Genomic DNA, 72089 nt, shown 5'->3' on the forward strand with positions numbered 1-72089 from the left:
GAGGACTGAGGACTGAGGTTTGCGGATTCAGGATTGAGGATTCGGGATTGAGGTTTCAGGGCTGAGGATTGAGGGTTGAGGATTGAGGATTGAGGATTGAGGATTGAGGATTGAGGATTGAGGATTGAAGATTGAGTATTGAGGATTGAAAATTGAGGATTGAGGATTGAGGATTGAGGATTGAGGATTGAAGATTGAGAATTGGGGACGGAGGGTTGAGGGTTGAGTGATGAGAATTGATGCTTGTGGATAGAGATTTGAAGATTGCAGATTGAGTATTGAGTATTGAAAACTGTGCATTGGTGATGTTGTATTGAGGATTGAGGATTGACAACTGATTGTTGAAGACTGAGTGCTGAAGGTTGAGGATTCAGGATTGAGGATTGAGGATTGAAGATTGAGGTTTGGGGACTGAGGATTGAAGATTGAGGATTTGGGATTGAGGATTGAGGATTGAGGGTTGAGGATTGAGCATTGAGGATTGAGTATTGAAGACTGAGTATTGAGGATCGAAGGTTGAGAATTCAGGATTGAGGATTGACGATTGAGGATTGAGTATTGCGGATTGAGAATTGAGCATTGAGGATTGAGAATTGAAGATTGAATATTGATGATTGAAGATTGAGGATTGAGGATTGAGGGTTGTGGATTGCGGACGAGGACTGAGGGTTGAGTATTGATGCTTGAGTTCTGAGGATTGAGGACTGAGGATTGAGAATTGAGGTTTGAGGATTGAGGATTGAAGATTGAGGATTGGGTGTTGAGGATTGAAGAATGAGGATTGAGGATTGAGGACTGAGGATTGAGGATTGAGGATTGAAGATTGAGTATTGAAGATTGAGGATTGGGGATTGAGGATTGAGGATTAAGGATTGAAGATTGAGGATTGAGGATTGAAGATTGAGAATTGGGTATTGAGGATTGACGATTGAGGATTGAGGATTGAGGATTGAGGATTGAGGATTGACGATTGAAGATTGAGGATTGAGGATTGAGGATTGAGGATTGAGAATTGAGGATTGAGGATTGAGGATTGATGATTGAAGATTGAGGATTGAGGATTGAGGGTTGTGGATTGCGGACGAGGTCTGAGGGTTGAGTATTGACGTTTGAGGTCTGAGGATTGAGGATTGAGGATTGAGAATTGAGGATTGAGGACTGAGGATTGAGGATTGAGGATTGAGGATTGAGTATTGAGGATTGAAGATTGTGGATTGGGTATTGAGGATTGAACATTCAGGATTGAGGATTGAGGATAGAGGATTGAGGATTGAGGATTGAAGATTGAATATTGATGATTGAAGATTGAGGATTGAGGATTGAGGTTTGTGGATTGCGGACGAGGACTGAGGGTTGAGTATTGATGTTTGAGGTCTGAGGATTGCAGATTGAGTATTGAGGATTGAAGATTGAGGATTGAGGATTGAGGATTGAGGATCGAGGACTGAGGATTGAGGATTGAGGATTGAAGATTGAGTATTGGGTATTGAAGGTTGAGGATTGAGGATTGAGGATTGAGGATTGAGGATAGAGGATTGAAGATTGAGGATTGGGGATTGAGGATTGAGGATTGAGGATTGAAGATTGAGTATTGAGTATTGAAGATTGATGATTGAGGATTGAGGATTGAGGATTGAGGATTGAGGATAGAGGATTGAAGATTGAGGATTGGGGATTCAGGATTGAGGATTGAGGATTGAGTGTTGAGGATTGACAATTGAGGATTGAGGATTGAAGATTGAGTATTGAGGATTCAAGATTGAGGATTGAGGATTGAGGATTGAAGATTGAGGACTGAGTGTTGAGTGTTGAGTGATGAGAATTGATGTTTGTGGATTGAGGTTTGAAGATTGAAGAATGGGGATTGAGTATTGAAAACTGTGAATTGAGGATATTCTATTGAGGATTGAGGATTGATAATTGATTGTTGAGGACTGAGGACTGAGGTTTGCGGATTCAGGATTGAGGATTCGGGATTGAGGTTTCAGGGCTGAGGATTGAGGGTTGAGGATTGAGGATTGAGGATTGAGGATTGAGGATTGAGGATTGAGGATTGAAGATTGAGTATTGAGGATTGAAGATTGAGGATTGGGGATTGAGGATTGAGGATTGAGGATTGAAGATTGAGAATTGGGGACGGAGGGTTGAGGGTTGAGTGATGAGAATTGATGCTTGTGGATAGAGATTTGAAGATTGCAGATTGAGTATTGAGTATTGAAAACTGTGCATTGGTGATGTTGTATTGAGGATTGAGGATTGACAACTGATTGTTGAAGACTGAGTGCTGAAGGTTGAGGATTCAGGATTGAGGATTGAGGATTGAAGATTGAGGTTTGGGGACTGAGGATTGAAGATTGAGGATTGAGGATTGAGAATTGAGGATTGAGGAATTAGGATTGAAGATTCAGAATTGAGGATTGAATATTGAGAATTGAGGATTGAGGACTGAACATTGAGGACTGAGTGTTGAGGGTTGAGTTATGAGAATTGATGTTTGTGGATAGAGATTTGAAGAATGCAGATTGAGTATTGAGTATTGAAAGCTGTGAATTGAGGATATTCTATTAAGGACTGAGGATTGGCAACTGATTGTTGAGGACTGAGGGCTGAAGGTTGAGTATTCAGGACTGAGTACTCAGAATTGAGGTTTGAGGACTGAGGATTGAGGATTAAAGATTGAGTATTGAGGATTGAAGATTAAGGATTGAGGATTGAGGATCGAGGATTGAGGATTGAGGATGAGGGCTGAGGGTTGAGGGTTGAGGTCTGAGGACTCAGGACTGAGGATTGAGGATTGAGAATTGAGGATTGAGGATTGAGGATTGAAGATTGAGGATTGGGGACTGAGTGTTGTGCGTTGAGTGATGAGAATTGATGTTTGTGGATTGAGATTTGAAGATTGAACATTGGGGATTGAGTATTGAAACCTGCGAATTGGGTATATTCTATTGAGCATTGAGGACTGACAATTGATTGTTGAGGACTGAGGGCTGAAGGTTGAGGATTCAGGATTGAGGATTCAGGATTGAGGTTTGAGGACTGAGGATTGAGGGTTGAGGATTGAGGATTGAGTATTGAGGATTGAAGATTGAGGATTCTGTATTGAGGATAGAACATTCAGGATTGAGGATTGAGGATAGAGGATTGAGGATTGACGTTTGAAGATTGAATATTGATGATTGAAGATTGAGGATTGAGGATTGAGGGTTGTGGATTGCGGACGAGGACTGAGGGTTGAGTATTCATGTTTGAGGTCTGAGGATTCAGGATTGAGGATTGAGAATTGAGGATTGAGGATTGAGGATTGAAGATTGAGGATTGGGTGTTGAGGATTGGAGAATGAGGATAGAGGATTGAGGATTGAAGATTGAGGGTTGAAGATTGAGTATTGAGGATTGAAGATTGATGATTGAGGATTGAGGATTGAGGATTGAGGATTGAGGATTGAGTATTGAAGGTTGAGTATTGAGGATTGAAGGTTGAGGATTGAGGATTGAGTATTGAGGATTGAGAATTGAGGATTGAGGATTGAGGATTGAAGATTGAGGACTGGGCTTCAAGGAGTGACGAATTAGGATTGAGGATTGAGGATTGAGGGTTGAGGATTGCGGATTGAGTATTGAGGATAGAAGATTGAGGATTGAGGATTGAGGATTGAGGACTGAGGACTGAGGATTGAGGATTGAGGATTGAAGATTGAGTATTGAGTATTGAAGATTGAGGATTGAGGATTGACGATTGAGGATTGAGGATAGAGGATAGAAGATTGAGGATTGGGGATTGAGGATTGACGATTGAGGATTGAGTGTTGAGGATTGAGAGTTGAGGATTCAGGATTGAAGAGTGAGTATTGAGGATTCAAGATTGAGGATTGAGGATTGAGAATTGAAGACCGTGGACTGAGTGTTGAGGGTTGAGTGATGAGAATTGATGTTTGTGGATTGAGATTTGAAGATTGAAGAATGGGGATTGAGTATTGAAAACTGTGAATTGAGGATATTCTATTGAGGATTGAGTATTGACAATTGATTGTTGAGGTCTGAGGACTGAAGTTTGCGGATTCAGGATTGAGGATTCGGGATTGAGGTTTCAGGACTGAGGATTGCGGGTTGCGGATTGATGATTGAGGATTGTGGATTTAGTATTGAGGATTGAGTTTTGAGGATTGAGTATTGAGGATTGAAAATTGAGGATTGATGATTGAGGATTGAGGATTGAGGATTGAGGATGAGGGTTGAGGGTTGAGGATTGAGGTTTCAGGACTAAGGACTGAGGATTGAGGATAGAGAATTGAGGATTGAGGATTGAGGATTGAGGATTGAAGATAGGGGCTCCGGTATCGACGTTTGAGGATTGAGGATTGATGATTGAGGATAGAGGATTGAGGATTGAGGATTGAGGATTGAGGATTGACGATTGAAGATTGAATATTGAGGATTGAAGATTGAGCATTGAGGATTGAGGATTGACGATTCAGGATTGAATATTGAGGATTGAGGATTGAAGATTGAGGATTGGGAATTGAGGATTGACGATTGAGGATTGAGCATTGAGGATTGAGGATTGAGGGTTGAGGATTGAATGTTGAGTATTGAGGATTGAAGATTGCGGATTTAGGATTGACGATTGAAGATTGAGGACTGAGTGTTGAGGGTTGAGTGATGATAATTGATGTTTGTGGATTGAGATTTGAAGATTGAAGAATGGGGATTGAGTATTGAAAACTGTGAATTGAAGATATTCTATTGAGGATTGAGGATTGACAATTGATTGTTGAGGACTGAGGGCTGAGGATTGAGGATTCAGGATTGAGCATTCGGTATTGAGGTATCAGGACTGTGGATTGTAGGTTGATGATTGAGGATTGAGGATTAAGGATTTGGGATTGAGGATTGAGGATTGAGGGTTGAGGATTGAGCATTGAGGATTGAGTATTGAAGACTGAGTATTGAGGATCGAAGGTTGAGAATTCAGGATTGAGGATTGACGATTGAGGATTGAGTATTGCGGATTGAGAATTGAGCATTGAGGATTGAGAATTGAAGATTGAATATTGATGATTCAAGATTGAGGATTGAGGATTGATGGTTGTGGATTGCGGACGAGGACTGAGGGTTGAGTATTGATGCTTGAGTTCTGAGGATTGAGGACTGAGGATTGAGAATTGAGGTTTGAGGATTGAGGATTGAAGATTGAGGATTGGGTGTTGAGGATTGAAGAATGAGGATTGAGGATTGAGGACTGAGGATTGAGGATTGAGGATTGAGGGTTGTGGATTGCGGACGAGGACTGAGGGTTGAGTATTGATGCTTGAGTTCTGAGGATTGAGGACTGAGGATTGAGAATTGAGGTTTGAGGATTGAGGATTGAAGATTGAGGATTGGGTGTTGAGGATTGAAGAATGAGGATTGAGGATTGAGGACTGAGGATTGAGGATTGAGGATTGAAGATTGAGTATTGAAGATTGAGGATTGGGGATTGAGGATTGAGGATTAAGGATTGAAGATTGAGGATTGAGGATTGAAGATTGAGTATTGGGTATTGAGGATTGACGATTGAGGATTGAGGATTGAGGATTGAGGATTGAGGATTGACGATTGAAGATTGAGGATTGAGGATTGAGGATTGAGGATTGAGAATTGAGGATTGAGGATTGAGGATTGATGATTGAAGATTGAGGATTGAGGATTGAGGGTTGTGGATTGCGGACGAGGGCTGAGGGTTGAGTATTGACGTTTGAGGTCTGAGGATTGAGGATTGAGGATTGAGAATTGAGGATTGAGGACTGAGGATTGAGGATTGAGGATTGAGGATTGAGTATTGAGGATTGAAGATTGTGGATTGGGTATTGAGGATTGAACATTCAGGATTGAGGATTGAGGATAGAGGATTGAGGATTGAGGATTGAAGATTGAATATTGATGATTGAAGATTGAGGATTGAGGATTGAGGTTTGTGGATTGCGGACGAGGACTGAGGGTTGAGTATTGATGTTTGAGGTCTGAGGATTGCAGATTGAGTATTGAGGATTGAAGATTGAGGATTGAGGATTGAGGATTGAGGATCGAGGACTGAGGATTGAGGATTGAGGATTGAAGATTGAGTATTGGGTATTGAAGGTTGAGGATTGAGGATTGAGGATTGAGGATTGAGGATAGAGGATTGAAGATTGAGGATTGGGGATTGAGGATTGAGGATTGAGGATTGAAGATTGAGTATTGAGTATTGAAGATTGATGATTGAGGATTGAGGATTGAGGATTGAGGATTGAGGATAGAGGATTGAAGATTGAGGATTGGGGATTCAGGATTGACGATTGAGGATTGAGTGTTGAGGATTGACAATTGAGGATTGAAGGTTGAAGATTGAGTATTGAGGATTCAAGATTGAGGATTGAGGATTGAGGATTGAAGATTGAGGACTGAGTGTTGAGTGTTGAGTGATGAGAATTGATGTTTGTGGATTGAGGTTTGAAGATTGAAGAATGGGGATTGAGTATTGAAAACTGTGAATTGAGGATATTCTATTGAGGATTGAGGATTGACAATTGATTGTTGAGGACTGAGGACTGAGGTTTGCGGATTCAGGATTGAGGATTCGGGATTGAGGTTTCAGGGCTGAGGATTGAGTGTTGAGGATTGAGGATTGAGGATTGAGGATTGAGGATTGAGGATTGAGGATTGAAGATTGTGTATTGAGGATTGAAAATTGAGGATTGAGGATTGAGGATTGAGGATTGAGGATTGAAGATTGAGAATTGGGGACGGAGGGTTGAGGGTTGAGTGATGAGAATTGATGCTTGTGGATAGAGATTTGAAGATTGCAGATTGAGTATTGAGTATTGAAAACTGTGCATTGGTGATGTTGTATTGTGGATTGAGGATTGACAACTGATTGTTGAAGACTGAGTGCTGAAGGTTGAGGATTCAGGATTGAGGATTGAGGATTGAAGATTGAGGTTTGGGGACTGAGGATTGAAGATTGAGGATTGAGGATTGAGAATTGAGGATTGAGGAATTAGGATTGAAGATTCAGAATTGAGGATTGAATATTGAGAATTGAGGATTGAGGACTGAACATTGAGGACTGAGTGTTGAGGGTTGAGTTATGAGAATTGATGTTTGTGGATAGAGATTTGAAGAATGCAGATTGAGTATTGAGTATTGAAAGCTGTGAATTGAGGATATTCTATTAAGGACTGAGGATTGGCAACTGATTGTTGACGACTGAGGGCTGAAGGTTGAGTATTCAGGACTGAGTACTCAGAATTGAGGTTTGAGGACTGAGGATTGAGGATTAAAGATTGAGTATTGAGGATTGAAGATTAAGGATTGAGGATTGAGGATCGAGGATTGAGGATTGAGGATGAGGGCTGAGGGTTGAGGGTTGAGGTCTGAGGACTCAGGACTGAGGATTGAGGATTGAGAATTGAGGATTGAGGATTGAGGATTGAAGATTGAGGATTGGGGACTGAGTGTTGTGCGTTGAGTGATGAGAATTGATGTTTGTGGATTGAGATTTGAAGATTGAACATTGGGGATTGAGTATTGAAACCTGCGAATTGGGTATATTCTATTGAGCATTGAGGACTGACAATTGATTGTTGAGGACTGAGGGCTGAAGGTTGAGGATTCAGGATTGAGGATTCAGGATTGAGGTTTGAGGACTGAGGATTGAGGGTTGAGGATTGAGGATTGAGTATTGAGGATTGAAGATTGAGGATTCTGTATTGAGGATTGAACTTTCAGGATTGAGGATTGAGGATAGAGGATTGAGGATTGACGTTTGAAGATTGAATATTGATGATTGAAGATTGAGGATTGAGGATTGAGGGTTGTGGATTGCGGACGAGGACTGAGGGTTGAGTATTCATGTTTGAGGTCTGAGGATTCAGGATTGAGGATTGAGAATTGAGGATTGAGGATTGAGGATTGAAGATTGAGGATTGGGTGTTGAGGATTGAAGAATGAGGATAGAGGATTGAGGATTGAAGATTGAGGGTTGAAGATTGAGTATTGAGGATTGAAGATTGATGATTGAGGATTGAGGATTGAGGATTGAGGATTTGGTATTGAGGATTGAAGAATGAGGATTGAGGATTGAGGATTGAGGATTGAGGATTGAGGATTGAGGATTGAGGATTGAGGATTGAAGATTGAGGATTGGGTATTGTGGATTGAACATTCAGTATTGAGGATTGAGTATAGAGGATTGATGATAGAGGATAGAAGACTGAATATTGATGATTGAGGGTTGAGGATTGAGGATTGAGGGTTGTGGATTGCGGACGACTACTGAGGGTTGAGTATTGATGCTTGAGGTCTGACGATTGAGGATTGAGTGTTGAGAATTGAGGATTGAGGATTGAAGATTGAGAATTGTGTATTGAGGATTGAAGAATGAGGATTGAGGATTGAGGATTGAGGATTGAGGATTGAAGATTGAGTATTCAGGATTGAAGATTGACTATTGAGGATTGACGATTGAGGATTGAGGACTGAGGATTGAGGATTGAGGATTGAAGGTTGAGTACTGAGGATTGAAGATTGAGGATTGAGGATTGAGGATTGAGGATTGAGGATTGAATATTGAGGATTGGGGACTGAGTGTTGAGTGTTGAGTGATGAGAATTGATGTTTGTGAATTGAGATTTGAAGATTGAAGATTGGGGATTGAGTATTGAAAACTGCGAATTGGGCATATTCTATTGAGGATTGAGGACTGACTAGTGATTGTTGAGGACTGAGGGCTGAAGATTGAGGATTCAGGATTGAGGATTCAGGATTGAGGTTTGAGGACTGAGGATTGAGGGTTTAGGATTGAAGATTGAGGATTGGGTGTTGAGGATTGAAGAATGAGGATAGAGGATTGAGGATTGAAGATTGAGGGTTGAAGATTGAGTATTGAGGATTGAAGATTGAGGATTGAGGATTGAGGATTGAGGATTGAGGATTGAGGATTGAGGATTGAGGATTGAAGACTGAGTATTGAGGATTGAAGATTGAGGATTGAGGATTGAGGATTGACGATTCAGGATTGAATATTGAGGATTGAGGACTAAGATTGAGGATTGGGAATTGAGGATTGACGATTGAGGGTTGAGCATTGAGGATTGAGGATTGAGGGTTGAGGATTGAATATTGAGTATTGAGGATTGAAGATTGCGGATTTAGGATTGACGATTGAAGATTGAGGACTGAGTGTTGAGAGTTGAGTGATGATAATTGATGTTTGTGGATTGAGATTTGAAGATTGAAGAATGGGGATTGAGTATTGAAAACTGTGAATTGAAGATATTCTATTGAGGATTGAGGATTGACAATTGATTGTTGAGGACTGAGGGCTGAGGATTGAGGATTCAGGATTGAGGATTCGGTATTGAGGTATCAGGACTGAGGATTGTGGGTTGAGGATTGAGGATTGAGGATTAAGGATTTGGGATTGAGGATTGAGGAATGAGGATTGAGGATTGAGGATTGAGGATTGAGTATTGAAGATTGAGTATTGAGGATTGAAGGTTGAGGATTCAGGGTTGAGGATTGACGATTGAGGATTGAGTATTGCGGATTGAGAATTGAGGATTGAGGATTGAGGATTGAAGATTGAATATTGCTGATTGAAGATTGAGGATTGAGGATTGAGTGTCGTGGATTGCGGACGAGGACTGAGGGTTGAGTATTGATGCTTGAGGTCTGAGGATTGAGGACTGAGGATTGAGAATTGAGGATTGAGGATTGAGGATTGAAGATAGAGGATTGGGTGTTGAGTATTGAAGAATGAGGATTGAGGATTGAGGTCTGAGGATTGAGGATTGAGTATTGAGGATTGAAGATTGAGGATTCTGTATTGAGGATTGAACTTTCAGGATTGAGGATTGAGGATAGAGGATTGAGGATTGACGTTTGAAGATTGAATATTGATGATTGAAGATTGAGGATTGAGGATTGAGGGTTGTGGATTGCGGACGAGGACTGAGGGTTGAGTATTCATGTTTGAGGTCTGAGGATTCAGGATTGAGGATTGAGAATTGAGGATTGAGGATTGAGGATTGAAGATTGAGGATTGGGTGTTGAGGATTGAAGAATGAGGATAGAGGATTGAGGATTGAAGATTGAGGGTTGAAGATTGAGTATTGAGGATTGAAGATTGATGATTGAGGATTGAGGATTGAGGATTGAGGATTGAGGATTGAGTATTGAAGGTTGAGTATTGAGGATTGAAGGTTGAGGATTGAGGATTGAGTATTGAGGATTGAGAATTGAGGATTGAGGATTGAGGATTGAAGATTGAGGACTGGGCTTCAAGGAGTGACGAATTAGGATTGAGGATTGAGGATTGAGGATTGAGGATTGCGGATTGAGTATTGAGGATAGAAGATTGAGGATTGAGGATTGAGGATTGAGGACTGAGGACTGAGGATTGAGGATTGAGGATTGAAGATTGAGTATTGAGTATTGAAGATTGAGGATTGAGGATTGACGATTGAGGATTGAGGATAGAGGATAGAAGATTGAGGATTGGGGATTGAGGATTGACGATTGAGGATTGAGTGTTGAGGATTGAGAGTTGAGGATTCAGGATTGAAGAGTGAGTATTGAGGATTCAAGATTGAGGATTGAGGATTGAGAATTGAAGACCGTGGACTGAGTGTTGAGGGTTGAGTGATGAGGATTGATGTTTGTGGATTGAGATTTGAAGATTGAAGAATGGGGATTGAGTATTGAAAACTGTGAATTGAGGATATTCTATTGAGGATTGAGTATTGACAATTGATTGTTGAGGTCTGAGGACTGAAGTTTGCGGATTCAGGATTGAGGATTCGGGATTGAGGTTTCAGGACTGAGGATTGAGGGTTGCGGATTGATGATTGAGCATTGTGGATTTAGTATTGAGGATTGAGTTTTGAGGATTGAGTATTGAGGATTGAAAATTGGGGATTGATGATTGAGGATTGAGGATTGAGGATTGAGGATGAGGGTTGAGGGTTGAGGATTGAGGTTTCAGGACTAAGGACTGAGGATTGAGGATAGAGAATTGAGGATTGAGGATTGAGGATTGAAGATTGGGGCTCCGGTATCGACGTTTGAGGATTGAGGATTGAGGATTGAGAATTGAGGATTGAGGATTGAGGATTGAAGGTTGAATATTGATGACTGAAGATTGCGGATTTAGGGTTAAGGGTTGTGGATTGAGGACGAGGTCAGAGGGTTGGGTATTGATGCTTGAGGTCTGAGGATTGAGGACTGAGGATTGCGAATTGAGGATTGAGGATTGAGGATTGAGGATTGAGGATTTGGTATTGAGGATTGAAGAATGAGGATTGAGGATTGAGGATTGAGGATTGAGGATTGAGGATTGAGGATTGAGGATTGAGGATTGAAGATTGAGGATTGGGTATTGTGGATTGAACATTCAGTATTGAGGATTGAGTATAGAGGATTGATGATAGAGGATAGAAGACTGAATATTGATGATTGAGTGTTGAGGATTGAGGATTGAGGGTTGTGGATTGCGGACGACTACTGAGGGTTGAGTATTGATGCTTGAGGTCTGACGATTGAGGATTGAGTGTTGAGAATTGAGGATTGAGGATTGAAGATTGAGAATTGTGTATTGAGGATTGAAGAATGAGGATTGAGGATTGAGGATTGAGGATTGAGGATTGAAGATTGAGTATTCAGGATTGGAGATTGACTATTGAGGATTGAGGATTGAGGATTGAGGACTGAGGATTGAGGATTGAGGATTGAAGGTTGAGTACTGAGGATTGAAGATTGAGGATTGAGGATTGAGGATTGAGGATTGAGGATTGAATATTGAGGATTGGGGACTGAGTGTTGAGTGTTGAGTGATGAGAATTGATGTTTGTGAATTGAGATTTGAAGATTGAAGATTGGGGATTGAGTATTGAAAACTGCGAATTGGGCATATTCTATTGAGGATTGAGGACTGACTAGTGATTGTTGAGGACTGAGGGCTGAAGATTGAGGATTCAGGATTGAGGATTGAGGATTGAAGATAGAGGATTGGGTGTTGAGTATTGAAGAATGAGGATTGAGGATTGAGGTCTGAGGATTGAGGATTGAGTATTGAGGATTGAAGATTGAGGATTCTGTATTGAGGATTGAACTTTCAGGATTGAGGATTGAGGATAGAGGATTGAGGATTGACGTTTGAAGATTGAATATTGATGATTGAAGATTGAGGATTGAGGATTGAGGGTTGTGGATTGCGGACGAGGACTGAGGGTTGAGTATTCATGTTTGAGGTCTGAGGATTCAGGATTGAGGATTGAGAATTGAGGATTGAGGATTGAGGATTGAAGATTGAGGATTGGGTGTTGAGGATTGAAGAATGAGGATAGAGGATTGAGGATTGAAGATTGAGGGTTGAAGATTGAGTATTGAGGATTGAAGATTGATGATTGAGGATTGAGGATTGAGGATTGAGGATTGAGGATTGAGTATTGAAGGTTGAGTATTGAGGATTGAAGGTTGAGGATTGAGGATTGAGTATTGAGGATTGAGAATTGAGGATTGAGGATTGAGGATTGAAGATTGAGGACTGGGCTTCAAGGAGTGACGAATTAGGATTGAGGATTGAGGATTGAGGATTGAGGATTGCGGATTGAGTATTGAGGATAGAAGATTGAGGATTGAGGATTGAGGATTGAGGACTGAGGACTGAGGATTGAGGATTGAGGATTGAAGATTGAGTATTGAGTATTGAAGATTGAGGATTGAGGATTGACGATTGAGGATTGAGGATAGAGGATAGAAGATTGAGGATTGGGGATTGAGGATTGACGATTGAGGATTGAGTGTTGAGGATTGAGAGTTGAGGATTCAGGATTGAAGAGTGAGTATTGAGGATTCAAGATTGAGGATTGAGGATTGAGAATTGAAGACCGTGGACTGAGTGTTGAGGGTTGAGTGATGAGGATTGATGTTTGTGGATTGAGATTTGAAGATTGAAGAATGGGGATTGAGTATTGAAAACTGTGAATTGAGGATATTCTATTGAGGATTGAGTATTGACAATTGATTGTTGAGGTCTGAGGACTGAAGTTTGCGGATTCAGGATTGAGGATTCGGGATTGAGGTTTCAGGACTGAGGATTGAGGGTTGCGGATTGATGATTGAGGATTGTGGATTTAGTATTGAGGATTGAGTTTTGAGGATTGAGTATTGAGGATTGAAAATTGGGGATTGATGATTGAGGATTGAGGATTGAGGATTGAGGATGAGGGTTGAGGGTTGAGGATTGAGGTTTCAGGACTAAGGACTGAGGATTGAGGATAGAGAATTGAGGATTGAGGATTGAGGATTGAAGATTGGGGCTCCGGTATCGACGTTTGAGGATTGAGGATTGAGGATTGAGAATTGAGGATTGAGGATTGAGGATTGAAGGTTGAATATTGATGACTGAAGATTGCGGATTTAGGGTTAAGGGTTGTGGATTGAGGACGAGGTCAGAGGGTTGGGTATTGATGCTTGAGGTCTGAGGATTGAGGACTGAGGATTGCGAATTGAGGATTGAGGATTGAGGATTGAGGATTGAGGATTTGGTATTGAGGATTGAAGAATGAGGATTGAGGATTGAGGATTGAGGATTGAGGATTGAGGATTGAGGATTGAGGATTGAGGATTGAAGATTGAGGATTGGGTATTGTGGATTGAACATTCAGTATTGAGGATTGAGTATAGAGGATTGATGATAGAGGATAGAAGACTGAATATTGATGATTGAGTGTTGAGGATTGAGGATTGAGGGTTGTGGATTGCGGACGACTACTGAGGGTTGAGTATTGATGCTTGAGGTCTGACGATTGAGGATTGAGTGTTGAGAATTGAGGATTGAGGATTGAAGATTGAGAATTGTGTATTGAGGATTGAAGAATGAGGATTGAGGATTGAGGATTGAGGATTGAGGATTGAAGATTGAGTATTCAGGATTGGAGATTGACTATTGAGGATTGAGGATTGAGGATTGAGGACTGAGGATTGAGGATTGAGGATTGAAGGTTGAGTACTGAGGATTGAAGATTGAGGATTGAGGATTGAGGATTGAGGATTGAGGATTGAATATTGAGGATTGGGGACTGAGTGTTGAGTGTTGAGTGATGAGAATTGATGTTTGTGAATTGAGATTTGAAGATTGAAGATTGGGGATTGAGTATTGAAAACTGCGAATTGGGCATATTCTATTGAGGATTGAGGACTGACTAGTGATTGTTGAGGACTGAGGGCTGAAGATTGAGGATTCAGGATTGAGGATTCAGGATTGAGGTTTGAGGACTGAGGATTGAGGGTTTAGGATTGAAGATTGAGGATTGGGTGTTGAGGATTGAAGAATGAGGATAGAGGATTGAGGATTGAAGATTGAGGGTTGAAGATTGAGTATTGAGGATTGAAGATTGAGGATTGAGGATTGAGGATTGAGGATTGAGGATTGAGGATTGAGGATTGAGGATTGAAGACTGAGTATTGAGGATTGAAGATTGAGGATTGAGGATTGAGGATTGACGATTCAGGATTGAATATTGAGGATTGAGGACTAAGATTGAGGATTGGGAATTGAGGATTGACGATTGAGGGTTGAGCATTGAGGATTGAGGATTGAGGGTTGAGGATTGAATATTGAGTATTGAGGATTGAAGATTGCGGATTTAGGATTGACGATTGAAGATTGAGGACTGAGTGTTGAGAGTTGAGTGATGATAATTGATGTTTGTGGATTGAGATATGAAGATTGAAGAATGGGGATTGAGTATTGAAAACTGTGAATTGAAGATATTCTATTGAGGATTGAGGATTGACAATTGATTGTTGAGGACTGAGGGCTGAGGATTGAGGATTCAGGATTGAGGATTCGGTATTGAGGTATCAGGACTGAGGATTGTGGGTTGAGGATTGAGGATTGAGGATTAAGGATTTGGGATTGAGGATTGAGGAATGAGGATTGAGGATTGAGGATTGAGGATTGAGTATTGAAGATTGAGTATTGAGGATTGAAGGTTGAGGATTCAGGGTTGAGGATTGACGATTGAGGATTGAGTATTGCGGATTGAGAATTGAGGATTGAGGATTGAGGATTGAAGATTGAATATTGCTGATTGAAGATTGAGGATTGAGGATTGAGTGTCGTGGATTGCGGACGAGGACTGAGGGTTGAGTATTGATGCTTGAGGTCTGAGGATTGAGGACTGAGGATTGAGAATTGAGGATTGAGGATTGAGGATTGAAGATAGAGGATTGGGTGTTGAGTATTGAAGAATGAGGGTTGAGGATTGAGGTCTGAGGATTGAGGATTGAGGATTGAAGATTGAGTATTGAAGATTGAGTATTGAAGATTGAGGATTGGGGATTGAGGATTGAGGATTAAGGATTGAAGATTGAGGATTGAGGATTGAACATTGAGGATTGGGAATTGAGGATTGGCGATTGAGGATTGAGGATCGAGAATTGAGGATTGAGGATTAAGGATTGAAGATTGAGGATTGGGGATTGAGGATTGAGGATTGAGAATTGAGGATTGAGGATTGAGGATTGATGATTGAAGTTTGAGGATTGAGGATTGAGGGTTGTGGATTGCGGACGAGGGCTGAGGGTTGAGTATTGATGTTTGAGGTCTGAGGATTGAGGACTGAGGATTGAGAATGGAGGATTGAGGACTGAGGATTGAGGATTGAGGATTGAGGATTGAGTACTGAGGATTGAAGGTTGAGGATTGGGTATTGAGGATTGTACATTCAGGATCGAGGATTGAGGATAGAGGATTGAGGATTGAGGATTGAAGATTGAAGATTGGGTATTGGGGATTGAAAAATGAGGATTGAGGATTGAGGATTGAGGATTGAGGATTGAAGATTGACAATTCAGGATTGGAGATTGACGGTTGAGGATTGAGGATTGAGGATTGAGGGTTCAGGATTGAGGACTGAGGATTGAAGACTGAGTATTGAGGATTGAAGATTGAGGATTGAGGATTGAAGATTGACGATTGGGAATTGAGGATTGACGATTGAGGATTGAGTATTGAGGATTGAGAATTGAGGATTGAGGATTGAAGATTGAGTATTGAGGATTGAAGATTGAGGATTTAGGATTGGGGATTGAAGATTGAGGACTGAGTGTTGAGGGTTGAGTGATGAGAATTGATGTTTGTGGATTGAGATTTGATGATTGAAGAATAGGGATTGAGTATTGAAAGCTGTGAATTGAGGATATTCTATTGAGGATTGAGGATTGACAACTGATTGTTGAGGACGGAGGGCTGAAGGTTGAGGATTCAAGATTGAGGATTTGGAATTGATGTTTCAGGACTGAGGATTGAGGGTTGAGGATTGAGGATTGAGGATTGAGGATTGAGGATTGAGGATTGAGTATTGAAGGTTGAGTATTGAGGATTGAAGGTTGAGGATTGAGGATTGAGTATTGAGGATTGAGAATTGAGGAATGAGGATTGAGGATTGAAGATTGAGGCTCCGGTATTGAGGTTTGAGGATTGAGGATTGAGGATTGAGGATTGAGTATTGAGGATTGAGAATTGAGGATTGAGGATTGAAGATTGAGTATTGAGGATTGAAGATTGAGGATTTAGGATTGGGGATTGAAGATTGAGGACTGAGTGTTGAGGGTTGAGTGATGAGAATTGATGTTTGTGGATTGAGATATTTGATGACTGAAGAATGGGGATTGAGTATTGAAAGCTGTGAATTGAGGATATTCTATTGAGGATTGAGGATTGACAACTGATTGTTGAGGACTGAGGGCTGAAGGTTGAGGATTCAAGATTGAGGATTTGGAATTGATGTTTCAGGACTGAGGATTGAGGGTTGAGGATTGAGGATTGAGGATTGAGGATTTGGGATTGAGGATTGAGGATTGAGGATTGAGGATTGAGGATTGAGTATTGAAGGTTGAGTCCTGACGATTGAAGGTTGAGGATTGAGGATTAAGTATTGAGGATTGAGAATTGAGGATTGAGGATTGAGGATTGAAGATTGAGTACTGGGCTTCAAGGAGTGACGAATTAGGATTGAGGATTGAGGATTGAGGATTGAGGATTGCGGATTGAGTATTGAGGATAGAAGATTGAGGATTGAGGATTGAGGATTGAGGACTGAGGACTGAGGATTGAGGATTGAGGATTGAAGATTGAGTATTGAGTATTGAAGATTGAGGATTGAGGATTGAGGATTGAGGATTGAGGATTGAGGATTGCGGATTGAGTATTGAGGATTCAAGATTGAGGATTGAAGATTGAGGATTGAAGACCGTGGACTGAGTGTTGAGGGTTGAGTGATGAGAATTGATGTTTGTGGATTGAGATTTGAAGATTGAAGAATGGGGATTGAGTATTGAAAACTGTGAATTGAGGATATTCTATTGAGGATTGAGGATTGACAATTGATTGTGAGGTCTGAGGACTGAAGTTTGCGGATTCGGGATTGAGGATTCGGGATTGAGGTTTCAGGACTGAGGATTGAGGGTTGAGGATTGAAGATTGAGGATTGGGTGTTGAGGATTGAAGAATGAGGATAGAGGATTGAGGATTGAAGATTGAGGGTTGAAGATTGAGTATTGAGGATTGAAGATTGAGGATTGAGGATTGAGGATTGAGGATTGAGGATTGAGGATTGAGGATTGAGGATTGAAGATTGAGTATTGAGGATTGAAGATTGAGGATTGAGGATTGAGGATTGACGATTCAGGATTGAATATTGAGGATTGAGGACTAAGATTGAGGATTGGGAATTGAGGATTGACGATTGAGGGTTGAGCATTGAGGATTGAGGATTGAGGGTTGAGGATTGAATATTGAGTATTGAGGATTGAAGATTGCGGATTTAGGATTGACGATTGAAGATTGAGGACTGAGTGTTGAGAGTTGAGTGATGATAATTGATGTTTGTGGATTGAGATTTGAAGATTGAAGAATGGGGATTGAGTATTGAAAACTGTGAATTGAAGATATTCTATTGAGGATTGAGGATTGACAATTGATTGTTGAGGACTGAGGGCTGAGGATTGAGGATTCAGGATTGAGGATTCGGTATTGAGGTATCAGGACTGAGGATTGTGGGTTGAGGATTGAGGATTGTGGATTAAGGATTTGGGATTGAGGATTGAGGATTGAGGATTGAGGATTGAGGATTGAGGATTGAGGATTGAGTATTGAACATTGAGTATTGAGGATTGAAGGTTGAGGATTCAGGGTTGAGGATTGACGATTGAGGATTGAGTATTGCGGATTGAGAATTGAGGATTGAGGATTGAGGATTGAAGATTGAATATTGCTGATTGAAGATTGAGGATTGAGGATTGAGGGTCGTGGATTGCGGACGAGGACTGAAGGTTGAGTATTGATGCTTGAGGTCTGAGGATTGAGGACTGAGGATTGAGAATTAAGGATTGAGGATTGAGGATTGAAGATAGAGGATTGGGTGTTGAGTATTGAAGAATGAGGATTGAGGATTGAGGACTGAGGATTGAGGATTGAGGATTGAAGGTTGAGTATTGAAGATTGAGGATTGGGGATTGAGGATTGAGGATTAAGGATTGAAGATTGAGGATTGAGGATTGAAGATTGAGGATTGGGAATTGAGGATTGGCGATTGAGGATTGAGGATTGAGAATTGAGGATTGAGGATTAAGGATTGAAGATTGAGGATTGGGGATTGAGGATTGAGGATTGAGAATTGGGGATTGAGGATTGAGGATTGATGATTGAAGTTTGAGGATTGAGGATTGAGGGTTGTGGATTGCGGACGAGGGCTGAGGGTTGAGTATTGATGTTTGAGGTCTGAGGATTGAGGATTGTGGATTGAGAATTGAGGATTGAGGACTGAGGATTGAGGATTGGGGATTGAGGATTGTGTACTGAGGATTGAAGGTTGAGGATTGGGTATTGAGGATTGAACATTCAGGATCGAGGATTGAGGATAGAGGATTGAGGATTGAGGATTGAAGATTGAAGATTGGGTATTGGGGATTGAAGAATGAGGATTGAGGATTGAGGATTGAGGATTGAGGATTGAAGATTGACAATTCAGGATTGGAGATTGACGATTGAGGATTGGGGATTGAGGATTGAGGGTTCAGGATTGAGGACTGAGGATTGAAGACTGATTATTGAGGATTGAAGATTGAGGATTGAGGATTGAAGATTGACGATTGGGAATTGAGGATTGACGATTGAGGATTGAGTATTGAGGATTGAGAATTGAAGATTGAGGATTGAAGATTGAGTATTGAGGATTGAAGATTGAGTATTGAGGATTCAAGATTGAGGATTGAGGATTGAGGATTGAAGACCGTGGACTGAGTGTTGAGGGTTGAGTGATGAGAATTGATGTTTGTGTATTGAGATTGGAAGATTGAAGAATGGGGATTGAGTATTGAAAACTGTGAATTGAGGATATTCTATTGAGGATTGAGGATTGACAATTGATTGTTGAAGTCTGAGGACTGAAGTTTGCGGATTCAGGATTGAGGATTCGGGATTGTGGTTTCAGGACTGAGGATGGAGGGTCGAGGATTGAGGATTGAGGATTGTGGATTGAGTATTGAGGATTGAGGATTGAGGATTGAGTATTGAGGATTGAAAATTGAGGATTGATGATTGAGGATTGAGGACTGAGGATTGAGGATTGAGGATTGAAGGTTGAGTACTGAGGATTGAAGATTGAGGATTGAGGATTGAGGATTGAGTATTGAGGATTGAAGATTGAGGATTGGGGACTGAGTGTTGAGCGTTGAGTGATGAGAATTGATGTTTGTGGATTGAGATTTGAAGATTGATGATTGGGGATTGAGTATTGAAAACTGCGAATTGGGTATATTCTATTGAGGATTGAGGACTGACTATTGATTGTTGAGGACTGAGGGCTGAAGATTGAGGATTCAGGATTGAGGATTCAGGATTGAGGTTTGTGGACTGAGGATTGAGGGTTGAGGATTGAAGATTGAGGATTGGGTGTTGAGGATTGAAGAATAAGGATAGAGGATTGAGGATTGAAGATTGAGGGTTGAAGATTGAGTATTGAGGATTGAAGGTTGAGGATTGAGGATTGAGGATTGAGTATTGGGGATTGAGGATTGAGGATTGAGGATTGAAGATTGAGTATTGAGGATTGAAGATTGAGGATTGAGGATTGAGGATTGACGATTCAGGATTGAATATTGAGGATTGAGGACTAAGATTGAGGATTGGGAATTGAGGATTGACGATTGAGGATTGAGCATTGAGGATTGAGGATTGAGGGTTGAGGATTGAATATTGAGTATTGAGGATTGAAGATTGCGGATTTAGGATTGACGATTGAAGATTGAGGACTGAGTGTTGAGAGTTGAGTGATGATAATTGATGTTTGTGGATTGAGATTTGAAGATTGAAGAATGGGGATTGAGTACTGAAAACTGTGAATTGAGGATATTCTATTGAGGATTGAGGATTGACAATTGATTGTTGAGGACTGAGGACTGAGGTTTGCGGATTCAGGATTCAGGATTCGGGATTGAGGTTTCAGGGCTGAGGATTGAGGGTTGAGGACTGAGGATTGAGGATTAAAGATTGAGAATTGAGGATTGAAGATTAAGGATTGAGGATTGAGGATCGAGGATTGAGGATTGAGGATGAGGGCTGAGGGTTGAGGATTGAGGGCTGAGGGCTCAGGACTGAGGATTGAGGATTGAGAATTGAGGATTGAGGATTGAGGATTGAAGATTGAGGATTGAGGGTTGAAGATTGAGTATTGAGGATTGAAGATTGAGGATTGAGGATTGAGGATTGAGGACTGAGGATTGAGGATTGAGGATTGAAGGTTGAGTACTGAGGATTGAAGATTGAGGATTGAGGATTGAGGATTGAGGATTGAGGATTGAAGATTGATGATTGGGGACTGAGTGTTGAGCGTTGAGTGATGAGAATTGATGTTTGTGGATTGAGATTTGAAGATTGAAGATTGGGGATTGAGTATTGAAAACTGCGAATTGGGTATATTCTATTGAGGATTGAGGACTGACTATTGATTGTTGAGGACTGAGGGCTGAAGATTGAGGATTCAGGATTGAGGATTCAGGATTGAGGTTTGAGGACTGAGGACTGAGGGTTGAGGATCGAAGATTGAGGATTGGGTGTTGAGGAGTGACGATTGAGGATTGAGTATTGCGGATTGAGAATTGAGGATTGAGGATTGAGTATTGAGGATTGAAGATTGAGGATTGAGGATTGAGGATTGCGGGTTGTGGATTGCGGACGAGGACTGAGGGTTGAGTATTGATGCTTGAGGTCTGAGGATTGAGGACTGAGGATTGAGAATTGAGGACTGAGGATTGAGGATTGAAGATAGAGGATTGGGTGTTGAGTATTGAAGAATGAGGATTGAGGATTGAGGACTGAGGATTGAGGATTGAGGATTGAAGATTGAGTATTGAAGATTGAGGATTGGGGATTGAGGATTGAGGATTAAGGATTGAAGATTGAGGATTGAGGATTGAGGATTGAGGATTGAGGATTGAGGATTGAGTGTTGAAGATTGAGTATTGAGGATTGAATGTTGAGGATTCAGGATTGAGGATTGACGATTGAGGATTGAGTATTGCGGATTGAGAATTGAGGATTGAGGATTGAGGATTGAAGATTGAATATTGATGATTGAAGATTGAGGATTGAGGATTGAGGGTTGTGGATTGCGGACGAGGACTGAGGGTTGAGTATTGATGCTTGAGGTCTGAGGATTGAGGACTGAGGATTGAGAATTGAGGATTGAGGACTGAGGATTGAAGATTGAGGATTGGGTGTTGAGGATTGAAGAATGAGGATTGAGGATTGGGGATTGAAGATTGAGTGTTGCAGATTGAGTATTGAGGATTGAAGATTGATGATTGAGGTATGAGGATTGAGGATTGAGGATGAGGGTTGAGGGTTGAGGATTGAGGTTTCAGGACTAAGGACTGAGGATTGAGGATAGAGAATTGAGGATTGAGGATTGAGGATAGATGATTGGGGCCCCGGTATTGAGGTTTGAGGATTGAGGATTGAGGATTGAGGATTGAGGATTGAGGATTGAGGATTGAAGGTTGAATATTGATGATTGAAGATTGCGGATTTAGGATTAAGGGTTGTGGATTGAGGACGAGTTCAGAGGGTTGGGTATTGATCCTTGAGGTCTGAGGATTGAGGACTGAGGATTGCGAATTGAGGATTGAGGATTGAGGATTGAGGATTGAGGATTTGGTATTGAGGAGTGAAGAATGAGTATTGAGGATTCAGGATTGAGGATTGAGGATTGAGGATTGAGGATTGAGGATTGAGGATTGAAGATTGAGGATTGGGTATTGTGGATTGAACATTCAGGATTGAGGATTGAGTATAGAGGATTGATGATTGAGGATTGAAGATTGAATATTGATGATTGAAGGTTGAGGGTTGAGGATTGAGGGTTGTGGATTGCGGACGACTACTGAGGGTTGAGTATTGATGCTTGAAGTCTGACGATTGAGGATTGAGTGTTGAGAATTGAGGATTGAGGATTGAAGATTGAGAATTGTGTATTGAGGATTGAGGAATGAGGATTGAGGATTGAGGATTGAGGATTGAGGATTGAAGATTGAGTATTCAGGATTGGAGATTGACGATTGAGGATTGAGGATTGAGGATTGAGGACTGAGGATTGAGGATTGAGGATTGAAGGTTGAGTACTGAGGATTGAAGATTGAGGATTGAGGATTGAGGATTGAGGATTGAGGATTGAAGATTGAGGATTGGGGACTGAGTGTTGAGCGTTGAGTGATGAGAATTGATGTTTGTGGATTGAGATTTGAAGATTGAAGATTGGGGATTGAGTATTGAAAACTGCGAATTGGGTATATTCTATTGAGAATTGAGGACTGACTATTGATTGTTGAGGACTGAGGGCTGAAGATTGAGGATTCAGGATTGAGGATTCAGGATTGAGGTTTGTGGACTGAGGATTGAGGGTTGAGGATTGAAGATTGAGGATTGGGTGTTGAGGATTGAAGAATGAGGATAGAGGATTGAGGATTGAAGATTGAGGGTTGAAGATTGAGTATTGAGGATTGAAGATTGAGGATTGAGGATTGAGGATTGAGGATTGGGGATTGAGGATTGAGGATTGAGGATTGAAGATTGAGTATTGAGGATTGAAGATTGAGGATTGAGGATTGAGGATTGACGATTCAGGATTGAATATTGAGGATTGAGGACTAAGATTGAGGATTGGGAATTGAGGATTGACGATTGAGGATTGAGCATTGAGGATTGAGGATTGAGGTTTGAGGATTGAATATTGAGTATTGAGGATTGAAGATTGCGGATTTAGGATTGACGATTGAAGATTGAGGACTGAGTGTTGAGAGTTGAGTGATGATAATTGATGTTTGTGGATTGAGATTTGAAGATTGAAGAATGGGGATTGAGTACTGAAAACTGTGAATTGAGGATATTCTATTGAGGATTGAGGATTGACAATTGATTGTTGAGGACTGAGGTCTGAAGATTGAGGATTCAGTATTGAAGTTTCGGTATTGATGTTTCAGGACTGAGGAATGAGGGTTGAGGGTTGAGGATTGAGGATTGAGGATTTGGGATTGAAGATTGAGGATTGAGGATTGAGGATTGCGGATTGAGGATTGAGGATTGAGTATTGAAGATTGAGTATTGAGGATTGAAAATTGAGGATTGAGGATTGAGGATTGAGAATTGAGGATTGAGGATTTGGGATTGAAGATTGAGGATTGAGGATTGAGGATTGCGGATTGAGGATTGAGGATTGAGTATTGAAGATTGAGTATTGAGGATTCAAAATTGAGGATTGAGGATTGAGGATAGAAGATTGAGGATTGAGGATTGAGGATTGAGGATTGAGGACTGAGGATTGAGGATTGAGGATTGAAGATTGAGTATTGAGTATTGAAGATTGAGGATTGAGGATTGAGGGTTGAGGATTGAGGATAAAGGATTGAAGATTGGGGATTGGGGATTGAGGATTGACGATTGAGAATTGAGTGTTGAGTATTGAGAATTGAGGATTGAGGATTGAAGATTGAGTATTGAGGATTCAAGATTGAGGATTGAGGATTGAGGATTGAAGATTGTGGACTGCGTGTTGAGGGTTGAGTGATGAGAATTGATGTTTGTTGATTGAGATTTGAAGATTGAAGAATGGGGATTGAGTATTGAAAACTGTGAATTGAGGATATTCTATTGAGGATTGAGGATTGACAATTGATTGTTGAGGACTGAGGACTGAGGTTTGCGGATTCAGGATTGAGGATTCGGGATTGAGGTTTCAGGGCTGAGGATTGAGGGTTGAGGATTGAGGATTGAGGATTGAGGATTGAGGATTGAGGATTGAGGATTGAAGATTGAGTATTGAGGATTGAAAATTCAGGATTGAGGATTGAGGATTGAGGATTGAGGATTGAAGATTGAGGATTGGGGACGGAGGGTTGAGGGATGAGTGATGAGAATTGATGCTTGTGGATAGAGATTTGAAGATTGCAGATTGCGTATTGAGTATTGAAAACTGTGCATTGGTGATGTTGTGTTGAGGATTGAGGATTGACAACTGATTGTTGAAGACTGAGTGCTGAAGGTTGAGTATTCAGGATTGAGGATTGAGGATTGAAGATTGAGGTTTGGGGACTGAGGATTGAAGATTGAGGATTGAGGATTGAGAATTGAGGATTGAGGAATTAGGATTGAAGATTCAGAATTGAGGATTGAATATTGAGAATTGAGGATTGAGGACTGAACATTGAGTACTGAGTGTTGAGGGTTGAGTTATGAGAATTGATGTTTGTGGATAGAGATTTGAAGAATGCAGATTGAGTATTGAGTATTGTAAGCTGTGAATTGAGGATATTCTATTGAGGACTGAGGATTGGCAACTGATTGTTGAGGACTGAGGGCTGAAGGTTGAGTATTCAGGACTGAGTACTCAGAATTGAGGATTGAGGACTGAGGATTGAGGATTAAAGATTGAGTATTGAGGATTGAAGATTAAGGATTGAGGATTGAGGATCGAGGATTGAGGATTGAGGATGAGGGCTGAGGGTTGAGGATTGAGGTCTGAGGACTCAGGACTGAGGATTGAGGATTGAGAATTGAGGATTGAGGATTGAGGATTGAAGATTGAGGATTGAGGGTTGAAGATTGAGTATTGAGGATTGAAGATTGAGGATTGAGGATTGAGGATTGAGGATTGAGGATTGAGTATTGAGGATTGAAGGTTGAGGATTGAGGATCGGGGATTGAGTATTGAGGATTGAATATTGAGGATTGGGGACTGAGTGTTGAGGGTTGAGTGATGAGAATTGATGTTTGTGGATAGAGATTTGAAGATTGCAGATTGAGTATTGAGGATCGAAAACTGTGAATTGGTGATATTCTATTGAGGATTGAGGACTGAAAACTGATTTTTGAGGACAGAGGGCTGAAGATTGAGGATTCAGGATTGAGGATTCAGGATTGAGGTTTGAGGACTGAGGATTGAGGGTTGAGGATTGAGGATTGAGTATTGAGGATTGAAGATTGAGTATTGAGGACTGAAGATTGAGGATTGAGGATTAAGGATTGACGATTCAGGATTGAATATTGAGGATTGAGGACTAAGATTGAGGATTGGGAATTGAGGATTGACGATTGAGGATTGAGCATTGAGCATTGAGGATTGAGGGTTGAGGATTGAATATTGAGTATTGAGGATTGAAGATTGCGGATTTAGGATTGACGATTGAAGATTGAGGACTGAGTGTTGAGAGTTGAGTGATGATAATTGATGTTTGTGGATTGAGATTTGAAGATTGAAGAATGGGGATTGAGTACTGAAAACTGTGAATTGAAGATATTCTATTGAGGATTGAGGATTGACAATTGATTGTTGAGGACTGAGGTCTGAAGATTGAGGATTCAGTATTGAAGTTTCGGTATTGATGTATCAGGACTGAGGAATGAGGGTTGAGGGTTGAGGATTGAGGATTGAGGATTTGGGATTGAGGATTGAGGATTGAGGATTGAGGATTGAGGATTGAGGATTGAGGATTGAGGATTGAGTATTGAAGATTGAGTATTGAGGATTGAAAATTGAGGATTGAGGATTGAGGATTGAGAATTGAGGATTGAGGATTGAGGATTGAAGATTGAGGACTGGGTTTCGAGGAGTGACGAATTAGGATTGAGGATTGAGGATTGAGGATTGAGGATTGCAGATTGAGTATTGAGGATAGAAGATTGAGGATTGAGGATTGAGGATTGAGGATTGAGGACTGAGGATTGAGGATTGAGGATTGAAGATTGAGTATTGAGTATTGAAGATTGAGGATTGAGGATTGATGGTTGAGGATTGAGGATAAAGGATTGAAGATTGAGGATTGGGGATTGAGGATTGACGATTGAGAATTGAGTGTTGAGGATTGAGAATTGAGGATTGAGGATTGAAGATTGAGTATTGAGTATTCAAGATTGAGGATTGAGGATTGAGGATTGAAGATTGTGGACTGAGTGTTGAGGGTTGAGTGATGAGAATTGATGTTTGTTGATTGAGATTTGAAGATTGAAGAATGGGGATTGAGTATTGAAAACTGTGAATTGAGGATATTCTATTGAGGATTGAGGATTGACAATTGATTGTTGAGGACTGAGGACTGAGGTTTGCGGATTCAGGATTGAGGATTCGGGATTGAGGTTTCAGGGCTGAGGATTGAGGGTTGAGGATTGAGGATTGAGGATTGAGGATTGAGGATTGAGGATTGAGGATTGAGGATTGAGGATTGAAGATTGAGTATTGAGGATTGAAAATTCAGGATTGAGGATTGAGGATTGAGGATTGAGGATTGAAGATTGAGGATTGGGGACGGAGGGTTGAGGGTTGAGTGATGAGAATTGATGCTTGTGGATAGAGATTTGAAGATTGCAGATTGCGTATTGAGTATTGAAAACTGTGCATTGGTGATGTTGTATTGAGGATTGAGGATTGACAACTGATTGTTGAAGACTGAGTGCTGAAGGTTGAGGATTCAGGATTGAGGATTGAGGATTGAAGATTGAGGTTTGGGGACTGAGGATTGAAGATTGAGGATTGAGGATTGAGAATTGAGGATTGAGGAATTAGGATTGAAGATTCAGAATTGAGGATTGAATATTGAGAATTGAGGATTGAGGACTGAACATTGAGGACTGAGTGTTGAGGGTTGAGTTATGAGAATTGATGTTTGTGGATAGAGATTTGAAGAATGCAGATTGAGTATTGAGTATTGAAAGCTGTGAATTGAGGATATTCTATTGAGGACTGAGGATTGGCAACTGATTGTTGAGGACTGAGGGCTGAAGGTTGAGTATTCAGGACTGAGTACTCAGAATTGAGGTTTGAGGACTGAGGATTGAGGATTAAAGATTGAGTATTGAGGATTGAAGATTAAGGATTGAGGATTGAGGATCGAGGATTGAGGATTGAGGATGAGGGCTGAGGGTTGAGGATTGAGGTCTGAGGACTCAGGACTGAGGATTGAGGATTGAGAATTGAGGATTGAGGATTGAGGATTGAAGATTGAGGATTGAGGGTTGAAGTTTCAGTATTGAGGATTGAAGATTGAGGATTCAGGATTGAGGATTGAGGATTGAGGATTGAGTATTGAGGATTGAGGATTGAAGATTGAGTATTGAGGATTGAAGGTTGAGGATTGAGGATCGAGGATTGAGTATTGAGGATTGAATATTGAGGATTGGGGACTGAGTGTTGAGGGTTGAGTGATGAGAATTGATGTTTGTGGATAGAGATTTGAAGATTGCAGATTGAGTATTGAGGATCGAAAACTGTGAATTGGTGATATTCTATTGAGGATTGAGGACTGAAAACTGATTTTTGAGGACAGAGGGCTGAAGATTGAGGATTCAGGATTGAGGATTCAGGATTGAGGTTTGAGGACTGAGGATTGAGGGTTGAGGATTGAGGATTGAGTATTGAGGATTGAAGATTGAGGATTCTGTATTGAGGATTGAACATTCAGGATTGAGGATTGAGGATAGAGGATTGATGATTGAGGATTGAAGATTGAATATTGATGATTGAAGGTCGAGGATTGAGGATTGAGGGTTGTGGATTGCGGACGACTACTGAGGGTTGAGTATTGATGCTTGAAGTCTGACGATTGAGGATTGAGTGTTGAGAATTGAGGATTGAGGATTGAAGATTGAGAATTGTGTATTGAGGATTGAAGAATGAGGATTGAGGATTGAGGATTGAGGATTGAGGATTGAAGATTGAGTATTCAGGATTGGAGATTGACGATTGAGGATTGAGGATTGAGGATTGAGGACTGAGGATTGAGGAGTGAGGATTGAAGGTTGAGTACTGAGGATTGAAGATTGAGGATTGAGGATTGAGGATTGAGGATTGAGGATTGAAGATTGATGATTGGGGACTGAGTGTTGAGCGTTGAGTGATGAGAATTGATGTTTGTGGATTGAGATTTGAAGATTGAAGATTGGGGATTGAGTATTGAAAACTGCGAATTGGGTATATTCTATTGAGGATTGAGGACTGACTATTGATTGTTGAGGACTGAGGGCTGAAGATTGAGGATTCAGGATTGAGGATTCAGGATTGAGGTTTGAGGACTGAGGACTGAGGGTTGAGGATTGAAGATTGAGGATTGGGTGTTGAGGGGTGACGATTGAGGATTTTGTATTGCGGATTGAGAATTGAGGATTGAGGATTGAGTATTGAGGATTGAAGATTGAGGATTGAGGATTGAGGATTGAGGATTGAGGATTGAGGGTTGTGGATTGCGGACGAGGACTGAGGGTTGAGTATTGATGCATGAGGTCTGAGGATTGAGGACTGAGGATTGAGAATTGAGGATTGAGGACTGAGGATTGAGGAATGAGGATTGAAGATTGAGTATTGAAGATTGAGGATTGGGGATTGAGGATTGAGGATTAAGGATTGAAGATTGAGGATTGAGGATTGAGGATTGAGGATTGAGGATTGAGGATTGAGTGTTGAAGATTGAGTATTGAGGATTGAATGTTGAGGATTCAGGATTGAGGATTGACGATTGAGGATTGAGTATTGCGGATTGGGAATTGAGGATTGAGGATTGCGGATTGAAGATTGAATATTGATGATTGAAGATTGAGGATTGAGGATTGAGGGTTGTGGATTGCGGACGAGGACTGAGGGTTGAGTATTGATGCTTGAGGTCTGAGGATTGAGGACTGAGGATTGAGAATTGAGGATTGAGGACTGAGGATTGAAGATTGAGGATTGGGTGTTGAGGATTGAAGAATGAGGATTGAGGATTGGGGATTGAAGATTGAGTGTTGCAGATTGAGTATTGAGGATTGAAGATTGATGGTTGAGGTATGAGGATTGAGGATTGAGGATTGAGGATTGAAGATTGAAGATTGAGTATTGAGGATTGGGGATTGCAGATTGAGTATTGAGGATTGAAGATTGAGGATTGAGGATTGAGGATTGAGGATTGAGGACTGAGGATTGAGGATTGAGGATTGAAGATAGAGTATTGGGTATTGAAGGTTGAGGATTGAGGATTGAGGATTGAGGATTGAGGATTGAGGATTGAGGATTGAGGATTGAGGATTGCGGATTGAGTATTGAGGATAGAAGATTGAGGATTGAGGATTGAGGATTGAGGACTGAGGACTCAGGATTGAGGATTGAGGATTGAAGATTGAGTATTGAGTATTGAAGATTGAGGATTGAGGATTGACGATTGAGGATTGAGGATAGAGGATAGAAGATTGAGGATTGGGGATTGAGGATTGACGATTGAGGATTGAGTGTTGAGGATTGAGAGTTGAGGATTCAGGATTGAAGATTGAGTATTGAGGATTCAAGATTGAGGTTTGAGGATTGAGGATTGAAGACCGTGGACTGAGTGTTGAGGGTTGAGTGATGAGAATTGATGTTTGTGGATTGAGATTTGAAGATTGAAGAATGGGGATTGAGTATTGAAAACTGTGAATTGAGGATATTCTATTGAGGATTGAGGATTGACAATTGATTGTTGAGGTCTGAGGACTGAAGTTTGCGGATTCAGGATTGAGGATTCGGGATTGAGGTTTCAGGACTGAGGATTGAGGGTTGAGGATTGAGGATTGAGGATTGAAGATTGAGTATTGAGAATTGAAAATTGAGGATTGAGGATTGAGGATTGAGGATTGAGAATTGAAGATTGAGGATTGGGGACGGAGGGTTGAGGGTTGAGTGATGAGAATTGATGCTTGTGGATAGAGATTTGAAGATTGCAGATTGAGTATAGAGTATTGAAAACTATGCATTGGTGATGTTGTATTGAGGATTGAGGATTGACAACTGATTGTTGAAGACTGAGTGCTGAAGGTTGAGGATTCAGGATTGAGGATTGAGGATTGAAGATTGAGGTTTGGGGACTGAGGATTGAAGATTGAGGATTGAGGATTGAGAATTGAGGATTGAGGAATTAGGATTGAAGATTCAGAATTGAGGATTGAATATTGAGAATTGAGGATTGAGGACTGAACATTGAGGACTGAGTGTTGAGGGTTGAGTTATGAGAATTGATGTTTGTGGATAGAGATTTGAAGAATGCAGATTGAGTATTGAGTATTGAAAGCTGTGAATTGAGAATATTATATTGAGGACTGAGGATTGGCAACTGATTGTTGAGGACTGAGGGCTGAAGGTTGAGTATTCAGGACTGAGTACTCAGAATTGAGGTTTGAGGACTGAGGATTGAGGATTAAAGATTGAGTATTGAGGATTGAAGATTAAGGATTGAGGATTGAGGATCGAGGATTGAGGATTGAGGGTTGAAGATTGAGGATTGAAGATTGAGGATTGGGGACTGAGTGTTGAGGGTTGAGTGATGAGAATTGATGCTTGTGGATTGAGGTTTGAAGATTGAAGAATGGGGATTGAGTATTGAAAACTGTGAATTGAGGATATTCTATTGAGGATTGAGGATTGACAATTGATTGTTGAGGGCTGAGGACTGAGGTTTGCGGATTCAGGATTGAGGATTCGGGATTGAGGTTTGAGGACTGAGGATTGAGGGTTGAGGATTGAGGATTGAGTATTGAGGATTGAAGATTGAGTATTGAGGATTGAAGATTGAGGATTGGGGATGGAGGATTGAGGATTAAGGATTGAAGATTGAGGATTGAGGATTGAAGATTGAGGATTGGGAATTGAGGGTTGAAGATTGAGGATTGAAGATTGAGGATTGGGGACTGAGTGTTGAGGGTTGAGTGATGAGAATTGATGCTTCTGGATTGAGGTTTGAAGATTGAAGAATGGGGATTGAGTATTGCAAACTGTGAATTGAGGATATTCTATTGAGGATTGAGGATTGACAATTGATTGTTGAGGGCTGAGGACTGAGGTTTGCGGATTCAGGATTGAGGATTCGGGATTGAGGTTTGAGGACTGAGGATTGAGGGTTGAGGATTGAGGATTGAGGATTGAGGATTTGGGATTGAGGATTGGGGATTGAGGATTGAGGATTGAGGATTGAGGATTGAGTATTGAAGGTTGAGTATTGAGGATTGAAGGTTGAGGATTGAGGATTGAGGATTGAGGATTGAGAATTGATGACTGAGGATTGAGGATTGAAGATTGAGGACTGGGCTTCATGGAGTGACGAATTAGGATTGAGGATTGAAGATTGAGGATTGAGGATTGAGGATTGAGGATTGAGGATTGAGGATTGAGGATTGAAGATTGAGTATTGAGGATTGAAGATTGAGGATTGGGGATGGAGGTTTGAGGATTAAGGATTGAAGATTGAGGATTGAGGATTGAAGATTGAAGATTGGGAATTGAGGATTGAAGATTGAGGTTTGGGGACTGAGTGTTGAGGGTTGAGTGATGAGAATTGATGTCTGTGAATAGAGATTTGAAGATTGCAGATCGAGTATTGAGGATCGAAAACTGTGAATTGGTGATATTCTATTGAGGATTGAGGATTGAAAACTGATTTTTGAGGACAGAGGGCTGAAGATTGAGGATTCAGGATTGAAGATTCAGGATTGAGGTTTGAGGACTGAGGATTGAGGGTTGAGGATTGAGGATTGAGTATTGAGGATTGAAGATTGAGGATTCTGTATTGAGGATTGAACATTCAGGATTGAGGATTGAGGATAGAGGATTGAGGATTGAGGTTTGAAGATTGAATATTGATGATTGAAGATTGAGGATTGAGGATTGAGGGTTGTGGATTGCGGACGAGGACTGAGGGTTGAGTATTGATGCTTGAGGTCTGAGGATTGAGGACTGAGGATTGAGAATTGAGGATTGAGGATTGAGGATTGAAGATTGAGGATTGGGTGTTGAGGATTGAAGAATGAGGATAGAGGATTGAGGATTGAAGATTGAGGGTTGAAGATTGAGTATTGAGTATTGAAGATTGATGATTGAGGATTGAGGATTGAGCATTGAGGATTGAGGATTGAGGATTGAAGATTGAGTATTGAGGATTGAAGATTGAGGATTGGGGATGGAGGATTGAGGATTAAGGATTGAAGATTGAGGATTGAGGATTGAAGATTGACGATTGGGAATTGAGGATTGACGATTGAGGATTGAGTATTGAGGATTGAGAATTGAGGATTGAGGATTGAAGATTGAGTATTGAGGATTGAAGATTGAGGATTTAGGATTGAGTATTGAAGATTGAGGACCGAGTGTTGAGGGTTGAGTGATGAGAATTGATGTTTGTGGATTGAGATTTGATGATTGAAGAATGGGGATTGAGTATTGAAAGCTGTGAATTGAGGATATTCTATTGAGGATTGAGGATTGACAACTGATTGTTGAGGACTGAGGGCTGAAGGTTGAGGATTCACGATTGAGGATTCGGAATTGATGTTTCAGGACTGAGGATTGAGGGTTGAGGATTGAGGATTGAGGATTGAGGATTTGGGATTCAGGATTGAGGATTGAGGATTGAGGATTGAGGATTGAGGATTGAGTATTGAAGGTTGAGTATTGAGGATTGAAGGTTGAGGATTGAGGATTGAGTATTGAGGATTGAGAATTGAGGATTGAGGATTGAGGATTGAAGATTGAGGACTGGTCTTCAAGGAGTGACGAATTAGGATTGAGGATTGAGGATTGAGGATTGAGGATTGCGGATTGAGTATTGAGGATAGAAGATTGAGGATTGAGGATTGAGGATTGAGGACTGAGGACTGAGGATTGAGGATTGAGGATTGAAGATTGAGTATTGAGTATTGAAGATTGAGGATTGTGGATTGACGATTGAGGATTGAGGATAGAGGATAGAAGATTGAGGATTGGGGATTGAGGATTGACGATTGGGGATTGTATGTTGAGGATTGAGAGTTGAGGATTCAGGATTGAAGATTGAGGATTGAGGATTCAAGATTGAGGATTGAGGATTGAGGATTGAAGATTGAGGATTGGGTATTGTGGATTGAACATTCAGGATTGAGGATTAAGTATAGAGGATTGATGATTGAGGATTGAAGATTGAATATTGATGATTGAAGGTTGAGGATTGAGGATTGAGGGTTGTGGATTGCGGACGACTACTGAGGGTTGAGTATTGATGCTTGAAGTCTGACGATTGAGGATTGAGTGTTGAGAATTGAGGATTGAGGATTGAAGATTGAGAATTGTGTATTGAGGATTGAAGAATGAGGATTGAGGATTGAGGATTGAGGATTGAGGATTGAAGATTGAGTATTCAGGATTGGAGATTGACGATTGAGGATTGAGGATTGAGGATTGAGGACTGAGGATTGAGGATTGAGGATTGAAGGTTGAGTACTGAGGATTGAAGATTGAGGATTGAGGATTGAGGATTGAGGATTGAGGATTGAAGATTGAGGATTGGGGACTGAGTGTTGAGCGTTGAGTGATGAGAATTGATGTTTGTGTATTGAGATTTGAAGATTGAAGATTGGGGATTGAGTATTGAAAACTGCGAATTGGGTATATTCTATTGAGGATTGAGGACTGACTATTGATTGTTGAGGACTGATGGCTGAAGATTGAGGATTCAGGATTGAGGATTCAGGATTGAGGTTTGTGGACTGAGGATTGAGGGTTGAGGATTGAAGATTGAGGATTGGGTGTTGAGGATTGAAGAATGAGGATAGAGGATTGAGGATTGAAGATTGAGGGTTGAAGATTGAGTATTTAGGATTGAAGATTGAGGATTGAGGATTGAGGATTGAGGATTGGGGATTGAGGATTGAGGATTGAGGATTGAAGATTGAGTATTGAGGATTGAAGATTGAGGATTGAGGATTGAGGATTGACGATTCAGGATTGAATATTGAGGATTGAGGACTAAGATTGAGGATTGGGAATTGAGGATTGACGACTGAGGATTGAGCATTGAGGATTGAGGATTGAGGGTTGAGGATTGAATATTGAGTATTGAGGATTGAAGATTGCGGATTTAGGATTGACGATTGAAGATTGAGGACTGAGTGTTGAGAGTTGAGTGATGATAATTGATGCTTGTGGATTGAGATTTGAAGATTGAAGAATGGGGATTGAGTACTGAAAACTGTGAATTGAGGATATTCTATTGAGGATTGAGGATTGACAATTGATTGTTGAGGACTGAGGTCTGAAGATTGAGGATTCAGTATTGAAGATTCGGTATTGATGTTTCAGTACTGAGGAATGAGGGTTGAGGGTTGAGGATTGAGGATTGAGGATTTGGGATTGAGGATTGAGGATTGAGGATTGAGGATTGAGGATTGAGGATTGAGGATTGAGTATTGAAGATTGAGTATTGAGGATTGAAAATTGAGGATTGAGGATTGAGGATTGAGAATTGAGGATTGAGGATTGAGGATTGAAGGTTGAGGACTGGGTTTCGAGGAGTGACGAATTAGGATTGAGGATTGAGGATTGAGGATTGAGGATTGCAGATTGAGTATTGAGGATAGAAGATTGAGGATTGAGGATTGAGGATTGAGGATTGAGGACTGAGGATTGAGGATTCAGGATTGAAGATTGAGTATTGAGTATTGAAGATTGAGGATTGAGGATTGAGGGTTGAGGATTGAGGATAAAGGATTGAAGATTGAGGATTGGGGATTGAGGATTGACGATTGAGAATTGAGTGTTGAGGATTGAGAATTGAGGATTGAGGATTGAAGATTGAGTATTGAGGATTCAAGATAGAGGATTGAGGATTGAGGATTGAAGATTGTGGACTGAGTGTTGAGGGTTGAGTGATGAGAATTGATGTTTGTTGATTGAGATTTGAAGATTGAAGAATGGGGATTGAGTATTGGAAACTGTGAATTGAGGATATTCTATTGAGGATTGAGGATTGACAATTGATTGTTGAGGACTGAGGACTGAGGTTTGCGGATTCAGGATTGAGGATTCGGGATTGAGGTTTCAGGGCTGAGGATTGAGGGTTGAGGATTGAGGATTGAGGATTGAGGATTGAGGATTGAGGATTGAGGACTGTAGATTGAGTATTGAGGATTGAAAATTCAGGATTGAGGATTGAGGATTGAGGATTGAGGATTGAAGATTGAGGATTGGGGACGGAGGGTTGAGGGTTGAGTGATGAGAATTGATGCTTGTGGATAGAGATTTGAAGATTGCAGATTGCGTATTGAGGATTCAAGATTGAGGATTGAGGATTGAGGATTGAAGATTGTGGACTGAGTGTTGAGTGTTGAGTGATGAGAATTGATGTTTGTTGATTGAGATTTGAAGATTGAAGAATGGGGATTGAGTAGTGAAAACTGTGAATTGAGGATATTCTATTGAGGATTGAGGATTGACAATTGATTGTTGAGGACTGAGGACTGAGGTTTGCGGATTCAGGATTGAGGATTCGGGATTGAGGTTTCAGGGCTGAGGATTGAGGGTTGAGGATTGAGGATTGAGGATTGAGGATTGAGGATTGAGGATTGAGAATTGAAGATTGAGTATTGAGGATTGAAAATTGAGGATTGAGGATTGAGGATTGAGGATTGAGGATTGAAGATTCAGGATTGGGGACGGAGGGTTGAGGGTTGAGTGATGAGAATTGATGCTTGTGTATAGAGATTTGAAGATTGCAGATTGCGTATTGAGTATTGAAAACTGTGCATTGGTGATGTTGTATTGAGGATTGAGGATTGACAACTGATTGTTGAAGACTGAGTGCTGAAGGTTGAGGATTCAGGATTGAGGATTGAGGATTGAAGATTGAGGTTTGGGGACTGAGTGTTGAGGGTTGAGTGATGAGAATTGATGTCTGTGAATAGAGATTTGAAGATTGCAGATCGAGTATTGAGGATCGAAAACTGTGAATTGGTGATATTCTATTGAGGATTGAGGATTGAAAACTGATTTTTGAGGACAGAGGGCTGAAGATTGAGGATTCAGGATTGAGGATTCAGGATTGAGGTTTGAGGACTGAGGATTGAGGGTTGAGGATTGAGGATTGAGTATTGAGGATTGAAGATTGAGGATTCTGTATTGAGGATTGAACATTCAGGATTGAGGATTGAGGATAGAGGATTGAGGATTGAGGTTTGAAGATTGAATATTGATGATTGAAGATTGAGGATTGAGGATTGAGGGTTGTGGATTGCGGACGAGGACTGAGGGTTGAGTATTGATGCTTGAGGTCTGAGGATTGAGGACTGAGGATTGAGAATTGACGATTGAGGATTGAGGATTGAAGATTGAGGATTGGGTGTTGAGGATTGAAGAATGAGGATAGAGGATTGAGGATTGAAGATTGAGGGTTGAAGATTGAGTATTGAGTATTGAAGATTGATGATTGAGGATTGAGGATTGAGCATTGAGGATTGAGGATTGAGGATTGAAGATTGAGTATTGAGGATTGAAGATTGAGGATTGGGGATGGAGGATTGAGGATTAAGGATTGAAGATTGAGGATTGAGGATTGAAGATTGACGATTGGGAATTGAGGATTGACGATTGAGGATTGAGTATTGAGGATTGAGGATTGAGGATTGAGGATTGAAGATTGAGCATTGAGGATTGAAGATTGAGGATTTAGGATTGAGGATTGAAGATTGAGGACCGAGTGTTGAGGGTTGAGTGATGAGAATTGATGTTTGTGGATTGAGATTTGATGATTGAAGAATGGGGATTGAGTATTGAAAGCTGTGAATTGAGGATATTCTATTGAGGATTGAGGATTGACATCTGATTGTTGAGGACTGAGGGCTGAAGGTCGAGGATTCAGGATTGAGGATTCGGAATTGATGTTTCAGGACTGAGGATTGAGGGTTGAGGATTGAGGATTGAGGATTGAGGATTTGGGATTCAGGATTGAGGATTGAGGATTGAGGATTGAGGATTGAGGATTGAGTATTGAAGGTTGAGTATTGAGGATTGAAGGTTGAGGATTGAGGATTGAGTATTGAGGATTGAGAATTGATGATTGAGGATTGAGGATTGAAGATTGAGGACTGGTCTTCAAGGAGTGACGAATTAGGATTGAGGATTGAGGATTGAGGATTGAGGATTGCGGATTGAGTATTGAGGATAGAAGATTGAGGATTGAGGATTGAGGATTGAGGACTGAGGACTGAGGATTGAGGATTGAGGATTGAAGATTGAGTATTGAGTATTGAAGATTGAGGATTGTGGATTGACGATTGAGGATTGAGGATAGAGGATAGAAGATTGAGGATTGGGGATTGAGGATTGACGATTGGGGATTGTATGTTGAGGATTGAGAGTTGAGGATTCAGGATTGAAGATTGAGTATTGAGGATTCAAGATTGAGGATTGAGGATTGAGGATTGAAGACCGTGGACTGAGTGTTGAGGGTTGAGTGATGAGAATTGATGTTTGTGGATTGAGATTTGAAGATTGAAGAATGGGGATTGAGTATTGAAAACTGTGAATTGAGGATATTCTATTGAGGATTGAGGATTGACAATTGATTGTTGAAGTCTGAGGACTGAAGTTTGCGGATTCAGGATTGAGGATTCGGGATTGTGGTTTCAGGACTGAGGATTGAGGGTCGAGGATTGAGGATTGAGGATTGTAGATTGAGTATTGAGGATTGAGGATTGAGGATTGAGTATTGAGGATTGAAAATTGAGGATTGATGATTGAGGATTGAGGATTGAGGATTGAGGATGAGGGTTGAGGGTTGAGGATTGAGGTTTCAGGACTAAGGACTGAGGATTGAGGATAGAGAATTGAGGATTGAGGATTGAGGATTGAAGATTGGGGCCCCGGTATTGAGGTTTGAGGATTGAGGATTGAGGATTGAGGATTGAGGATTGAGGATTGAGGATTGAAGGTTGAATATTGATGATTGAAGATTGCGGATTTAGGATTAAGGGTTGTGGATTGAGGACGAGTTCAGAGGGTTGGGTATTGATCCTTGAGGTCTGAGGATTGAGGACTGAGGATTGCGAATTGAGGATTGAGGATTGAGGATTGAGGATTGAGGATTTGGTATTGAGGATTGAAGAATGAGGATTGAGGATTCAGGATTGAGGATTGAGGATTGAGGATTGAGGATTGAGGATTGAGGATTGAAGATTGAGGATTGGGTATTGTGGATTGAACATTCAGGATTGAGGATTAAGTATAGAGGATTGATGATTGAGGATTGAAGATTGAATATTGATGATTGAAGGTTGAGGATTGAGGATTGAGGGTTGTGGATTGCGGACGACTACTGAGGGTTGAGTATTGATGCTTGAAGTCTGACGATTGAGGATTGAGTGTTGAGAATTGAGGATTGAGGATTGAAGATTGAGAATTGTGTATTGAGGATTGAAGAATGAGGATTGAGGATTGAGGATTGAGGATTGAGGATTGAGGATTGAAGATTGAGTATTCAGGATTGGAGATTGACGATTGAGGATTGAGGATTGAGGATTGAGGACTGAGGATTGAGGATTGAGGATTGAAGATTGAGGATTGAGGATTGAGGATTGAGGATTGAGGATTGAAGATTGAGGATTGGGGACTGAGTGTTGAGCGTTGAGTGATGAGAATTGATGTTTGTGGATTGAGATTTGAAGATTGAAGATTGGGGATTGAGTATTGAAAACTGCGAATTGGGTATATTCTATTGAGGATTGAGGACTGACTATTGATTGTTGAGGACTGATGGCTGAAGATTGAGGATTCAGGATTGAGGATTCAGGATTGAGGTTTGTGGACTGAGGATTGAGGGTTGAGGATTGAAGATTGAGGATTGGGTGTTGAGGATTGAAGAATGAGGATAGAGGACTGAGGATTGAAGACTGAGGGTTGAAGATTGAGTATTTAGGATTGAAGATTGAGGATTGAGGATTGAGGATTGAGGATTGGGGATTGAGGATTGAGGATTGAGGATTGAAGATTGAGTATTGAGGATTGAAGATTGAGGATTGAGGATTGAGGATTGACGATTCAGGATTGAATATTGAAGATTGAGGACTAAGATTGAGGATTGGGAATTGAGGATTGACGATTGAGGATTGAGCATTGAGGATTGAGGATTGAGGGTTGAGGATTGAATATTGAGTATTGAGGATTGAAGATTGCGGATTTAGGATTGACGATTGAAGATTGAGGACTGAGTGTTGAGAGTTGAGTGATGATAATTGATGTTTGTGGATTGAGATTTGAAGATTGCAGAATGGGGATTGAGTACTGAAAACTGTGAATTGAGGATATTCTATTGAGGATTGAGGATTGGCAATTGATTGTTGAGGACTGAGGTCTGAAGATTGAGGATTCAGTATTGAAGATTCGGTATTGATGTTTCAGTACTGAGGAATGAGGGTTGAGGGTTGAGGATTGAGGATTGAGGATTTGGGATTGAGGATTGAGGATTGAGGATTGAGGATTGAGGATTGAGGATTGAGGATTGAGTATTGAAGATTGAGTATTGAGGATTGAAAATTGAGGATTGAGGATTGAGGATTGAGAATTGAGGATTGAGGATTGAGGATTGAAGGTTGAGGACTGGGTTTCGAGGAGTGACGAATTAGGATTGAGGATTGAGGATTGAGGATTGAGGATTGCAGATTGAGTATTGTGGATAGAAGATTGAGGATTGAGGATTGAGGATTGAGGATTGAGGACTGAGGATTGAGGATTCAGGATTGAAGATTGAGTATTGAGTATTGAAGATTGAGGATTGAGGATTGAGGGTTGAGGATTGAGGATAAAGGATTGAAGATTGAGGATTGGGGATTGAGGATTGACGATTGAGAATTGAGTGTTGAGGATTGAGAATTGAGGATTGAGGATTGAAGATTGAGTATTGAGGATTCAAGATAGAGGATTGAGGATTGAGGATTGAAGATTGTGGACTGAGTGTTGAGGGTTGAGTGATGAGAATTGATGTTTGTTGATTGAGATTTGAAGATTGAAGAATGGGGATTGAGTACTGAAAACTGTGAATTGAGGATATTCTATTGAGGATTGAGGATTGGCAATTGATTGTTGAGGACTGAGGTCTGAAGATTGAGGATTCAGTATTGAAGATTCGGTATTGATGTTTCAGTACTGAGGAATGAGGGTTGAGGGTTGAGGATTGAGGATTGAGGATTTGGGATTGAGGATTGAGGATTGAGGATTGAGGATTGAGGATTGAGGATTGAGGATTGAGTATTGAAGATTGAGTATTGAGGATTGAAAATTGAGGATTGAGGATTGAGGATTGAGAATTGAGGATTGAGGATTGAGGATTGAAGGTTGAGGACTGGGTTTCGAGGAGTGACGAATTAGGATTGAGGATTGAGGATTGAGGATTGAGGATTGCAGATTGAGTATTGAGGATAGAAGATTGAGGATTGAGGATTGAGGATTGAGGATTGAGGACTGAGGATTGAGGATTCAGGATTGAAGATTGAGTATTGAGTATTGAAGATTGAGGATTGAGGATTGAGGGTTGAGGATTGAGGATAAAGGATTGAAGATTGAGGATTGGGGATTGAGGATTGACGATTGAGAATTGAGTGTTGAGGATTGAGAATTGAGGATTGAGGATTGAAGATTGAGTATTGAGGATTCAAGATAGAGGATTGAGGATTGAGGATTGAAGATTGTGGACTGAGTGTTGAGGGTTGAGTGATGAGAATTGATGTTTGTTGATTGAGATTTGAAGATTGAAGAATGGGGATTGAGTATTGGAAACTGTGAATTGAGGATATTCTATTGAGGATTGAGGATTGACAATTGATTGTTGAGGACTGAGGACTGAGGTTTGCGGATTCAGGATTGAGGATTCGGGATTGAGGTTTCAGGGCTGAGGATTGAGGGTTGAGGATTGAGGATTGAGGATTGAGGATTGAGGATTGAGGATTGAGGACTGTAGATTGAGTATTGAGGATTGAAAATTCAGGATTGAAAATTGAGGATTGATGATTGAGGATTGAGGATTGAGGATTGAGGATGAGGGTTGAGGGTTGAGGATTGAGGTTTCAGGACTAAGGACTGAGGATTGAGGATAGAGAATTGAGGATTGAGGATTGAGGATTGAAGATTGGGGCCCCGGTATTGAGGTTTGAGGATTGAGGATTGAGGATTGAGGATTGAGGATTGAGGATTGAGGATTGAAGGTTGAATATTGATGATTGAAGATTGCGGATTTAGGATTAAGGGTTGTGGATTGAGGACGAGTTCAGAGGGTTGGGTATTGATCCTTGAGGTCTGAGGATTGAGGACTGAGGATTGCGAATTGAGGATTGAGGATTGAGGATTGAGGATTGAGGATTTGGTATTGAGGATTGAAGAATGAGGATTGAGGATTCAGGATTGAGGATTGAGGATTGAGGATTGAGGATTGAGGATTGAGGATTGAAGATTGAGGATTGGGTATTGTGGATTGAACATTCAGGATTGAGGATTAAGTATAGAGGATTGATGATTGAGGATTGAAGATTGAATATTGATGATTGAAGGTTGAGGATTGAGGATTGAGGGTTGTGGATTGCGGACGACTACTGAGGGTTGAGTATTGATGCTTGAAGTCTGACAATTGAGGATTGAGTGTTGAGAATTGAGGATTGAGGATTGAAGATTGAGAATTGTGTATTGAGGATTGAAGAATGAGGATTGAGGATTGAGGATTGAGGATTGAGGATTGAAGATTGAGTATTCAGGATTGGAGATTGACGATTGAGGATTGAGGATTGAGGATTGAGGACTGAGGATTGAGGATTGAGGATTGAAGGTTGAGTACTGAGGATTGAAGATTGAGGATTGAGGATTGAGGATTGAGGATTGAGGATTGAAGATTGAGGATTGGGGACTGAGTGTTGAGCGTTGAGTGATGAGAATTGATGTTTGTGGATTGAGATTTGAAGATTGAAGATTGGGGATTGAGTATTGAAAACTGCGAATTGGGTATATTCTATTGAGGATTGAGGACTGACTATTGATTGTTGAGGACTGATGGCTGAAGATTGAGGATTCAGGATTGAGGATTCAGGATTGAGGTTTGTGGACTGGGGATTGAGGGTTGAGGATTGAAGATTGAGGATTGGGTGTTGAGGATTGAAGAATGAGGATAGAGGACTGAGGATTGAAGATTGAGGGTTGAAGATTGAGTATTTAGGATTGAAGATTGAGGATTGAGGATTGAGGATTGAAGATTGAGGATTGAGGATTGAGAATTGAGGATTGAGGAATTAGGATTGAAGATTCAGAATTGAGGATTGAATATTGAGAATTGAGGATTGAGGACTGAACATTGAGGACTGAGTGTTGAGGGTTGAGTTATGAGAATTGATGTTTGTGGATAGAGATTTGAAGAATGCAGATTGAGTATTGAGTATTGAAAGCTGTGAATTGAGGATATTCTATTGAGGACTGAGGATTGGCAACTGATTGTTGAGGACTGAGGGCTGAAGGTTGAGTATTCAGGACTGAGTACTCAGAATTGAGGTTTGAGGACTGAGGATTGAGGATTAAAGATTGAGTATTGAGGATTGAAGATTAAGGATTGAGGATTGAGGATCGAGGATTGAGGATTGAGGGTTGAAGATTGAGGATTGAGGATTGAAGATTGAGGACCGAGTGTTGAGGGTTGAGTGATCAGAATTGATGTTTGTGGATTGAGATTTGATGATTGAAGAATGGGGATTGTGTACTGAAAGCTGTGAATTGAGGATATTCTATTGAGGATTGAGGATTGACAACTAATTGTTGAGGACTGAGGGCTGAAGGTTGAGGATTCAGGATTGAGGATTCGGAATTGATGTTTCAGGACTGAGGATTGAGGGTTGAGGATTGAGGATTGAGGATTGAGGATTTGGGATTGAGGATTGGGGATTGAGGATTGAAGATTGAGGACTCGGCTTCATGGAGTGACGAATTAGGATTGAGGATTGAAGATTGAGGATTGAGGATTGAGGATTGAGGATTGAGCATTGAGGATTGAGGATTGAGGATTGAGGATTGAAGATTGAGTATTGAGGATTGAAGATTGATGATTGGGGATGGAGGATTGAGGATTAAGGATGGAAGATTGAGGATTGAGGATTGAAGATTGAGGATTGGGAATTGAGGGTTGAAGATTGAGGATTGAGTATTGAGGATTGAGAATTGAGGATTGAGGATTGAAGATTGAGTATTGAGGATTGAAGATTGAGGATTTAGGATTGAGGATTGAAGATTGAGGACCGAGTGTTGAGGGTTGAGTGATGAGAATTGATGTTTGTGGATTGAGTTTTGAAGATTGAAGAATGGGGATTGAGAATTGAAAACTGTGAATTGAAGATATTCTATTGAGGATTGAGGATTGACAATTGATTGTTGAGGACTGAGGGCTGAATATTGAGGATTTAGGATTGAGGATTCGGTATTGAGGTAGCAGGACTGTGGATTGTGGGTTGAGGATTGAGGATTGAGGATTAAGGATTTGGGATTGAGGATTGAGGATTGAGAATTGATGACTGAGGAATGAGGATTGAAGATTGAGGACTGGGCTTCATGGAGTGGCGAATTAGGATTGAGGATTGAGGATTGAGGATTGAGGATTGAGGATTGCGGATTGAGTATTGAGTATAGAAGATTGAGGATTGAGGATTGAGGATTGAGGATTGAAGATAGAGTATTGAGTATTGAAGATTGAGGATTGAGGATTGAGGATTGAGGATTGTGGATAGAGGATTGAAGATTGAGGATTGGGGATTGGGTGTTGAGGATTGAAGAATGAGGATTTAGGATTGCAGATTGAGTATTGAGGATTGAAGGTTGAGGATTGAGGAATGAGGATTGAGGATTGAGGACTGAGGATTGAGGATTGAGGATTGAAGATAGAGTATTGGGTATTGAAGGTTGAGGATTGAGGATTGAGGTTTGAGGATTGAGGATAGAGGATTGAAGATTGAGGATTGGGGATTGAGGATTGACGATTGAGAATTGAGTGTTGAGGATTGTGAATTGAGGATTGAGGATTGAAGATTGAGTATTGAGGATTCAAGATTGCGGATTGAGGATTGAGGATTGAAGATTGAGGACTGGGTTTCGAGGAGTGACGAATTAGGTTTGAGGATTGAGGATTGAGGATTGAGGATTGCAGATTGAGTATTGAGGATACAAGATTGAGGATTGAGGATTGAGGATTGAGGATTGAGGACTGAGGATTGAGGATTGAGGATTGAAGGTTGAGTATTGAGTATTGAAGATTGAGGATTGAGGATTGAGGATTGAGGATTGAGGATAGAGGATTGAAGATTGAGGATTGGGGATTGAGGACTGACGATTGAGGATTGAGTGTTGAGGATTGAGAATTGAGGGTTGCGGATTGAAGATTGAGTATTGAGGATTCAAGATTGAGGATTGAGGATTGAGGATTGAAGATTGAGGACTGAGTGTTGAGGGTTGAGTGATGAGAATTGATGTTTGTGGATTGAGGTTTGAAGATTGAAGAATGGGGATTGAGTATTGAAAACTGTGAATTGAGGATATTCTATTGAGGATTGAGGATTGACAATTGATTGTTGAGGACTGAGGACTGAGGTTTGCGGATTCAGGATTGAGGATTCGGGATTGAGGTTTCAGGGCTGAGGATTGAGGGTTGAGGATTGAGGATTGAGGATTGAGGATTGAGGATTGAGGATTGAGGATTGAAGATTGAGTATTGAGGATTGAAAATTGAGGATTGAGGATTGAGGATTGAGGATTGAGGATTGAAGATTGAGGATTGGGGACGGAGGGTTGAGGGTTGAGTGATGAGAATTGATGCTTGTGGATAGAGATTTGCAGATTGCAGATCGAGTATTGAGTATTGAAAACTGTGCATTGGTGATGTTGTATTGTGGATTGAGGACTGACAACTGATTGTTGAAGACTGAGTGCTGAAGGTTGAGGATTCAGGATTGAGGATTGAGGATTGAAGATTGAGGTTTGGGGACTGAGGATTGAAGATTGAGGATTGAGGATTGAGAATTGAGGATTGAGGAATTAGGATTGAAGAATCAGAATTGAGGATTGAATATTGAGAATTGAGGATAGAGGACTGAACATTGAGGACTGAGTGTTGAGGGTTGAGTTATGAGAATTGATGTTTGTGGATAGAGATTTGAAGAATGCAGATTGAGTATTGAGTATTGAAAGCTGTGAATTGAGGATATTCTATTGAGGACTGAGGATTGGCAACTGATTGTTGAGGACTGAGGGCTGAAGGTTGAGTATTCAGGACTGAGTACTCAGAATTGAGGTTTGAGGACTGAGGATTGAGGATTAAAGATTGAGTATTGAGGATTGAAGATTGAGGATTGAGGATTGAGGATCGAGGATTGAGGATTGAGGATGAGGGCTGAGGGTTGAGGATTGAGGTCTGAGGACTCAGGACTGAGGATTGAGGATTGAGAATTGAGGATTGAGGATTGAGGATTGAAGATTGAGGATTGGGGACTGAGTGTTGAGCGTTGGGTGATGAGAATTGATGTTTGTGGATTGAGATTTGAAGATTGAACATTGGGGATTGAGTATTGAAACCTGCGAATTGGGTATATTCTATTGAGGATTGAGGACTGACAATTGATTGTTGAGGACTGAGGGCTGAAGGTTGAGGATTCAGGATTGAGGATTCAGGATTCAGGTTTGAGGACTGAGGATTGAGGTTTGAGGATTGAGGATTGAGTATTGAGGATTGAAGATTGAGGATTCTGTATTGAGGATTGAACATTCAGGATTGAGGATTGAGGATAGAGGATTGAGGATTGAGGTTTGAAGATTGAATATTGATGATTGAAGATTGAGGATTGAGGATTGAGGGTTGTGGATTTCGGACGAGGACTGAGGGTTGAGTATTGATATTTGAGGTCTGAGGATTCAGGATTGAGGATTGAGAATTGAGGATTGAGCATTGAGGATTGAGGATTGAGGATTGAGTATTGAGGATTGAAGATTGAGGATTGGGTATTGAGGATTGAACATTCAGGATTGAGGATTGAGGATAGAGGATTGAGTATTGATGATTGAAGGTTGAATATTGATGATTGAAGATTGAGGATTGACGATTGAGCGTTGTCGATTGCGGACGAGGACTGAGGGTTGAGTATTGATGTTTGAGGTCTGAGGATTGAGGATTGAGAATTGAGAATTGAGGATTGAGGTTTGAGGATTGAAGAATGAGGATTGGGTATTGAGGATTGAAGAATGAGAATTGAGGATTGAGGATTGAAGTTGAGGGTTGAAGATTGAGTATCGAGGATTGAAGATTGAGGATTGAGGATTGAGGATTGAGGATTGAGGATTGAGGATTGAGGATTGAAGATTGAGTATTGAGGATTGAAGATTGAGGATTGGGGATTGAGGATTGAGGATTAAGGATTGAAGATTGAGGATTGAGGATTGAAGATTGAGGATTGGGAATTGAGGATTGACGACTGCGGATTGAGTATTGAGGATTGAGGATTGAGGGTTGAGGATTGAATATTGAGTATTGAGGATTGAAGATTGAGGATTTAGGATTGAGGATTGAAGATTGAGGACTGAGTGTTGAGGGTTGAGTGAAGAGAATTGATGTTTGTGTATTGAGATTTGAAGTTTGCAGAATGGGGATTGAGTATTGAAAACTGTGAATTGAGGATATTCTATTGAGGATTGAGAATTGACAATTGATTGTTGAGGACTGAGGTCTGAAGATTGAGGATTCAGGATTGAGGATTCGGTATTGAGGTTTCAGGACTGAGTATTGAGGTTTGAGGATTGAGGATTGTGGATTGAGGATTGAAGGTTGAGGATTGGGTATTGAGGACTGAACATTCAGGATTGAGGATTGAGGATAGAGGATTGAGGATTGAGGATTGAAGATTGAATATTGATGATTGAAGATTGAGGATTGAGGATTAAGGGTTGTTGATTGCGGACGAGGGCTGAGGGTTGAGTATTGATTTTTGAGGTCTGAGGATTGAGGATTGAGGATTGAGAATTGAGGATTGAGGACTGAGGATTGAGGATTGAGGATTGAGGATTGAGTATTGGGGATTGAAGATTGAGGTTTGGGTATTGAGGATTGAACATTCAGGATTGAGGATTGAGGATAGAGGATTGTGGATTGAGGATTGAAGATTGAATATTGATGATTGAAGATTGAGGATTGAGGATTGAGGTTTGTGGATTGCGAACGAGGACTGAGGGTTGAGTATTGATGTTTGAGGTCTGAGGATTGAGGATTGAGGATTGAGAATTGAGGATTGAGGATTGAGGATTGAAGATTGGGGATTGGGTGTTGAGGATTGAAGAATGAGGATAGAGGATTGAGGATTGAAGATTGAGGGTTGAAGATTGAGTATTGAGGATTGAAGATTGAGGATTGAGGATTGAGGATTGAGGATTGAGGATTGAGGATTGAGGATTGAGGATTGAGGATTGAAGATTGAGTATTGAGGATTGAAGATTGAGGATTGAGGATTGAGGATTGACGATTCAGGATTGAATATTGAGGATTGAGGACTAAGATTGAGGATTGGGAATTGAGGATTGACGATTGAGGATTGAGCATTGAGGATTGAGGATTGATGGTTGAGGATTGAATATTGAGTATTGAGGATTGAAGATTGCGGATTTAGGATTGACGATTGAAGATTGAGGACTGAGTGTTGAGAGTTGAGTGATGATAATTGATGTTTGTGGATTGAGATTTGAAGATTGAAGAATGGGGATTGAGTATTGAAAACTGTGAATTGAAGATATTCTATTGAGGATTGAGGATTGACAATTGATTGTTGAGGACTGAGGGCTGAGGATTGAGGATTCAGGATTGAGGATTCGGTATTGAGGTATCAGGACTGAGGATTGTGGGTTGAGGATTGAGGATTGAGGATTGAGGATTTGAGATTGAGGATTGAGGATTGAGGATTGAGGATTGAGGATTGAGGATTGAGTATTGAAGATTGAGTATTGAGGATTGAAGGTTGATCATTCAGGGTTGAGGATTGACGATTGAGGATTGACTATTGCGGATTGAGAATTGAGGATTGAGGATTGAGGATTGAAGATTGAATATTGATGATTGAAGATTGAGGATTGAGGATTGAGGGTTGTGGATTGCGGACGAGGACTGAGGGTTGAGTATTGATGCTTGAGGTCTGAGGATTGAGGACTGAGGATTGAGAATTGAGGATTGAGGATTGAGGATTGATGATTGAAGTTTGAGGATTGAGGATTGAGGGTTGTGGATTGCGGACGAGGGCTGAGGGTTGAGTATTGATGTTTGTGGTCTGAGGATTGAGGATTGAGAATTGAGGATTGAGGACTGAGGATTGAGGATTGAGGATTGAGGATTGAGTACTGAGGATTGAAGATTGAGGATTGGGTATTGAGGATTGAACATTCAGGATCGAGGATTGAGGATAGAGGATTGAGGATTGAGGATTGAAGATTGAATATTGATGATTGAAGATTGAGGATTGAGGATTGAGGTATGTGGATTGCGGACGAGGACTGAGGGTTGAGTATTGATGTTTGAGGTCTGAGGATTGAGGATTGAGGATTGAGAATTGAGGATTGAGGATTGAGGATTGAAGATTGAGGATTGGGTGTTGAGGATTGAAGAATGAGGATAGAGGTTTGAGGATTGAAGATTGAGGGTTGAAGATTGAGTATTGAGGATTGAAGATTGATGATTGAGGATTGAGGATTGAGGATTGAGGATTGAGGATTGAGGATTGACGATTGAAGATTGAGTATTGAGTATTGAAGATTGAGCATTGAGGATTGAGGATTGACGATTCAGGATTGAATATTGAGGATTGAGGATTGAAGATTGAGGATTGGGAATTGAGGACTGACGATTGAGGATTGAGCATTGAGGATTGAGGATTGAGGGTTGAGGGTTGAATGTTGAGTATTGACGATTGAAGATTGCGGATTTAGGATTGACGATTGAAGATTGAGGACTGAGTGTTGAGGGTTGAGTGATGATAATTGATGTTTGTGGATTGAGGTTTGAAGATTGAAGAATGGGGATTGAGTACTGAAAACTGTGAATTGAATATATTCTATTGAGGATTGAGGATTGACAATTGATTGTTGAGGACTGAGGTCTGAAGATTGAGGATTCAGTATTGAAGATTCGGTATTGATGTTTCAGGACTGAGGATTGAGGGTTGAGGGTTGAGGATTGAGGATTGAGGATTTGGGATTGAGGATTGAGGATTGAGGATTGAGGATTGAGGATTGAGGATTGAGTATTGCAGATTGAGTATTGATGATTGAAGATTGAGGATTGAGGATTGAGGGTTGTGGATTGCGGACGAGGACTGAGGGTTGAGTATTGATGCTTGAGGTCTGAGGATTGAGGACTGAGGATTGAGAATTGAGGATTGAGGATTGAGGATTGATGATTGAAGTTTGAGGATTGAGGATTGAGGGTTGTGGATTGCGGACGAGGGCTGAGGGTTGAGTATTGATGTTTGTGGTCTGAGGATTGAGGATTGAGGATTGAGAATTGAGGATTGAGGACTGAGGATTGAGGATTGAGGATTGAGGATTGAGTACTGAGGATTGAAGATTGAGGATTGGGTATTGAGGATTGAACATTCAGGATCGAGGATTGAGGATAGAGGATTGAGGATTGAGGATTGAAGATTGAATATTGATGATTGAAGATTGAGGATTGAGGATTGAGGTATGTGGATTGCGGACGAGGACTGAGGGCTGAGTATTGATGTTTGAGGTCTGAGGATTGAGGATTGAGGATTGAGAATTGAGGATTGAGGATTGAGGATTGAAGATTGAGGATTGGGTGTTGAGGATTGAAGAATGAGGATAGAGGTTTGAGGATTGAAGATTGAGGGTTGAAGATTGAGTATTGAGGATTGAAGATTGATGATTGAGGATTGAGGATTGAGGATTGAGGTTTGAGGATTGAGGATTGACGATTGAAGATTGAGTATTGAGGATTGAAGATTGAGTATTGATGCTTGAGGTCTGAGGATTGAGGACTGAGGATTGAGAATTGAGGATTGAGGATTGAGGATTGATGATTGAAGTTTGAGGATTGAGGATTGAGGGTTGTGGATTGCGGACGAGGGCTGAGGGTTGAGTATTGATGTTTGTGGTCTGAGGATTGAGGATTGAGAATTGAGGATTGAGGACTGAGGATTGAGGATTGAGGATTGAGGATTGAGTACTGAGGATTGAAGATTGAGGATTGGGTATTGAGGATTGAACATTCAGGATCGAGGATTGAGGATAGAGGATTGAGGATTGAGGATTGAAGATTGAATATTGATGATTGAAGATTGAGGATTGAGGATTGAGGTATGTGGATTGCGGACGAGGACTGAGGGTTGAGTATTGATGTTTGAGGTCTGAGGATTGAGGATTGAGGATTGAGAATTGAGGATTGAGGATTGAGGATTGAAGATTGAGGATTGGGTGTTGAGGATTGAAGAATGAGGATAGAGGTTTGAGGATTGAAGATTGAGGGTTGAAGATTGAGTATTGAGGATTGAAGATTGATGATTGAGGATTGAGGATTGAGGATTGAGGATTGAGGATTGAGGATTGACGATTGAAGATTGAGTATTGAGTATTGAAGATTGAGCATTGAGGATTGAGGATTGACGATTCAGGATTGAATATTGAGGATTGAGGATTGAAGATTGAGGATTGGGAATTGAGGACTGACGATTGAGGATTGAGCATTGAGGATTGAGGATTGAGGGTTGAGGGTTGAATGTTGAGTATTGACGATTGAAGATTGCGGATTTAGGATTGACGATTGAAGATTGAGGACTGAGTGTTGAGGGTTGAGTGATGATAATTGATGTTTGTGGATTGAGGTTTGAAGATTGAAGAATGGGGATTGAGTACTGAAAACTGTGAATTGAATATATTCTATTGAGGATTGAGGATTGACAATTGATTGTTGAGGACTGAGGTCTGAAGATTGAGGATTCAGTATTGAAGATTCGGTATTGATGTTTCAGGACTGAGGATTGAGGGTTGAGGGTTGAGGATTGAGGATTGAGGATTTGGGATTGAGGATTGAGGATTGAGGATTGAGGATTGAGGATTGAGGATTGAGTATTGCAGATTGAGTATTGATGATTGAAGATTGAGGATTGAGGATTGAGGGTTGTGGATTGCGGACGAGGACTGAGGGTTGAGTATTGATGCTTGAGGTCTGAGGATTGAGGACTGAGGATTGAGAATTGAGGATTGAGGATTGAGGATTGATGATTGAAGTTTGAGGATTGAGGATTGAGGGTTGTGGATTGCGGACGAGGGCTGAGGGTTGAGTATTGATGTTTGTGGTCTGAGGATTGAGGATTGAGGATTGAGAATTGAGGATTGAGGACTGAGGATTGAGGATTGAGGATTGAGGATTGAGTACTGAGGATTGAAGATTGAGGATTGGGTATTGAGGATTGAACATTCAGGATCGAGGATTGAGGATAGAGGATTGAGGATTGAGGATTGAAGATTGAATATTGATGATTGAAGATTGAGGATTGAGGATTGAGGTATGTGGATTGCGGACGAGGACTGAGGGCTGAGTATTGATGTTTGAGGTCTGAGGATTGAGGATTGAGGATTGAGAATTGAGGATTGAGGATTGAGGATTGAAGATTGAGGATTGGGTGTTGAGGATTGAAGAATGAGGATAGAGGTTTGAGGATTGAAGATTGAGGGTTGAAGATTGAGTATTGAGGATTGAAGATTGATGATTGAGGATTGAGGATTGAGGATTGAGGTTTGAGGATTGAGGATTGACGATTGAAGATTGAGTATTGAGGATTGAAGATTGAGCATTGAGGATTGAGGATTGACGATTCAGGATTGAATATTGAGGATTGAGGATTGAAGATTGAGGATTGGGAATTGAGGACTGACGATTGAGGATTGAGCATTGAGGATTGAGGATTGAGGGTTGAGGGTTGAATGTTGAGTATTGACGATTGAAGATTGCGGATTTAGGATTGACGATTGAAGATTGAGGACTGAGTGTTGAGGGTTGAGTGATGATAATTGATGTTTGTGGATTGAGATTTGAAGATTGAAGAATGGGGATTGAGTACTGAAAACTGTGAATTGAATATATTCTATTGAGGATTGAGGATTGACAATTGATTGTTGAGGACTGAGGTCTGAAGATTGAGGATTCAGTATTGAAGATTCGGTATTGATGTTTCAGGACTGAGGATTGAGGGTTGAGGGTTGAGGATTGAGGATTGAGGATTTGGGATTGAGGATTGAGGATTGAGGGTTGAGGATTGAGGATTGAGGATTTGGGATTGAGGATTGAGGATTGAGGATTGAGGATTGAAGATTGAGGACTGGGTTTCGAGGAGTGACGAATTATGATTGAGGATTGAGGATTGAGGATTGAGTATTGAAGGTTGAGTATTGACGATTGAAGGTTGAGGATTGAGGATTGAGTATTGAGGATTGAGAATTGAGGATTGAGGATTGAGGATTGAAGATTAAGGACTGGGCTTCAAGGAGTGACGAATTAGGATTGAGGATTGAGGATTGAGGATTGAGGATTGCGGATTGAGTATTGAGGATAGATGATTGAGGATTGAGGATTGAGGATTGAGGATTGCAGATTGAGTATTGAGGATAGAAGATTGAGGATTGACGATTGAGGATTGAGTGTTGAGGATTGAGAGTTGAGTATTCACGATTGAAGATTGAGTATTGAGGATTCAAGATTGAGGATTGAGGATTGAGGATTGAAGACCGTGGACTGAGTGTTGAGGGTTGAGTGATGAGAATTGATGTTTGTGGATTGAGATTTGAAGATTGAAGAATGGGGATTGAGTATTGAAAACTGTGAATTGAGGATATTCTATTGAGGATTGAGGATTGACAATTGATTGTTGAGGACTGAGGGCTGAAGATTGAGGATTCAGGATTGAGGATTCGGTATTGAGGTTTCAGGACTGAGTATTGAGGTTTGAGGATTGAGGATTGTGGATTGAGGATTGAAGGTTGAGGATTGGGTATTGAGGATTGAACATTCAGGATTGAGGATTGAGGATAGAGGATTGTGGATTGAGGATTGAAGATTGAATATTGATGATTGAAGATTGAGGATTGAGGATTAAGGGTTGTTGATTGCGGACGAGGGCTGAGGGTTGAGTATTGATTTTTGAGGTCTGAGGATTGAGGATTGAGGATTGAGAATTGAGGATTGAGGACTGAGGATTGAGGATTGAGGATTGAGGATTGAGTATTGGGGATTGAAGATTGAGGTTTGGGTATTGAGGATTGAACATTCAGGATTGAGGATTGAGGATAGAGGATTGTGGATTGAGGATTGAAGATTGAATATTGATGATTGAAGATTGAGGATTGAGGATTGAGGTTTGTGGATTGCGAACGAGGACTGAGGGTTGAGTATTGATGTTTGAGGTCTGAGGATTGAGGATTGAGGATTGAGAATTGAGGATTGAGGATTGAGGATTGAAGATTGGGGATTGGGTGTTGAGGATTGAAGAATGAGGATAGAGGATTGAGGATTGAAGATTGAGGGTTGAAGATTGAGTATTGAGGATTGAAGATTGAGGATTGAGGATTGAGGATTGAGGATTGAGGATTGAGGATTGAGGATTGAGGATTGAGGATTGAAGATTGAGTATTGAGGATTGAAGATTGAGGATTGAGGATTGAGGATTGACGATTCAGGATTGAATATTGAGGATTGAGGACTAAGATTGAGGATTGGGAATTGAGGATTGACGATTGAGGATTGAGCATTGAGGATTGAGGATTGATGGTTGAGGATTGAATATTGAGTATTGAGGATTGAAGATTGCGGATTTAGGATTGACGATTGAAGATTGAGGACTGAGTGTTGAGAGTTGAGTGATGATAATTGATGTTTGTGGATTGAGATTTGAAGATTGAAGAATGGGGATTGAGTATTGAAAGCTGTGAATTGAGGATATTCTATTGAGGATTGAGGATTGACAACTGATTGTTGAGGACTGAGGGCTGAAGGTTGAGGATTCAAGATTGAGGATTTGGAATTGATGTTTCAGGACTGAGGATTGAGGGTTGAGGATAGAGGATTGAGGATTGAGGATTTGGGATTGAGGATTGAGGATTGAGGATTGAGGATTGAGGATTGAGGATTGAGTATTGAAGGTTGAGTATTGACGATTGAAGGTTGAGGATTGAGGATTGAGTATTGAGGATTGAGAATTGAGGATTGAGGATTGAGGATTGAAGATTAAGGACTGGGCTTCAAGGAGTGACGAATTAGGATTGAGGATTGAGGATTGAGGATTGAGGATTGCGGATTGAGTATTGAGGATAGAAGATTGAGGATTGAGGATTGAGGATTGAGGACTGAGGACTGAGGATTGAGGATTGAGGATTGAAGATTGAGTATTGAGTATTGAAGATTGAGGATTGAGTATTGACGATTGAGGATTGAGGATAGAGGATAGAAGATTGAGGATTGGGTATTGAGCATTGACGATTGAGGATTGAGTGTTGAGGATTGAGAGTTGAGTATTCACGATTGAAGATTGAGTATTGAGGATTCAAGATTGAGGATTGAGGATTGAGGATTGAAGACCGTGGACTGAGTGTTGAGGGTTGAGTGATGAGAATTGATGTTTGTGGATTGAGATTTGATGATTGAAGAATGGGGATTGAGTATTGAAAACTGTGAATTGAGGATATTCTATTGAGGATTGAGGATTGACAATTGATTGTTGAGGACTGAGGGCTGAAGATTGAGGATTCAGGATTGAGGATTCGGTATTGAGGTTTCAGGACTGAGTATTGAGGTTTGAGGATTGAGGATTGTGGATTGAGGATTGAAGGTTGAGGATTGGGTATTGAGGATTGAACATTCAGGATTGAGGATTGAGGATAGAGGATTGAGGATTGAGGATTGAGGATTGAGTATTGAGGATTGAGAATTGAGGATTGAGGATTGGAGATTGAGTATTGAGGATTGAAGATTGAGGATTTAGGATTGGGGATTGAAGATTGAGGACTGAGTGTTGAGGGTTGAGTGATGAGAATTGATGTTTGTGGATTGAGATTTGATGATTGAAGAATGGGGATTGAGTATTGAAAGCTGTGAATTGAGGATATTCTATTGAGGATTGAGGATTGACAACTGATTGTTGAGGACTGAGGGCTGAAGGTTGAGGATTCAAGATTGAGGATTTGGAATTGATGTTTCAGGACTGAGGATTGAGGGTTGAGGATAGAGGATTGAGGATTGAGGATTTGGGATTGAGGATTGAGGATTGAGGATTGAGGATTGAGGATTGAGGATTGAGTATTGAAGGTTGAGTATTGACGATTGAAGGTTGAGGATTGAGGATTGAGTATTGAGGATTGAGAATTGAGGATTGAGGATTGAGGATTGAAGATTAAGGACTGGGCTTCAAGGAGTGACGAATTAGGATTGAGGATTGAGGATTGAGGATTGAGGATTGCGGATTGAGTATTGAGGATAGAAGATTGAGGATTGAGGATTGAGGATTGAGGACTGAGGACTGAGGATTGAGGATTGAGGATTGAAGATTGAGTATTGAGTATTGAAGATTGAGGATTGAGTATTGACGATTGAGGATTGAGGATAGAGGATAGAAGATTGAGGATTGGGTATTGAGGATTGACGATTGAGGATTGAGTGTTGAGGATTGAGAGTTGAGTATTCACGATTGAAGATTGAGTATTGAGGATTCAAGATTGAGGATTGAGGATTGAGGATTGAAGACCGTGGACTGAGTGTTGAGGGTTGAGTGATGAGAATTGATGTTTGTGGATTGAGATTTGAAGATTGAAGAATGGGGATTGAGTATTGAAAACTGTGAATTGAGGATATTCTATTGAGGACTGAGGATTGACAATTGATTGTTGAGGACTGAGGGCTGAAGATTGAGGATTCAGGATTGAGGATTCGGTATTGAGGTTTCAGGACAGAGTATTGAGGTTTGAGGATTGAGGATTGTGGATTGAGGATTGAAGGTTGAGGATTGGGTATTGAGGATTGAACATTCAGGATTGAGGATTGAGGATAGAGGATTGAGGATTGAGGATTGAAGATTGAATATTGATGATTGAAGATTGAGGATTGAGGATTAAGGGTTGTTGATTGCGGACGAGGGCTGAGGGTTGAGTATTGATTTTTGAGGTCTGAGGATTGAGGATTGAGGATTGAGAATTGAGGATTGAGGACTGAGGATTGAGGATTTAGGATTGAGGATTGAGTATTGGGGATTGAAGATTGAGGATTGGGTATTGAGGATTGAACATTCAGGATTGAGGATTGAGGATAGAGGATTGTGGATTGAGGATTGAAGATTGAATATTGATGATTGAAGATTGAGGATTGAGGATTGAGGATTGAGGATTGAGGATTGAGGATTGAGGATTGAGGATTGAGGATTGAAGATTGAGTATTGAGGATTGAAGATTGAGGATTGAGGATTGAGGATTGACGATTCAGGATTGAATATTGAGGATTGAGGACTAAGATTGAGGATTGGGAATTGAGGATTGACGATTGAGGATTGAGCATTGAGGATTGAGGATTGATGGTTGAGGATTGAATATTGAGTATTGAGGATTGAAGATTGCGGATTTAGGATTGACGATTGAAGATTGAGGACTGAGTGTTGAGAGTTGAGTGATGATAATTGATGTTTGTGGATTGAGATTTGAAGATTGAAGAATGGGGATTGAGTATTGAAAACTGTGAATTGAAGATATTCTATTGAGGATTGAGGATTGACAATTGATTGTTGAGGACTGGGGGCTGAGGATTGAGGATTCAGGATTGAGGATTCGGTATTGAGGTATCAGGACTGAGGATTGTGGGTTGAGGATTGAGGATTGAGGATTGAGGATTTGGGATTGAGGATTGAGGATTGAGGATTGAGGATTGAGGATTGAGGATTGAGTATTGAAGATTGAGTATTGAGGATTGAAGGTTGATCATTCAGGGTTGAGGATTGACGATTGAGGATTGACTATTGCGGATTGAGAATTGAGGATTGAGGATTGAGGATTGAAGATTGAATATTGATGATTGAAGATTGAGGATTGAGGATTGAGGGTTGTGGATTGCGGACGAGGACTGAGGGTTGAGTATTGATGCTTGAGGTCTGAGGATTGAGGACTGAGGATTGAGAATTGAGGATTGAGGATTGAGGATTGATGATTGAAGTTTGAGGATTGAGGATTGAGGGTTGTGGATTGCGGACGAGGGCTGAGGGTTGAGTATTGATGTTTGTGGTCTGAGGATTGAGGATTCAGGATTGAGAATTGAGGATTGAGGACTGAGGATTGAGGATTGAGGATTGAGGATTGAGTACTGAGGATTGAAGATTGAGGATTGGGTATTGAGGATTGAACATTCAGGATCGAGGATTGAGGATAGAGGATTGAGGATTGAGGATTGAAGATTGAATATTGATGATTGAAGATTGAGGATTGAGGATTGAGGTATGTGGATTGCGGACGAGGACTGAGGGTTGAGTATTGATGTTTGAGGTCTGAGGATTGAGGATTGAGGATTGAGAATTGAGGATTGAGGATTGAGGATTGAAGATTGAGGATTGGGTGTTGAGGATTGAAGAATGAGGATAGAGGTTTGAGGATTGAAGATTGAGGGTTGAAGATTGAGTATTGAGGATTGAAGATTGATGATTGAGGATTGAGGATTGAGGATTGAGGATTGAGGATTGAGGATTGACGATTGAAGATTGAGTATTGAGTATTGAAGATTGAGCATTGAGGATTGAGGATTGACGATTCAGGATTGAATATTGAGGATTGAGGATTGAAGATTGAGGATTGGGAATTGAGGACTGACGATTGAGGATTGAGCATTGAGGATTGAGGATTGAGGGTTGAGGGTTGAATGTTGAGTATTGACGATTGAAGATTGCGGATTTAGGATTGACGATTGAAGATTGAGGACTGAGTGTTGAGGGTTGAGTGATGATAATTGATGTTTGTGGATTGAGATTTGAAGATTGAAGAATGGGGATTGAGTACTGAAAACTGTGAATTGAATATATTCTATTGAGGATTGAGGATTGACAATTGATTGTTGAGGACTGAGGTCTGAAGATTGAGGATTCAGTATTGAAGATTCGGTATTGATGTTTCAGGACTGAGGATTGAGGGTTGAGGGTTGAGGATTGAGGATTGAGGATTTGGGATTGAGGATTGAGGATTGAGGATTGAGGATTGAGGATTGAGGATTGAGTATTGCAGATTGAGTATTGATGATTGAAGATTGAGGATTGAGGATTGAGGGTTGTGGATTGCGGACGAGGACTGAGGGTTGAGTATTGATGCTTGAGGTCTGAGGATTGAGGACTGAGGATTGAGAATTGAGGATTGAGGATTGAGGATTGATGATTGAAGTTTGAGGATTGAGGATTGAGGGTTGTGGATTGCGGACGAGGGCTGAGGGTTGAGTATTGATGTTTGTGGTCTGAGGATTGAGGATTGAGGATTGAGAATTGAGGATTGAGGACTGAGGATTGAGGATTGAGGATTGAGGATTGAGTACTGAGGATTGAAGATTGAGGATTGGGTATTGAGGATTGAACATTCAGGATCGAGGATTGAGGATAGAGGATTGAGGATTGAGGATTGAAGATTGAATATTGATGATTGAAGATTGAGGATTGAGGATTGAGGTATGTGGATTGCGGACGAGGACTGAGGGTTGAGTATTGATGTTTGAGGTCTGAGGATTGAGGATTGAGGATTGAGAATTGAGGATTGAGGATTGAGGATTGAAGATTGAGGATTGGGTGTTGAGGATTGAAGAATGAGGATAGAGGTTTGAGGATTGAAGATTGAGGGTTGAAGATTGAGTATTGAGGATTGAAGATTGATGATTGAGGATTGAGGATTGAGGATTGAGGATTGAGGATTGAGGATTGACGATTGAAGATTGAGTATTGAGGATTGAAGATTGAGCATTGAGGATTGAGGATTGACGATTCAGGATTGAATATTGAGGATTGAGGATTGAAGATTGAGGATTGGGAATTGAGGACTGACGATTGAGGATTGAGCATTGAGGATTGAGGATTGAGGGTTGAGGGTTGAATGTTGAGTATTGACGATTGAAGATTGCGGATTTAGGATTGACGATTGAAGATTGAGGACTGAGTGTTGAGGGTTGAGTGATGATAATTGATGTTTGTGGATTGAGATTTGAAGATTGAAGAATGGGGATTGAGTACTGAAAACTGTGAATTGAATATATTCTATTGAGGATTGAGGATTGACAATTGATTGTTGAGGACTGAGGTCTGAAGATTGAGGATTCAGTATTGAAGATTCGGTATTGATGTTTCAGGACTGAGGATTGAGGGTTGAGGGTTGAGGATTGAGGATTGAGGATTTGGGATTGAGGATTGAGGATTGAGGATTGAGGATTGAGGATTGAGGATTGAGTATTGCAGATTGAGTATTGAGGATTGAAAATTGAGGATTGAGGATTGAGGATTGAGAATTGAGGATTTAGGATTGAGGATTGAAGATTGAGGACTGGGTTTCGAGGAGTGACGAATTATGATTGAGGATTGAGGATTGAGGATTGAGGATTGCAGATTGAGTATTGAGGATAGAAGATTGAGGATTCAGGATTGAGGATTGAGAATTGAGGATTCAGCATTGAGGATTGAGGATTGAGGATTGAGTATTGAGGTTTGAAGATTGAGGATTGGGTATTGAGGATTGAACATTCAGGATTGAGGATTGAGGATAGAGGATTGAGTATTGATGATTGAAGGTTGAATATTGATGATTGAAGATTGAGGATTGACGATTGAGCGTTGTCGATTGCGGACGAGGACTGAGGGTTGAGTATTGATGTTTGAGGTCTGAGGATTGAGGATTGAGAATTGAGAATTGAGGATTGAGGTTTGAGGATTGAAGAATGAGGATTGGGTATTGAGGATTGAAGAATGAGAATTGAGGATTGAGGATTGAAGATTGAGGGTTGAAGATTGAGTATCGAGGATTGAAGATTGAGGATTGAGGATTGAGGATTGAGGATTGAGGATTGAGGATTGCGGATTGAAGATTGAGTATTGAGGATTGAAGATTGAGGATTGGGGATTGAGGATTGAGGATTAAGGATTGAAGATTGAGGATTGAGGATTGAAGATTGAGGATTGGGAATTGAGGATTGACGACTGCGGATTGAGTATTGAGGATTGAGGATTGAGGGTTGAGGATTGAATATTGAGTATTGAGGATTGAAGATTGAGGATTTAGGATTGAGGATTGAAGATTGAGGACTGAGTGTTGAGGGTTGAGTGAAGAGAATTGATGTTTGTGTATTGAGATTTGAAGTTTGCAGAATGGGGATTGAGTATTGAAAACTGTGAATTGAGGATATTCTATTGAGGATTGAGAATTGACAATTGATTGTTGAGGACTGAGGTCTGAAGATTGAGGATTCAGTATTGAAGATTCGGTATTGATGTTTCAGGACTGAGGATTGAGGGTTGAGGGTTGAGGATTGAGGATTGAGGATTTGGGATTGAGGATTGAGGATTGAGGATTGAGGATTGAGGATTGAGGATTGAGTATTGCAGATTGAGTATTGAGGATTGAAAATTGAGGATTGAGGATTGAGGATTGAGAATTGAGGATTTAGGATTGAGGATTGAAGATTGAGGACTGGGTTTCGAGGAGTGACGAATTATGATTGAGGATTGAGGATTGAGGATTGAGTATTGAAGGTTGAGTATTGACGATTGAAGGTTGAGGATTGAGGATTGAGTATTGAGGATTGAGAATTGAGGATTGAGGATTGAGGATTGAAGATTAAGGACTGGGCTTCAAGGAGTGACGAATTAGGATTGAGGATTGAGGATTGAGGATTGAGGATTGCGGATTGAGTATTGAGGATAGATGATTGAGGATTGAGGATTGAGGATTGAGGATTGCAGATTGAGTATTGAGGATAGAAGATTGAGGATTGACGATTGAGGATTGAGTGTTGAGGATTGAGAGTTGAGTATTCACGATTAAAGATTGAGTATTGAGGATTCAAGATTGAGGATTGAGGATTGAGGATTGAAGACCGTGGACTGAGTGTTGAGGGTTGAGTGATGAGAATTGATGTTTGTGGATTGAGATTTGAAGATTGAAGAATGGGGATTGAGTATTGAAAACTGTGAATTGAGGATATTCTATTGAGGATTGAGGATTGACAATTGATTGTTGAGGACTGAGGGCTGAAGATTGAGGATTCAGGATTGAGGATTCGGTATTGAGGTTTCAGGACTGAGTATTGAGGTTTGAGGATTGAGGATTGTGGATTGAGGATTGAAGGTTGAGGATTGGGTATTGAGGATTGAACATTCAGGATTGAGGATTGAGGATAGAGGATTGAGGATTGAGGATTGAAGATTGAATATTGATGATTGAAGATTGAGGATTGAGGATTAAGGGTTGTTGATTGCGGACGAGGGCTGAGGGTTGAGAATTGATTTTTGAGGTCTGAGGATTGAGGATTGAGGATTGAGAATTGAGGATTGAGGACTGAGGATTGAGGATTGAGGATTGAGGATTGAGTATTGGGGATTGAAGATTGAGGTTTGGGTATTGAGGATTGAACATTCAGGATTGAGGATTGAGGATAGAGGATTGTGGATTGAGGATTGAAGATTGAATATTGATGATTGAAGATTGAGGATTGAGGATTGAGGTTTGTGGATTGCGAACGAGGACTGAGGGTTGAGTATTGATGTTTGAGGTCTGAGGATTGAGGATTGAGGATTGAGAATTGAGGATTGAGGATTGAGGATTGAAGATTGGGGATTGGGTGTTGAGGATTGAAGAATGAGGATAGAGGATTGAGGATTGAAGATTGAGGGTTGAAGATTGAGTATTGAGGATTGAAGATTGAGGATTGAGGATTGAGGATTGAGGATTGAGGATTGAGGATTGAGGATTGAGGATTGAGGATTGAAGATTGAGTATTGAGGATTGAAGATTGAGGATTGAGGATTGAGGATTGACGATTCAGGATTGAATATTGAGGATTGAGGACTAAGATTGAGGATTGGGAATTGAGGATTGACGATTGAGGATTGAGCATTGAGGATTGAGGATTGATGGTTGAGGATTGAATATTGAGTATTGAGGATTGAAGATTGCGGATTTAGGATTGACGATTGAAGATTGAGGACTGAGTGTTGAGAGTTGAGTGATGATAATTGATGTTTGTGGATTGAGATTTGAAGATTGAAGAATGGGGATTGAGTATTGAAAACTGTGAATTGAAGATATTCTATTGAGGATTGAGGATTGACAATTGATTGTTGAGGACTGAGGGCTGAGGGTTGAGGATTCAGGATTGAGGATTCGGTATTGAGGTATCAGGACTGAGGATTGTGGGTTGAGGATTGAGGATTGAGGATTGAGGATTTGGGATTGAGGATTGAGGATTGAGGATTGAGGATTGAGGATTGAGGATTGAGTATTGAAGATTGAGGATTGGGTGTTGAGGATTGAAGAATGAGGATAGAGGTTTGAGGATTGAAGATTGAGGGTTGAAGATTGAGTATTGAGGATTGAAGATTGATGATTGAGGATTGAGGATTGAGGATTGAGGATTGAGGATTGAGGATTGACGATTGAAGATTGAGTATTGAGTATTGAAGATTGAGCATTGAGGATTGAGGATTGACGACTCAGGATTGAATATTGAGGATTGAGGATTGAAGATTGAGGATTGGGAATTGAGGACTGACGATTGAGGATTGAGCATTGAGGATTGAGGATTGAGGGTTGAGGGTTGAATGTTGAGTATTGACGATTGAAGATTGCGGATTTAGGATTGACGATTGAAGATTGAGGACTGAGTGTTGAGGGTTGAGTGATGATAATTGATGTTTGTGGATTGAGATTTGAAGATTGAAGAATGGGGATTGAGTACTGAAAACTGTGAATTGAATATATTCTATTGAGGATTGAGGATTGACAATTGATTGTTGAGGACTGAGGTCTGAAGATTGAGGATTCAGTATTGAAGATTCGGTATTGATGTTTCAGGACTGAGGATTGAGGGTTGAGGATTGAGGATTGAGGATTTGGGATTGAGGATTGAGGATTGAGGATTGAGGATTGAGGATTGAGGATTGAGTATTGCAGATTGAGTATTGATGATTGAAGATTGAGGATTGAGGATTGAGGGTTGTGGATTGCGGACGAGGACTGAGGGTTGAGTATTGATGCTTGAGGTCTGAGGATTGAGGACTGAGGATTGAGAATTGAGGATTGAGGATTGAGGATTGATGATTGAAGTTTGAGGATTGAGGATTGAGGGTTGTGGATTGCGGACGAGGGCTGAGGGTTGAGTATTGATGTTTGTGGTCTGAGGATTGAGGATTAAGGATTGAGAATTGAGGATTGAGGACTGAGGATTGAGGATTGAGGATTGAGGATTGAGTACTGAGGATTGAAGATTGAGGATTGGGTATTGAGGATTGAACATTCAGGATCGAGGATTGAGGATAGAGGATTGAGGATTGAGGATTGAAGATTGAATATTGATGATTGAAGATTGAGGATTGAGGATTGAGGTATGTGGATTGCGGACGAGGACTGAGGGTTGAGTATTGATGTTTGAGGTCTGAGGATTGAGGATTGAGGATTGAGAATTGAGGATTGAGGATTGAGGATTGAAGATTGAGGATTGGGTGTTGAGGATTGAAGAATGAGGATAGAGGTTTGAGGATTGAAGATTGAGGGTTGAAGATTGAGTATTGAGGATTGAAGATTGATGATTGAGGATTGAGGATTGAGGATTGAGGATTGAGGATTGAGGATTGACGATTGAAGATTGAGTATTGAGGATTGAAGATTGAGCATTGAGGATTGAGGATTGACGATTCAGGATTGAATATTGAGGATTGAGGATTGAAGATTGAGGATTGGGAATTGAGGACTGACGATTGAGGATTGAGCATTGAGGATTGAGGATTGAGGGTTGAGGGTTGAATGTTGAGTATTGACGATTGAAGATTGCGGATTTAGGATTGACGATTGAAGATTGAGGACTGAGTGTTGAGGGTTGAGTGATGATAATTGATGTTTGTGGATTGAGATTTGAAGATTGAAGAATGGGGATTGAGTACTGAAAACTGTGAATTGAATATATTCTATTGAGGATTGAGGATTGACAATTGATTGTTGAGGATCGAGGTCTGAAGATTAAGGATTCAGTATTGAAGATTCGGTATTGATGTTTCAGGACTGAGGATTGAGGGTTGAGGGTTGAGGATTGAGGATTGAGGATTTGGGATTGAGGATTGAGGATTGAGGATTGAGGATTGAGGATTGAGGATTGAGTATTGCAGATTGAGTATTGAGGATTGAAAATTGAGGATTGAGGATTGAGGATTGAGAATTGAGGATTTAGGATTGAGGATTGAAGATTGAGGACTGGGTTTCGAGGAGTGACGAATTATGATTGAGGATTGAGGATTGAGGATTGAGGATTGCAGATTGAGTATTGAGGATAGAAGATTGAGGATTGAGGATTGAGGATTGAGTATTGAGGATTGAGAATTGAGGATTGAGGATTGGAGATTGAGTATTGAGGATTGAAGATTGAGGATTTAGGATTGGGGATTGAAGATTGAGGACTGAGTGTTGAGGGTTGAGTGATGAGAATTGATGTTTGTGGATTGAGATTTGATGATTGAAGAATGGGGATTGAGTATTGAAAGCTGTGAATTGAGGATATTCTATTGAGGATTGAGGATTGACAACTGATTGTTGAGGACTGAGGGCTGAAGGTTGAGGATTCAAGATTGAGGATTTGGAATTGATGTTTCAGGACTGAGGATTGAGGGTTGACGATAGAGGATTGAGGATTGAGGATTTGGGATTGAGGATTGAGGATTGAGGATTGAGGATTGAGGATTGAGGATTGAGTATTGAAGGTTGAGTATTGACGATTGAAGGTTGAGGATTGAGGATTGAGTATTGAGGATTGAGAATTGAGGATTGAGGATTGAGGATTGAAGATTAAGGACTGGGCTTCAAGGAGTGACGAATTAGGATTGAGGATTGAGGATTGAGGATTGAGGATTGCGGATTGAGTATTGAGGATAGAAGATTGAGGATTGAGGATTGAGGATTGAGGACTGAGGACTGAGGATTGAGGATTGAGGATTGAAGATTGAGTATTGAGTATTGAAGATTGAGGATTGAGTATTGACGATTGAGGATTGAGGATAGAGGAAAGAAGATTGAGGATTGGGTATTGAGCATTGACGATTGAGGATTGAGTGTTGAGGATTGAGAGTTGAGTATTCACGATTGAAGATTGAGTATTGAGGATTCAAGATTGAGGATTGAGGATTGAGGATTGAAGACCGTGGACTGAGTGTTGAGGGTTGAGTGATGAGAATTGATGTTTGTGGATTGAGATTTGATGATTGAAGAATGGGGATTGAGTATTGAAAACTGTGAATTGAGGATATTCTATTGAGGATTGAGGATTGACAATTGATTGTTGAGGACTGAGGGCTGAAGATTGAGGATTCAGGATTGAGGATTCGGTATTGAGGTTTCAGGACTGAGTATTGAGGTTTGAGGATTGAGGATTGTGGATTGAGGATTGAAGGTTGAGGATTGGGTATTGAGGATTGAACATTCAGGATTGAGGATTGAGGATAGAGGATTGAGGATTGAGGATTGAGGATTGAGTATTGAGGATTGAGAATTGAGGATTGAGGATTGGAGATTGAGTATTGAGGATTGAAGATTGAGGATTTAGGATTGGGGATTGAAGATTGAGGACTGAGTGTTGAGGGTTGAGTGATGAGAATTGATGTTTGTGGATTGAGATTTGATGATTGAAGAATGGGCATTGAGTATTGAAAGCTGTGAATTGAGGATATTCTATTGAGGATTGAGGATTGACAACTGATTGTTGAGGACTGAGGGCTGAAGGTTGAGGATTCAAGATTGAGGATTTGGAATTGATGTTTCAGGACTGAGGATTGAGGGTTGAGGATAGAGGATTGAGGATTGAGGATTTGGGATTGAGGATTGAGGATTGAGGATTGAGGATTGAGGATTGAGGATTGAGTATTGAAGGTTGAGTATTGACGATTGAAGGTTGAGGATTGAGGATTGAGTATTGAGGATTGAGAATTGAGGATTGAGGATTGAGGATTGAAGACTAAGGACTGGGCTTCAAGGAGTGACGAATTAGGATTGAGGATTGAGGATTGAGGATTGAGGATTGCGGATTGAGTATTGAGGATAGAAGATTGAGGATTGAGGATTGAGGATTGAGGACTGAGGACTGAGGATTGAGGATTGAGGATTGAAGATTGAGTATTGAGTATTGAAGATTGAGGATTGAGTATTGACGATTGAGGATTGAGGATAGAGGATAGAAGATTGAGGATTGGGTATTGAGGATTGACGATTGAGGATTGAGTGTTGAGGATTGAGAGTTGAGTATTCACGATTGAAGATTGAGTATTGAGGATTCAAGATTGAGGATTGAGGATTGAGGATTGAAGACCGTGGACTGAGTGTTGAGGGTTGAGTGATGAGAATTGATGTTTGTGGATTGAGATTTGAAGATTGAAGAATGGGGATTGAGTATTGAAAACTGTGAATTGAGGATATTCTATTGAGGACTGAGGATTGACAATTGATTGTTGAGGACTGAGGGCTGAAGATTGAGGATTCAGGATTGAGGATTCGGTATTGAGGTTTCAGGACAGAGTATTGAGGTTTGAGGATTGAGGATTGTGGATTGAGGATTGAAGGTTGAGGATTGGGTATTGAGGATTGAACATTCAGGATTGAGGATTGAGGATAGAGGATTGAGGATTGAGGATTGAAGATTGAATATTGATGATTGAAGATTGAGGATTGAGGATTAAGGGTTGTTGATTGCGGACGAGGGCTGAGGGTTGAGTATTGATTTTTGAGGTCTGAGGATTGAGGATTGAGGATTGAGAATTGAGGATTGAGGACTGAGGATTGAGGATTTAGGATTGAGGATTGAGTATTGGGGATTGAAGATTGAGGATTGGGTATTGAGGATTGAACATTCAGGATTGAGGATTGAGGATAGAGGATTGTGGATTGAGGATTGAAGATTGAATATTGATGATTGAAGATTGAGGATTGAGGATTGAGGTTTGTGGATTGCGAACGAGGACTGAGGGTTGAGTATTGATGTTTGAGGTCTGAGGATTGAGGATTGAGGATTGAGAATTGAGGATTGAGGATTGAGGATTGAAGATTGGGGATTGGGTGTTGAGGATTGAAGAATGAGGATAGAGGATTGAGGATTGAAGATTGAGGGTTGAAGGTTGAGTATTGAGGATTGAAGATTGAGGATTGAGGATTGAGGATTGAGGATTGAGGATTGAGGATTGAGGATTGAGGATTGAGGATTGAAGACTGAGTATTGAGGATTGAAGATTGAGGATTGAGGATTGAGGATTGACGATTCAGGATTGAATATTGAGGATTGAGGACTAAGATTGAGGATTGGGAATTGAGGATTGACGATTGAGGATTGAGCATTGAGGATTGAGGATTGATGGTTGAGGATTGAATATTGAGTATTGAGGATTGAAGATTGCGGATTTAGGATTGACGATTGAAGATTGAGGACTGAGTGTTGAGAGTTGAGTGATGATAATTGATGTTTGTGGATTGAGATTTGAAGATTGAAGAATGGGGATTGAGTATTGAAAACTGTGAATTGAAGATATTCTATTGAGGATTGAGGATTGACAATTGATTGTTGAGGACTGAGGGCTGAGGATTGAGGATTCAGGATTGAGGATTCGGTATTGAGGTATCAGGACTGAGGATTGTGGGTTGAGGATTGAGGATTGAGGATTGAGGATTTGGGACTGAGGATTGAGGATTGAGGATTGAGGATTGAGGATTGAGGATTGAGTATTGAAGATTGAGTATTGAGGATTGAAGGTTGATCATTCAGGGTTGAGGATTGACGATTGAGGATTGACTATTGCGGATTGAGAATTGAGGATTGAGGATTGAGGATTGAAGATTGAATATTGATGATTGAAGATTGAGGATTGAGGATTGAGGGTTGTGGATTGCGGACGAGGACTGAGGGTTGAGTATTGATGCTTGAGGTCTGAGGATTGAGGACTGAGGATTGAGAATTGAGGATTGAGGATTGAGGATTGATGATTGAAGTTTGAGGATTGAGGATTGAGGGTTGTGGATTGCGGACGAGGGCTGAGGGTTGAGTATTGATGTTTGTGGTCTGAGGATTGAGGATTGAGGATTGAGAATTGAGGATTGAGGACTGAGGATTGAGGATTGAGGATTGAGGATTGAGTACTGAGGATTGAAGATTGAGGATTGGGTATTGAGGATTGAACATTCAGGATCGAGGATTGAGGATAGAGGATTGAGGATTGAGGATTGAAGATTGAATATTGATGATTGAAGATTGAGGATTGAGGATTGAGGTATGTGGATTGCGGACGAGGACTGAGGGTTGAGTATTGATGTTTGAGGTCTGAGGATTGAGGATTGAGGATTGAGAATTGAGGATTGAGGATTGAGGATTGAAGATTGAGGATTGGGTGTTGAGGATTGAAGAATGAGGATAGAGGTTTGAGGATTGAAGATTGAGGGTTGAAGATTGAGTATTGAGGATTGAAGATTGATGATTGAGGATTGAGGATTGAGGATTGAGGATTGAGGATTGAGGATTGACGATTGAAGATTGAGTATTGAGGATTGAAGATTGAGCATTGAGGATTGAGGATTGACGATTCAGGATTGAATATTGAGGATTGAGGATTGAAGATTGAGGATTGGGAATTGAGGACTGACGATTGAGGATTGAGCATTGAGGATTGAGGATTGAGGGTTGAGGGTTGAATGTTGAGTATTGACGATTGAAGATTGCGGATTTAGGATTGACGATTGAAGATTGAGGACTGAGTGTTGAGGGTTGAGTGATGATAATTGATGTTTGTGGATTGAGATTTGAAGATTGAAGAATGGGGATTGAGTACTGAAAACTGTGAATTGAATATATTCTATTGAGGATTGAGGATTGACAATTGATTGTTGAGGACTGAGGTCTGAGGATTGAGGATTCAGGATTGAGGATTCGGTATTGAGGTATCAGGACTGTGGATTGTGGGTTGAGGATTGAGGATTGAGGATTAAGGACTTGGGATTGAGGATTGAGGATTGAGGATTGAGGATTGAAGATTGAGGATTGGGAATTGAGGATTGACGACTGCGGATTGAGTATTGAAGATTGAGGATTGAGGATTGAGGATTGAAGACTGAGTACTGAGGATTGAAGATTGAGGATTTAGGATTGAGGATTGAAAATTGAGGACTGAGTGTTGAGGGTTGAGTGAAGAGAATTGATGTTTGTGTATTGAGATTTGAAGTTTGAAGAATGGGGATTGAGTATTGAAAACTGTGAATTGAGGATATTCTATTGAGGATTGAGAATTGACAATTGATTGTTGAGGACTGAGGGCTGAAGATTGAGGATTCAGGATTGAGGATTCGGTATTGAGGTTTCAGGACTGAGTATTGAGGTTTGAGGATTGAGGATTGAGGATTGAGGATTGAAGGTTGAGGATTGGGTATTGAGGATTGAACATTCAGGATTGAGGATTGAGGATAGAGGATTGAGGATTGAGGATTGAAGAGTGAATATTGATGATTGAAGATTGAGGATTGAGGATTGAGGGTTGTTGATTGCGGACGAGGGCTGAGGGTTGAGTATTGATTTTTGAGGTCTGAGGATTGAGGATTGAGGATTGAGAATTGAGGATTGAGGACTGAGGATTGAGGATTGAGGATTGAGGATTGAGTATTGGGGATTGAAGATTGAGGATTGGGTATTGAGGATTGAACATTCAGGATTGAGGATTGAGGATAGAGGATTGTGGATTGAGGATTGAAGATTGAATATTGATGATTGAAGATTGAGGATTGAGGATTGAGGTTTGTGGATTGCGGACGAGGACTGAGGGTTGAGTATTGATGTTTGAGGTCTGAGGATTGAGGATTGAGGATTGAGAATTGAGGATTGAGGATTGAGGATTGAAGATTGAGGATTCGGTGTTGAGGATTGAAGAATGAGGATAGAGGACTGAGGATTGAAGATTGAGGGTTGAAGATTGAGTATTGAGGATTGAAGGTTGAGGATTGGGGATTGAGGATTGACGATTGAGGATTGAGTGTTGAGGATTGAGAGTTGAGGATTCACGATTGAAGATTGAGTATTGAGGATTCAAGATTGAGGATTGAGGATTGAGGATTGAAGATTGAGGATTGAGGATTGACGATTCAGGATTGAATATTGAGGATTGAGGACTAAGATTGAGGATTGGGAATTGAGGATTGACGATTGAGGATTCAGCATTGAGGATTGAGGATTGAGGGTTGAGGATTGAATATTGAGTATTGAGGATTGAAGATTGCGGATTTAGGATTGACGATTGAAGATTGAGGACTGACTGTTGAGAGTTGAGTGATGATAATTGATGTTTGTGGATTGAGATTTGAAGATTGAAGAATGGGGATTGAGTATTGAAAACTGTGAATTGAAGATATTCTATTGAGGATTGAGGATTGACAATTGATTGTTGAGGACTGAGGGCTGAGGATTGAGGATTCAGGGTTGAGGATTCGGTATTGAGGTATCAGGACTGAGGATTGTGGGTTGAGGATTGAGGATTGAGGATTAAGGATTTGGGATTGAGGATTGAGGATTGAGGATTGAGGATTGAGGATTGAGGATTGAGTATTGAAGATTGAGTATTGAGGATTGAAGGTTGAGGATTCAGGGTTGAGGATTGACGATTGAGGATTGAGTATTGCGGACTGAGAATTGAGGATTGAGGATTGAGGATTGAAGATTGAATATTGATGATTGAAGATTGAGGATTGAGGATTGAGGGTTGTGGATTACGGACGAGGACTGAGGGTTGGGTATTGACGCTTGAGGTCTGAGGATTGAGGATTGAGGATTGCGAATTGAGGATTGAGGATTCAGGATTGAAGATTGAGGATTTAGTATTGAGGATTGAAGAATGAGGATTGAGGATTGAGGATTGAGGATTGAGGATTGAGGATTGAGTATTGAAGATTGAGTATGGAGGATCGAAAATTGAGGATTGAGGATTGAGAATTGAGGATTGAGGATTGAGGATTGCAGATTGAGTACTGGGTTTCGAGGAGTGACGAATTAGGATTGAGGATTGAGGATTGAGGATTGAGGATTGCAGATTGAGTATTGAGGATAGAAGATTGAGGATTGTGGATTGAGGATTGAGGATTGAGGACTGAGGACTGAGGATTGAGGATTGAAGATTGAGGATTGAGGATTGTGGATTTAGTATTGAAGATTGAGTATTGAGGATTGAAGATTGTGGATTGAGTATTGAGGATTGAAGATTGAGGATTGAGGATTGAGGATCGAGGATTGGGGATTGAGGATGAGTGCTGAGGGTTGAGGATTGAGGTTTGAGGACTGAGGACTGGGGATTGAGGATTGAGAATTGAGGATTGAGGATTGAGGATTGGGGATTGAGGATTGAGGATTGAGTATTGAGGATTGTGTATTGAAGATTGAGTATTGAGGATTGAAAATTGAGGA

The sequence above is a fragment of the Calliopsis andreniformis genome, unplaced genomic scaffold, assembly GCF_051401765.1.
Source record: "Calliopsis andreniformis isolate RMS-2024a unplaced genomic scaffold, iyCalAndr_principal scaffold0178, whole genome shotgun sequence".
Lineage (NCBI taxonomy): Eukaryota > Metazoa > Arthropoda > Insecta > Hymenoptera > Andrenidae > Calliopsis > Calliopsis andreniformis.